Source organism: Bubalus bubalis, chromosome 23 (genome assembly GCF_019923935.1).
Source record: "Bubalus bubalis isolate 160015118507 breed Murrah chromosome 23, NDDB_SH_1, whole genome shotgun sequence".
Lineage (NCBI taxonomy): Eukaryota > Metazoa > Chordata > Mammalia > Artiodactyla > Bovidae > Bubalus > Bubalus bubalis.
This window is the reverse complement of record NC_059179.1, coordinates 43,088,481-43,160,569: the sequence shown is the minus strand read 5'-3', so window position 1 is coordinate 43,160,569 and position 72,089 is coordinate 43,088,481. Positions and strand designations below refer to the sequence as shown.

The window sequence follows — 72,089 nt, the reverse complement described above, 5'->3', positions numbered from 1 at the left end:
CAGGGACAAGAAAGCAAGGTGAAATGAGCACATTTATAAAATGAGACCCAACTGAATGGCCACATATAAATGGAAACTTCACTTAGTTACAATTTCAATTTGAGTTTTAAAATATGAACTCAATATTGGACTGGTTTTACTTTAAAACAAAACAAAAAACATCCATAACTAAGAAGGCAATAATTAACTCCCCTCTCTAAAACAGTTGAATCTCTCCATGGTCCAGAGTTCAGATCTGCACACCACACTTAAAGACAAATTGGACTGAATTCCAGGGTACCACCACCAGGATGACAAATGGCCTTGAAATTATGAAAGGATTAGAAATGTTCCCACAGTAAAGGGCAAGAGAGTGAGGAGGAAGGACAGGCTGGCTGTCTTCAGGTTTGTGAAGGGTGGTCATGAAGGAAAGGAATTAAACTTGTTTCCTATGGCCCTAGAGGGTAGATCAAGGGTTTGTAACCACTATGGCCACCCCAAAACTCAGTCTCAGGTGTAGTAAGTCTCCTTCACTGCCTGAGTTCAGGAAGAGGTAGCCCAGCCAGTGGTAGATGCCGAATAGAGAATTTGAATCTGCTTTGGCTAAATACTTCACGCGGTGCCCCAGCCCTGTTCTTGACAGCCTCACGCCTGTCAACTGCTCCTTGAACAAAAGCATTTCTGTGTAGCTTCCACACTGTTTACCCAAGAAAGAAAAATGGCCCAAATCCTTACAGCTGTGTTTGCCAAACACCAGGACGAATGTTTGATAAAGTGTTGGTGAATTTTTAAAAATAGAACTATCCCATCTGTCTTTCATAAAATCAAATTTGTTCACTTAAAGGATTCTCCTTTATGCCGAGATTATGCCCTTACTGCTTTTCACCTAGTATTGAAACGTCTTTTATGAAATGTTGGTGATAGTAGATGTTCTTGTCCTTATGTGTTTACCCAACAAAATTAAAATTGGTGACTCTTTCTCAAACTTTCATTTTTACAGTTATTAATTATTTTATTATTAGTTTTGGTCGCACTGGGTCTTTGTTGCTGCTTGCAGGTCTTCTCCAGTTGCAGTAAGTGGAAAACTCTCTAGTTGTGAGGCGGGGGCTTCTCATTGCAGTGGCTTTTCTCGTTGCGGAGCACAGCTGGGAGCACAGCTGGGTGCACAGGTTTCAGCAGCTGTGGCCTGTGGGTGCAGCAGTCGCGGCTTGCTGGCTCTGGAGAACAGGCTCAGTATGGGTGGCACACGGGCTTTGTGGCTCTGAGTCACGTGGAATCTTCCCAGATCAGGGATCGAACCCACATCCCCTGCACTGACAGGCAGATTCTTATCCTCCACCCCACTAGGGAAGTCCCAGTTATTGCTCTGTAAAATACAAAGTGTACAGCAGGCCACTTAGCTAGGTCACCATGAGGACCTTGTATTTATATCAACCAACTTGTATACAACTTATGGAGGAGGAAATGGCAACCCACTCCAGTATTCTTGCCTGAAGAATCTCATGGACAGGGGAGCCTAGCAGGCTACAGTCCATGGGGTCACCAAGAGTGGGACACGACTTAGCAACTACACAGATACCAATTATATTTACCTGAACTAGATCTTCTTAAAGTGTATTCCATGGGGTGGTGGGGTGGTGGGGGGGGGTGGGGAGGAACTGAAACAGTTTATGTCTAGATTGCTGCCGGTCTATGAAATACCTAAACCAGGGAATAGTTTTCATAGTTTTTATCAGATCTTCAAAGATGACCAACCCCTAATTTAGTCTGAGAATATGGAAGTTAGGTTGAATGACTGAACTGAAATGACCTCTAAGATCTCTTCCCAGGTCTACAATTCCAACTGTTTTCAAAACCTGAAGTATGGATGGCTCTCTGTGCATGGATAGTTATCTGAATACACTTAGGGAGCCCTGGACAGTCAGAGAACATTCATGAAGTCACTGAGAACCCAAGGGTATAAAGGAGATCCACCTCTTTCTAACTTCCTCTCACCAAAGACTCTCCCTGAAAACTCCAAACTCCAGAGTAATCTCTTAAATTCCTAGAGTGAATGAGGTCATCGCAGAACAGAAACTCTCCCACGCTTCATTTATTAAGTCACAATTATTCTTACCCTAATGAGACATTAAAATGTGATGGCATCAGTGTATAAATATTTGAGTTGCCAACTCACGGTCTCTGCTTAAATTCTTCTTTTCTGGAACACACTTAGACCCAGTTAGAAAATGTGCTTTCAGATTCTGCAGTGTAGATCAGTACCGCCAGTTCTGGAGAAGAAGTTTTCATGATAGGACAGCTTTAAACATGCCAGCCAGTTCTACTCTGAGACGCTAGAGCAGCCGCAAAGCTATACAATGTGGCTTTTGTTCAAGTGGCAATTAGCAGAAATTATAGACCAGGGGCAGTGTCATTGTGCAAAGGATTCAGTCAAAGTAGACCCAGACCAGTGTTCATTAGACCAGCCAAAAGCTGGAGAACCCTCTTTTAAAAAATTAAACAAGCTCTCAGCCTATTTGCTTCAGTTATAACCATGCTGAGGAGTACGCTTCCTCTCACTTACAGATAGTACCTGGAGGACACTCCTGGGAGGGGGAGCTCTCTAAGTGTTGGGTCTTTGATTGACAAATGCATTCAAGGGGAAATTGCTGGTGTGATTTTATTCATTATTAGGAAAATGAACAAGCTGGATTGTGCTGTCTTGTAGCTCCTGTGCCAGTTATAATAGCATCTCTGGTTATTTTATTTTATTTTAAATCGGACATTAGAGGATGAGGATCCATGCTGGTTTCTATGGGGTGGGAGGGAGAGAGTCTGAAGACGAAGAACAGAGTAATTAAAGGGAAGATACGGAAATTGTGCAAAGCACAAGTCACAGTCTCAGACATGAGAGGTAGTTCAAGGCTCACCTGGTCAACAAGGGGTCCCAGTTCAGTCCCTTAAATGGCCATTAAGTAATAAACCAAGTCCCCTGAATCGCAGTATCCACTCGTGTACTTGAAGAGAACCACCGTGTCCAGCCAGCTACCCCGAGTTGTTGCCACACAGGGCAATCTCTGTTTTTATGTGTTTCTGGGCTCCTGGATTCTTCACCATCCCCTTTCTTTCCTCTGGCATGTTCCGTGTCTCTCATCATTCCACCCTCATCTAAAATATGGAAACTTAACCCTGGAGAAGGAAAGCCTAGAAGCCTCTAGGAACCACTCTCAAGGCTTTCAAGAGTCAACAAAAGGAGGATGCTCTTGACTCTTCCAAACTCACAAGCAAACAAGTAACCCCTATGTTGTCTTAGAAGGAGCTCCCAATTCTACAGGAACTCAGGCATGCGAGCTCCTTCCTAGTTGTCTGCTGTGCTTATTAGGTGTCCATGTGATATTGCAGAAAGCCCACAAACCCAGGCATGGAAAGCCAGCTCTGCCCACACTTTCTTGAGTGGCTCTAAGGATGGCATCCCCTGGCCCTGAGCCAGTCCCTCCCCTGGACTCTCAGAAGGACTGGACTCCTGAGGCTCCCAATGGGTTGGGGCATCTGCAGAGTTACTGCTGGTAGGGCTCAGGAACCACTGACTCATGGAGCCTTGTCTAGAGACTAAATGAAACGGCAGTTGTCATCCTAGGAAAAAGCTGATGCTCAAAGGGCATCTCTGAGCTGAAAACCTTGGGACCCACAGGACAAGATGATTCCCAAGGTTCTGAAGCCCCTTGCAGCTTAGCTGCCTCTTAGAAGGAGGAGTCCTGATGGGATGAGTTATCTTCTCCAGGTCTACTCTGCCTCTAGATGAGAATTTAGAGAATCTGCTACTGTGGGTGAAACCTTTCCACCTTCAGCATAATTGTTGTGTTGTGTTGTTTTGTTTTTAATTTAAATTGGGGACTTCCCTGGTGGTCCAGTGGCTAAGGCTCTGAACGCAGTGGGCCCAGGTTCGATCCTGGTCAGGGAACTAGATCCCACAGGCTGCAACTGGGAGTTCACCTGATGTAGCTAGAGATCCTGCATGCCGCAACTAAGACCCAGGGAAGCCAAATAATATAATAAACTAAAATCTAAAAATTAGAAGTCAAATGTAAACTCTTAACTCTTAAATGCACTTCATAATGGTGATTTTTAGAGATTCCACCTCAAGCAGAGCCCTGCATATTTTGTCAAATCAACCTCTGCACCTTTTTTAATGTGGTTTATTACAGTGATAAAGAGCTTGAGTTTAGGAACCAAACAGACTTGAGTTTCTAACCTGGCTTCATTACTTACTTAGCCGTGTGATCTTGAGAAAGTTACTTGATCCTCTGAGCCTTAGTTCCCTCACCCATAAAATGGACATAAGCATCTAGATCTTCAGAGGTGTGGTGAGAAGTGAGATGCCTCCTGTGAAGCACTGAGCAGGTCTAGCCCCCACTATCAGCGTGATCTCTTTGGAATTCCATTGGATCATGTTTATTAAGCCAGATGTATACCTTGGGTTTTTGGATTACATAGAACCATGTCTTCTATAGGAGGTTTATACCTGACAGAGGAATCTAGCCAACTTCTCACATTTCCAAGTGAGGAGTCACACTCTCACAATTAATTGCACAGACAGAAATGGCCCCTGGGTAAAAATCTGTGAACCCAGCACCCCCTCTCCAAATCTCCAAGGACTCCTCTCTCCTCCCCTCTGTCCTCCCCTAGCTGGATACCTGCACCTCATCTCCTCTTAGCTGGAAGCTCTTTCTGGAGGAAGGGTCCCCTCCTTCTGGAGGAAAGGTCCCCTCCTTCACTTGAGCCTGACCTCTGGTAGCTTCAGAAGCAAGTCCTCTGCCTTCTCAGAGCACCCAGGTCAGCTCCCCTTGAGGAGACAGAGGGAAAGCCTGCTAATGTGATATGGGGAGGAGATTCCTTCAGCTCAGTCCAGGATCACCGCTTCCTCATCCCATGAATGTCTGAGAGCAGATGTGATGAGAGCATCCCAGGCCAGGGGACCGACTTGTGCAAAGGCCCTGCCTGGAGGCGGAAGTCCATGCTGTCCAGCTTAAGAGAGGTGAAGGGCCCAAGGCAAGACCAGACCTTCAGGTCCTGGCCCCATGAGCACTATTCTTGGCTTTATTATTACCTCCTCAAAATGGAAGACATGGCTTCATTTGCACCACTAGAGTCCTTGAGAATGAGGCAATCCATCCCTGAGGCAATGCCATGTTTCACAAGCTCAAGTTGGTATGCAAATAAATGCAAATGTGGCACCAGTTATCCTTAAAGATGCAAAGTACATACCCCAGGAGAGACCTATTAGCACACTGTATGTCTGTCATGGTTCACAAGGATCATTATGTTTCATTACAGCTTTCTTCCTTAAATCAGAATCCAACTCCATGAAAGTATTTGCCAGGTCTGATTCAAGAAATTCAACCTGTGTGTGAAATACAAATAGGCTTTCATCTCCTGGAGCTGGTCATCAAGTCAACACTCTTGACTTCACAGCTCTTCAGTCTTAACGGTCCTAGGAGAAAAGTATCAACATCAGAAAGACCATTTGAATTTTCCCCTACTTGTGAGCAGGCTGAAGATACAGGTGAGACAAGGGGGCTTTGGAGCCAGTCTTGGGTTCTAGCACCTGCTCTGCTGCTGGTGATCATGGGACTGACAGGTCCTAGCAGCAACTCTCTGAGCCTCAATTTCCTCAACTGTAAAACACAAAGATAATGATCACTTTGTCTCTCTTTCAGAGCCTTAGAAGATGAATAATTCTTCCCTTCCCTTGTCTCCCAACCCAACTCTACTTCCCGAAGAGGAAAGACAAAGAAACCAGGCTGGTGCTTTGTGGATTGTTGTGTGATGGCTGCTGTTGTGGGAACAGGAGAAAACACGTGCAAAGTGCCTTCTTTTGTTTTTCAGTCGCTCAGTCATGTCCGAGTCTTTGCGACCCCATGGACTGCAGTGACGTACTGGAACAGTACGAAGTCAGCCGGGCACAGGGAAGCCTTTGCTGGTCCCATCTCCGTGCTAACGATTTGTGGTGTGTGGTCCTCGGCCTTGGTGCCTTGGCTGCTCCACCAGGATCTATTTGCATGGCTGCCCCCTGGCATCAGCATCTGTTTCCAGGCATTCTTCAGCAGGAGAAAATTCTTGCCTTTGGTGCAGAGGGCTGGTAATGATTCAGACACTCCTCTACCCTAAACAGATTGCAAATTTTTCCTCAATGGGAAAGAGGATACACTATAAAATATAACATTTCCTTAAGGGTTTGTGGGGTTTTTTTTCTTACAGTTAATCATGTTTTGAAACATTTAGGAAAGAAATACAATGCATCTATTTTTTTTCTTTTTCTTAATCATGACCTAGTAAGTTCCCCTCCAGATGGAAAAACTCTAGATTTGTAAATTAAGACCATCGTATCTGCCTTCTTTTCAATGTTTCATTTGGTTTTAGAGCTGGAAAGGGCCTTGGAAACCACCTCGCTCAATGCCTTGACTTTCAGATCCAAAGAACCAGAGCCCAAAAGGATGACGTGACCTACCTAAGGTCACATAGCTTGTTAGAGATGCGCCTGAGTTGAACCACAGGCTTCCAGATCCACAACATGCTGTGTCTCATTTCTTACTGTGTTGCCAGAAAGAAAAAAAAAAAAAAAAGCACCTTGGGAAGGAAAATGAAATAAGGCTTCTTTCTGAATGTTTGTGTATCACCCACAATTGGCAGGCTGGACTTTTAGTATGCTTGCAATCGTCTGACTTAATAGGTGGCCTATGTGAGACTGAAATTTACTCAGGGGGAAGTGTTGAGGAAACCCCAATTCCTGCTATCCACTGAGCAGGAGTCCCACAGGATGTCAGGGGAACACCAGCCCAGGCAGTGAGGTCAAACCTAGGAAGTCAAACATATTAAGTCATATGCAGCAAGTTTCCAGGTGTAGCAAGCTGTACATGAAATATACATATACTAAAAAACAGTATTCGTGGTTTTGCCAAAATTCAAATGTAACTGGGAGTTCTACATTTCATCTGACAACCCTAACCAAATAGGTTTTAAAAATACAACATTCAAATGTAAATCCCAAATTGAAAGCTACAAAAATAGCTGCCCCAAACTGTCATTTTGAAACCAAACTGCTTCTCACATGGGCAACCCTACATAATATGCTTCGGGTAATTCTTGATAGGAATTTAGTTATATACTCAAGGTGAAACAGTCTCCAAAGTGACATAAAAATCTACTAAGAAAGCTAAATTTCAGGTTTGTCTCTCAGTTCAATCAAAGAGGCACTGCCCACGTGTAGACAATCTCTCTAGTCTCCCTGTCTCCCTCCTGCTTCTTGGAGCCTGTGTCTACACTTGCCATTCAATCCTCAAAACACCATCGTCTGGTCCCTACTCTTATTGTGTGACCAGGACCGTTCTTGCCAAGGTACATGACAACTGAATACAGTATACACTCATTATTTGTGACAGTTATGTTCCATGAAGTCACTATGAATACTGAATTAGCAAATACTGGATCACAGCTCCTATGGGAAATACAGAGTTAGGTTCCTGCAAGCCTCTGGGCGCATTTTCAAATATCAGTATAAACACAGCCTTGTTGTATGTGTGTTTCTGATTAAAGGCATATTATTTAATACATATGGTTTATTCATTAACACTGAACTCATGGCCGGCAGCATTATAACTTGTGCCTGAATGCAACGTACCGTACATGTGTACTTTCATAGTAAGGCCCATCATAGCCTTCCTGCACTTAGGAACACTACACACACTTCCGCACAAACTCACAGGCTGTTTTACGATCACCAACCAAAGCACAAACAATGTAAAATTCATGGCACTAAATAGATGGAAAAGGACACTTATTACAAGTGACCATGGACTCCACCAAGCCAGGCAGCAGTCCTGGGAGCAGCCTCACTGTTCCACGTTTCCAGCTCCAGCTTCTCCAGCCCCACAGTACCCGGAGCCCAGACCACTGGCCCTAAGACTTCTCCTACTTCACCTCCTATTAACTAGAGCAAATGAAAGAAAGGGAGGAAGCACAAGAAAAGAGACACAGGTGAGAATATGAGTGATGACTACAGAGGTGTGCCTGATTCTGCGCCAAGGGCTCCCCCCATCGCTTGATCTAATCATCTCTAGCCTTGCACTGGATACACAAAAGTGAGAAGTTATGTACTTTGTCCAAGGTCACCTTTGATAGTTGAGTGTCAGGCAGATTCCAAATTATCTTTGGTAATTCCAATTACCAAATTCCAATTCCAAACTATCTTTGTTGATCTGGAACCTCACTCTAGATCAAGGCTTACCAAACAACGACCTGTGAACCAAACGTAGGCCTGTTCATCTACATATCATCTAAGCTGCTTCTGTGCTACCAGGGCAGAGTTGAGTGGCTACAACAGAGAACTCATGGCCTGCAGAGTCTAAAATGATTACTTTCCAGCTCTTCTCAGTAAAGCTTGGGCATCCCTGCTCTCGATCATTCTGAGATGTTGCCTCTTGGTGATGAAACCAGAGAGAAACTGTGTTGTGGGGGAGTCCAGCAGGCTGTAACCAACCCCCGACACAGGTATCAGTCTCCCTGTTTACAAATGAGGAAACCGGGTGTAATCATTCAAGTGCTGCCCAAGGTCCCAACGCCTAAGTGGCCAGGCTGGGATTTGAGACCACATAGTATTTCCTCTAAAGCGAATCCTCAGGCCACCAAGACCTAGAGATGAAGCCAGGGCATGTTTGGGTCCCCAAGACTTTCACTTCTGACCTATCTTCATGCATTCACGACAGATCTACAACATGGTGCAAAGAGACCAATCTCTGTCTTGTACATTAATTGTTCCTAAAAGAATGCCCCAATTCACAAATGCTGATTTTGATTAAAATCATCAAGATGATTTCCTACTTCCAAAATACTGACAAAATAGCTTTTTTATCTATGTAGACAAAAAACTAAGCGAGGATTATTTAAATCAAGATTATGTACAACACGCATCCTAATTACTACACGATTACCTAGCTAAAGAGTGGATGTTATTGGATGTTGTTTTCGGCTGGCAGTCAAATCCAAATTAATAGCATTCTAGGCTGATCTGGATCACAGATAAAATTAAATTAATGTGACTCCAAGCCAGCTCTATTTATAAGCAAAGCCCAACTACAAAGAGAAAAGAAACATTTTAAGATGCAAAAATATGCCTCTGAACACAAGCCAAACATGGATTTTTAATTAAAGCACCAAGATTTTTTTTCTCCCTACCAATTGTTCCTTTTGGGTGTCAGCTAGACATGTCAGGGCTATCCTGGAAATCGGGGCTGAGATTCTGAGGACAGCTGAAGGTCAGAGAGCAGTGTGAACAAGTTTTCCCAAAGTTCAAACAAAGGAGACTTACACGATGGGAATCTGAGCTCCCAGCTTCCAAAAACTCCCTGTACGCCAAGATGAAAGAACTCTAGGAGGAAAAGAGAAAGAACTGAGACTTTTATTTTGAAACAAGTTATCTCACTCCCAGCCCCATCTTATCGCTCCAACCACACCCAGGAATGAACAAGAGAAATAAATGATGGTCTGACCCAAGAAGACTCATCCCTCACCGGTACCCAGAGTTGCTTTCCACTCTGCCCCTGGAGGAGGGCTTGGCAACCCACTCCAGTATTCTTGCCTGGAGAATCCCCATGGACAGAAAAGCCTGGTGGGTTACAGTCCATGGAGTCGCAAAGAGTCAGACACACTGATCGACTAAACAACAATAAAAAAAGCAGTCTCTATAGACTGAATATGTTATTGTTGATCAACCACTAAGTCGTGTCTGACTCTTTGCAACCCCATGGACTGTAGGATGCCAGGCTCCTCTGTCCTCCACTATCTTCTGGAGTTTCCTCAGATTCATTTCCATTGAGGTGGTGATGTTATCTAATCATCTCATCCTCTGTCATCCCCTTCTCCTTTTGCCTTCACTCTTTTCCAGCATCAGGGTTTTTTCCAAAGAGTCAGCTCTTCACATCAGGTAGCCAAAATACTGGAGCTTTAGCTTCAGCATCAGTCCTTCCAATGAATATTCAAAACTGACTTCCTTTAGGATTGACTGCTGTGATTTCCTTGTAGTCCAAGGGACTCTCAAGAGTCTTCTCCAGCACCACAATTTGAAAGCATCAGTTCTTCAATGCTCAGCCTGCTTTATGGTCCAACTCTCACATCCGTGCATGACTGCTAGAAAAACCATAGCTTTGATTATAAGGATCCTTTTTGGCAAAGTGATGTCTCTGCTTTTGAATATGCTGTCTAGGTTTGTCATAGCTTTTCTTCCAAGGAGCAAGCATCTTTTGATTCCATGGCTGCAGTCACCATCCATGGTAACTTTGGAGCCCAAGAAAACAAAACAGACTGAGTATATGAGGAAATTTATCATAGCATCTTCCCAACAAGCAATTCAGACCCTGGGATCCCTAGGGCACTCCATGCTGCTCACAGAACATTGGAAGAACTCAAGAACGACTCTTGACTTGACTGAGTTGTCCTGCCTGAAAATACACAGGCCCTCTTTCTACTTGGGAAACTTATAGCCAAAGATAAACAACATTAAGACGGGAGGCCTGTTTCTCTGAAAAGCAATCCAGCAATCCAGCAGAATTCCTGAGGTTTCCCTCTGTACCTTGGTTGATGGACAATCACAGGAGAGTTGAGATATTATTCAGGCTGATGCTGAAACTCAATGTAAAAATTCTGACCCATATTCTTTCTTCCATAAACCATATGGCCTATGGAGGTTCTACCTTCTGAGGCTACATGTCTTTTCAGATACTGAGGTTGTACATGGCCACCCAAGGGAGTGGATACATTAAGGTTCCTCTCAGAGGACCCTTTCATCTAAAACCAAGAGACCAGTGGCTAAGAAGGACCCCTTTCATTCTGGTCACCATGAGACAGTCGCCTAGCATGGCCTCACACCTCTGGTTTTTCTAGGTTGTAGGAAGACTAAAGATCTGGCCTTCCAGCCTCTAGTGCACAAGATTTTAATTTGCTGAGTGCAGCCTTGAAAAACAGAGTAATTTCCCTTCCTTCAGTGCTCAGAACCATCAAACGAGAAAACCTTTTCAGTTTTAACAGCTTCATCCCTTTGGCTGGTGGTGGTACATGCAGACTTCCTTGCCATTTCATCTGGAATCAGGCTCTTTGGAGCATCAAACCAGACCGGAAAGCTATAAAATGAATACAGATTTCTGAATGACAAATTGGCATGCAATCTTTTTCCAGCCCAGCATCCAGGGATGGGGTTGGCTTTTGTTGAGTGCATGGTGGGGAGAGTTTTGCGGTTGCTTTTAATTCCAGAGTTTTGCTTTTGCTTGTTTGCTTGCTTGCTTATTTGCAGGGCTGGTTTATTTATTTTTTGCTTTTCATGGTTTCCAATCTCCTTTGTGAAGAAAAGACTGGCTCTGTCATCTCTTGTCAGCAAGATCAGGGACAGCTTCTATATTTGATGTTGAAAGATGTAACGGAAATCTAGCACTTGAAAAACCTAAGTGATTTAGACAAAGAACGACCATTCCTGCTTGTGAAGAATCTGTGGTTAGCCCAAACTTTTCAACAAGACATTATTGATTGAGAACTGAAGTCAATATACCCAAACATATAAGCCACTGGACAAGGACTTAAAAATGAGAGACATTTCAGAGGTTTTCCTCAGCCCTGCCTTTCACAGCTGCCATCCAACAACAACTTTAAGAACAAACTTAACTTTTCTAAACAAAAATAATTTCATCATTTTGTGTGGCATTAACACCCCGCTACTTCGATATGTTATCTATATTTTTCTTGTTGACATCCAACCAATTCAGAGCTAAAAATCCATCCTCTGGTTTTTCTTTGGGTCGTAAATCATAGAAAGGTTATATTTTATGAAAGCTGAAGCTGGGAAGTAAACAGCATATTTATATCCAAAGAGTTTCATCCATTAAGCAGCAGTGACAGGGCCCTGTGGGCCAGAATCTAGTTTTCTTACTTAAAAAGCTTAGTTCTTCTGTAGACTCCTGCAGGGACCTATAACAGTTGGAATTGGGTTTTTTATGCCTTTGAGGCCTCCGAATGAATGTTACACTTTTCCATTATTTTCTTTTTTCTTTTGAGAAAACTAGGCTACCTGCTTATTGCCTAAAACCTACACCCCATGATCATACAGTTGTAAAATCTGTCTTCTGCTCCTTCCTCCCACATCTGATCGACATCCCCAAACTTTGTTTAGAGAAAGTCTGAGTGTCCTGTGAGGTTATGCTGCATTTGTTGAGATGGGGGAGGGCTCCCTGAGATGATTTAAGCCAATGTGGGGCACACCGAATAAGCTTCAGCCCAAAGGGCACCTGACAACTTTGACCTCCTCTACCTCTACAGAAAAATAAAAATAAAAAAGCTTAAATCTTAATATCTCCCTTGTTCTAGCTTGTAAATGCCTTAAAGTCTTCCAACTATTTGACAAGATGGTACACGGCTGAAATAAAAAGACATAAGTCCAGATCTTGCATTTCGTAATACTGTCTGCTATTAAAATGTTACTGTGTCTGCCCCTTGGGCTATTAAAAGATGATGCACCTGACCTGTCTACAAACTTGTAATTTGTGGTCAGGATTCCAAATCGAGATCTATGCAGATAAGCATGTAGATTTCACACCATTATTACATCAGGCAAGGAAGTATGGTTCAGAATCAGCAGTGATCGCCCTGAAACTAGCCAAATAATCACTGACAATTAAGAAAATGAAGTATCTGAGTCTCAGTGCTCTTTTTAGCCACTTCGAACATATATTTGTTCTTTTGATGTCCGGTGTGAATAGGGCTGCTTTATCTGACTGCTGATGGGCTAAACAATGCATCTGAGTTGTAATATAGAACTCAATTTGCTGGGACTGTCATCTGAAAGGCCTGGACAATTTATCGAACACTACAGATGAAAGAAAGAGAAGGGAAAAAAATTTTAAACTGACCACTTCTAAAATGAAGAAAATAGGGCAGTAAAGGGTATTGTAATATACTTTAATCTTCCTTAATGTAGAAAAATATGAAATGCCATTAAATCTTCCTTTGAAATGGATGTGGTTGCATGGCTTGAGCACCCAAATCTAGTTAATGAATCTATTTTTAAGGCAAATAAACAGGAAAGAAGTGGTGAAGGAGTGATCTGTGCATTATATGACTAATTCAGAAGATGAAAGGCAGAAAAATTAAAGTTAAATTCACACAAATATTAGAGGTAAGGAAAATGTTGCAGGTGTAAAAAAGGAAAGCCTGCATTTCCCGTGGGTGGGTGTTGGAAACAAGCAGACACTTTCCTCTCAACAGCAAAGTCGGGAGAGATAAAAGTGTTTCAGGAGGCCCAATAATTAACATTTTAAAAGGTTTTCTTAATAAAAAATGATTCCACAATAATAGCAATTTAATCATTTTACTTGAAAAATTAAATCGATTGCAAGCATTCATTTGTGAGGAAGTGGCGTTTACAGAATTTGGATGACCTTATCCAATCAGATCTCTACTTTAATCGCTTTAACTGGAGCCGATATACAAAAAGAAAGCTGGCAACAGTCTGAGATTCAAAGGACAATAATCTGGGGAGATTAACAGTCCTCCACAAAGGGCCCACACCACCTACTTATCCTTCATTCTTTGTTACAGCCAGAACATTACTAATGGAACTCAGACCACGTGCCAAAGAGTCTGTTGGGGAGACGGGCTTTATTAGGGAGTCTCATTGGTGTCCGCACCCACCCCATGTGGCAAAATGGCCTTGGGGGCATACTATCCCCTCAATAAAATAAAGAAACTTTTAGCACATTAATGCAGTGCTGAGGGTTGATCTTGGCCAAACTTAAATTATAAAGGATGCCAAGGTTTAATACCTATTCACTTGTAAAGCATTATAAATGATATTTTGTCGCAAGACCAGAGTATACAAAACATTTTTCACAGACATTGTTTAATGTGGTCTTCACATCAGAGCCCCTTTTCTCGAAAGAAAAATATACTCACTCTCTCCTTTCTCTGCTTTGGACACCTCCTAGGCAAGCAGGGACACCCCCACCGCCTGGCTGTACATGTTGAAGGAGACAGTGGAGACCAACACATCTCTCAGAATCCCGGCTCCTAATCCTGGGGAACCTGAAGACCCTGCTTGGTCTAATGTCCACTTTGGTCCAATCCATGGTCAGGGAACAGATCACATTACATAAATGTGGCTGCAAGAACATGGGGAAGATGGGGGTAATCCTCAGAGAAGGGGAGAAGGGCCTGGAAGACATCTCAAAAGTATCTTTTGCCCAGAGCAGGGGAACACAAAAATTAAGAGCATGACTTCAGATGCCAGATTTCCCAGCTGTGTGATCGTGAGCAAGGGTCTTAACTCCTGTGCACCTCTGTTTCCTCATCTGTAAATCGGGGTGATACAGTCACCTATCTCGTGTACTGTACTAAGTCGCTTCAGTCTGATCTGACTCTTTGTGACCCAGTGGACCAAAGCCTACCAGGCTCCTCTGTCCATGGGGTTCTCCAGGCGGGAATACTAGAGTAGCGGGTTGCCCTCCTCCAGGGGATCTTCCCAACCTGGGGACTGAACCCACATCTCTTAGGTCTCTTGCACTGGTAGGTGGGTTTTTACCACTCAGTTCAGTTCAGTTCAGTCACTCAGTCGTGTCCAACTCTGCAACCCCATGAATCACAGCACACCAGGCCTCCCTGTCCATCACCAACTCCCAGAGTTCACTCAGACTCACATCCATCGAGTCCGTGATGCCATCCAGCCATCTCATCCTCTGTCGTCCCCTTTTCCTCCTGCCCCCAATCCCTCCCAGCATCAGAGTCTTTTCCAATGAGTCAACTCTTCGCATGAGGTGGCCAAAGTACTGGAGTTTCAGCTTTAGCATCATTGCTTCCAAAGAAATCCCAGGGCTGATCTCCTTCAGAATGGACTGGTTGGACCTCCTTGAAGTCCAAGGGACTCTCAAGAGTCTTCTCCAACACCACAGTCCAAAAGCATCCATTCTTTGGCGCTCAGCCTTCTTCACAGTCCAACTCTCACATCCATACATGACCACAGGAAAAACCATAGCCTTTTACCACTAGTGCCCCCTTATTTTACAGGGAAGGTTAACGTGGGGATTAAATGAGCTAATAGAGGAAACACTTTTAGAACTACATCTAAATAGATAGCATAGGGAATGTATTCCTTACAAGTGTTGACTATCATCACCATTATTTTTGTTTGCCCCATTTTTTTTAACTTGAAGAAAGTGAACTTCAGAAAGGTTACATGCCAGGCTCACAGCCATGAGGGGTGGCCTCTAACATCAATCTTCTTCAAGCTACTGCCCTGCGTATGCCCCATTAGGGCTGGACTGTGTGTATATGCACCCTAGCAGGCTAATGTTTTACCCCATTCATTCATCCCTCAACAACTGTGCCCAGAGGTCCGTCGTGGCCAGGGAGAGAAGGGAGGTCATGAGACAGCATCACACCCTGCACTGGATGAGTTGCTATTTAGTTGCTCAGCTGTGTCTGACTTTTTATGATGCCATGGACTGTAGCCCGTCAGGCTCCTCTGTCCAAGGAAGTCTCCAGGCAAGAATACTCGAGTGGGTTGCCATTTCCTTCTCCAGGGGATCTTCCTGACTCAGGGATCAAACTCACATCTCCTAAATTGGCAGGTGGATTCTTTACCACTAGGTCACCTGGGAAGCCTATGCACTGGACTAGCCCATTGTCAAAGCCAAGGCCGTGTGGTCTACCAGATCCACCCTCCCAGAAAGTTCATTAGCTCTGGTCGCTCAGATTTGCCACCCCCCCACACACACACTCGACCCCAGCAGGCTTTCCAGAGTGTTCCTTCCAGCTGCATTCACTCCTCTGCCTGGGAGCAGTGTAAGAGCTCTGAATTTCTCTTTCACGGTATGTTCCTGTCAGTGTGAAGTCACCTCACAGGGCCCAGCATTAGTGGTTTCTCAATCAACGGCAGCCATTACAGTTCTGAAAGGTCTGAAAGTGTTAGTCACTCAGTCGTGTCTGACTCTTTGCGACCCCATGGACTGTAGCGCACCGTGTCCTCTATTCATAGAATTCTCCAGGCAAGAATACTGGAGTGAGTAGCCATTCCCTCCTCTAGGGGACCTTTCCGACCCAGGGATCGAACCCAGGTCTCCCACGTTGCAGGCAGAGTCTTTACCAGCTGAGTCAGCAGAGAAGACCCATTACTGTTACGAAGGGAAAACAAACATGTCGGAGCACCCTACAGGCTCCTAGAAGTCGGGGCCAAGTGGGGCCCATGTTGATGCCTTCACACCAAGCCTTGGGCTGAGGCTCCAACGAGAGCCTCTTGGAGCCAACATGACCAACCACTGTGGACTGGGCACTGGCCAGCCTGACTCACAACACATTCTTGTTGTCTAAGAGGGAGGGACAGGGCCAGGATACCCCCAGCTTTGCTCTAGCTCAGGGCTCTTCTGTGTTCTCAGGGGGCCTTCCAATATTTGACTCAAACTAAGCTTTTTATCATATATAGTTTTTTAGCATAACCACACGCCTTCCAAAATTGAATGCAGTCTGTGTGTGTACTCAGTTGTGTCCAATTCTTTGTGACCCCATGGACTTCAGCCCACTAGGCCTCTCTGTCCATGGAACTTTCCAAGCAGGAACACTGGAATGGGCTGCCATTTCCTCCTCCAGGGGATCTTCCCAACCCAGGGATCAAATCCACATCTCTTGAATCTCCTGCATTGCAGGCAGATTCTTTCACCACTAGGCCACCTGGGAAATGCAGTGGAGACGCTAATATATCAACGAGGGTTACAACTTGTTTCTGAGCCACATCTCAGAAAAAAGTTTCTCTTTCATTACTGTTTAATTGATTCAGTTCAGTTCAGTTCAGTCCCTCAGTCGTGTCCAACTCTTTGCAACCCCATGGACTGTAGCACGTCAGGACTCCCTGTCCATCTCCAACTCCCTGAGGTTACTCAAACTCATGTCCATTGAGTTGGTGATGCCATCCAACCACCTCATGCTCTGTCGTCCCCTTCTCCTCCTGCCCTCAATCTTTTGCAGCATCAGGGTCTTTTCCAATGAGTCAGCTCTTCGCATGAGGTGGCCAAAGTATTGGAGTTTCAGCTTCAGCATCAGTCCTTTCAATGAACATTCAGGACCGATCTCCTTTAGGATGGACTGGTTGGATCTCCTTGCAATCCCAGGGATTCTCAAGAGTCTTCTTCAACACCACAGTTCAAAAGCATCAATTCTTCGGCGCTCAGCTTTCTTTACAGTCCAAATCTCACATCCGTATATGAATATTGGAAAAACCATAGCCTTGACTAGACGGACCTTTGTTGGCAAAGTAATGTCTCTGCTTTTTAATATGCTGTCTAGATCTGTCATAACTTTCCTTCCAAGGAGTTTAGTTCAGTTTAGTCATGCAGTCATGTCCAACTCTTTGTGACCCCATAAATCGCAGCAGGCCAGGCCTCCCTGTCCATCACCAACTCCCGAAGTCCACCAAACCCATGTCCATTGAGTTGGTGATGCCATCCAACCACCTCATGCTCTGTCGTCCCCTTCTCCTCCTGCCCTCAATCTTTTGCAGCATCAGGGTCTTTTCCAATGAGTCAGCTCTTCGCATGAGGTGGCCAAAGTATTGGAGTTTCAGCTTCAGCATCAGTCCTTTCAATGAACATTCAGGACCGATCTCCTTTAGGATGGACTGGTTGGATCTCCTTGCAATCCCAGGGATTCTCAAGAGTCTTCTTCAACACCACAGTTCAAAAGCATCAATTCTTCGGCGCTCAGCTTTCTTTACAGTCCAAATCTCACATCCGTATATGAATATTGGAAAAACCATAGCCTTGACTAGACGGACCTTTGTTGGCAAAGTAATGTCTCTGCTTTTTAATATGCTGTCTAGATCTGTCATAACTTTCCTTCCAAGGAGTTTAGTTCAGTTTAGTCATGCAGTCATGTCCAACTCTTTGTGACCCCATAAATCGCAGCAGGCCAGGCCTCCCTGTCCATCACCAACTCCCGAAGTCCACCAAACCCATGTCCATTGAGTTGGTGATGCCATCCAACCATCTCATCCTCTGCAGTCCCCTTTTCCTCCTGCCCTCAATCTTTCCCAGCATCAGGGTCTTTTCAGATGAGTCAGCTCTTCACATCAGGTGGCAAAAGTACTGGAGTTTCAGCTTCAGCATCAGTCCTTCCAATGAACACCCATTGGACTATAAACACTATTTATAGTCCAACTCTCACATCCATACATGACCACTGAGAAAACCATAGCCTTGACTAGACGGACCTTTGTTGGCAAAGTAATGTCTCTTGCTTTTTAATATGCTGTCTAGGTTGGTCATAACTTTCCTTCCAAGGAGTAAGCGTCTTTTAATTTCATGGCTGCAGTCACCATCTGCAGTAATTTGGAGCCCAGAAAAATAAAGTCAGCCACTGTTTCCACTGTTTCCCCATCTATTTGCCATAAGGTGATGGGACCAGATGCCATGATCTTCGTTTTCTGAATGCTGAGCTTTAAGCCAACTTTTTCACTCTCCTCTTTCACTTTCATCAAGAGGCTCTTTAGTTCTTCTTCACTTTCTGCCATAAGAGTGGTGTTATCTGCATATCTGAGGTCATTGATATTTCTCCCAGCAATCTTGATTCCAGCTTGTGCTTCATCCAGACCAGCGTTTCTCATGATGTACTCTACATAGAAGTTAAATAAGCAGGATGACAGTATACAGCCTTGACGTACTCCTTTTCCTATTTGGAACCAGTCTGTTGTTCCATGTCCAGTTCTAACTGTTGCTTCCCAACCTGCATACAGGTTTCTCAGGAGGCAGGTCAGGTGGTCTGGTATTCCCATTTCTTTCAGAAGTTTCCAGTTTTTTGTGACCTGCACAGTCAAAGGCTATGGCATAGTCAATAAAGCAGAAGTAGATGTTTTTCTGGAACTCTCTTGCTTTTTAGATGATCCAGAGGATACTGGCAATTTGATCTCTGGTTCCTCTGCCTTTTCTAAAACCAGCTTGAACATCTGCAGGTTCACAGTTCACGTATTGCTGAAGCCTGACTTGGAGAATTTTGAGCATTACTTTACTAGCGTGTGAGGTGAGTGCAATTGTGCAATAGTCTGAGCATTCTTTGGCACTGCCTTTCTTTGGGATTGGAATGAAAACTGACCTTTTCCAGTCCTGTGGCCACTGCTGAGTTTTCCAAACTTGCTGACATATTGAGTGCAGCACTTTCACAGCATCATCTTTCAGGATTTGAAATAGCTCAACTGGAATTCCATCACCTCCACTGGCTTTGTTTGTAGTAATGCTCTGTAAGGCCCCCTTGACTTCACATTCCAGGATGTCTGGCTCTAGGTGAGTGATCACACCATCATGATTATCTGGGTCATGAAGCTCTTTTTTGTACAGTTCTTCTGTGTATTCTTGCCACCTCTTCTTAATGTCTTCTGCTTCTGTTAGGTCCATACCATTTCTGTCCTTTATTGTGCCCATCTTTGCATGAAATATTCCCTTGGTATCTCTAATTTTCTTGAAGAGATCTCTAGTCTTTCCCATTCTGTTGTTTTCCTCTATTTCTTTGCATTGATCGCTGAGGAAGGCTTTCTTCTCTCTCCTTGCTATTCTTTGGAACTCTGCATTCAAATGGATATATCTTTCCTTTTCTCCTTTGCTTTTCACTTCTCTTCTTTTCACAGCTATTTGTAAGGCCTCCTCAGACAGCCATCTTGCTTTTTTGCATTTCTTTTTCTTGGGGATGGTCTTGATCCCTGTCTCTTGTACAATATCACGAACCTCCATTCATCGTTCATCAGGCACTTTATCAGATCTAGTCCCTTAAATCTATTTGTCACTCCCACTGTAAAATCATAAGGGATTTGATTTAGGTCATACCTGACTGGTCTAGTGGTTTTTCCCACTTTCTTCAGTTTAAGCTGAATTTGGCAATAAGGAGTTCATGATCTGAGCCACAGTCTGCTCCCAGTCTTGTTTTTGCTGAGTGTATAGAGCTCCTCCATTCTTATATACAAGAATATAATCAGTCTGATTTCTGTTTTGGCCATCTGGTGATGTCCATGTGTAGAGTCCTCTCTGGTGTTGTTGAAGGAGGGTGTTTGCTATGACCAGTGTGTTCTCTTGGCAAAACTCTATTAGCCTTTGCCCTGCTTCATTCTGTACTCCAAGGCCAAGTTTGCCTGTTACTCCAGGTGTTTCTTGACTTCCTACTTTTGCATTCCAGTCCCCTATAATGAAAAGGACATCTTTTTGGGGTCTTAGTTCTAAAAGGTCTTGTAGGTCTTCATAGAACCATTCAACTTCAGCTTCTTCAGCATTACTGGTTGGGGTATAGACTTGGATTACTGTGATATTGAATGGTTTGCCTTGGAAAAATAAACAGAGATCATTCTGTCGTTTTTGAGATTGCATCCAAGTATTGCATTTTGGACTCTTGTTGACTACGATGGCTACTCCATTTCTTCCAAGAGATTCCTGCCCACAGTAGTAGATATAATGGTCATCTGAGTTAAATTTACCCATTTCAGTCCATTTTAGCTTGCTGATTCCTAGAATTAGCAATGTTGATGTTCATTCTTGCCATCTCCTGTTTGACCACTTCCAACTTGCCCTGACTCATGGACCTGACATTCCAGGTTCCTATGCAATATTGCTTTTTACAGCATCAGACTTTGATTCTATCACCAGTCACATCCAGAACTGGGTTTTGTTTTTGCTTTGGCTCCATCCCTTCATTCTTTCTGCAGTTATTTCTTCACTGATCTCCAGTAGCATATTGGGCACCTACCCACCTGGGGAGTTCATCTTTCAGTGTCCTATTTTTTTGCCTTTTCATACTGTTCATGAGGTTCGCAAGCCAAGAACACTAAAGTGGTTTGCCATTCCCTTCTCCAGTGGACCACATTCTGTCAGACCTCTCCACCATGATCCGTCCATCTTGGCTGGCCCTACATGGCATGGCTTAGTTTCATTGAGTTAGACAGGGCTGTGGTCTGTGTGATCAGATGGGCTAGTTGTCTGTGATTGTGGTTTCAGTCTGTCTGCCCTCTGATGCCCTCTCTCAGCGCCTACTGTCTTTGTGGGGTTTCTCTTACCTTGGATGTGGGGTATCTCTTCACAGCTGCTCCAGCAAAGTGCAGCTGCTGCTCCTTACCTTGGACATGGGGTATCTCCTCTCGGCCGTTTCACCGCTACGCTTAAATCTTAAGGTATGCCTTTTTTTTTTTTTTAACTATTTGCAAGCAGGATTTATTCACTGCTACAAATAAATAAATAAATAACCTAACCTGAACTGGAGCTGAGGCTGCTGTAGGTTGCAAAGGTAACTCATAAACTCAAATTCAAAACAGTTTTATGGTTCATATTGACTGATTTTAAATATTGTTCACTTGAACTTCTAAAATAAATTTATACTGCTAAACTGTCCTTTCTATCTATATAACAGATGTTAGTTATCCCAATAAAATTAGGTTTGAAAAAAGACTAAAAGCCTCCTAAGAAATTTCTAACAAAAAATAATTTGGGGGAATAAGTATGTTCCAAACAGTGCATAGGACATTTTTTTTTTAATATTTTTAGTAATTTTAGTGTTATGTATCTGAAATTCATTTATCTGGGCATTTTATATTTTACCTGGCAACTTCACCCCAAATCCAAACGGACTGACTCAGCATGTTGGGATATTTGTTCAGCTTGGTTTGATTTGGTCTGGTTTTACTAATGCTGGTTTAGGTTTTGTTTTTTATCAGCGTCCCTGCCGTCTCTCCTACCCAGGGCAGTCCTCAGCTTTCTCAAACGAGTGAGACGACGAACAGCCACCATTCCACCCACCTTCCAAAGGGTGGAGACATCAGAAGACGACGAGAGGGGAGAAACCTGGAAGCAGAGCCACCAAGAGGTGACTCTGAATGAAGACAAAACGGGGAGAGCAGTGGGTTGCTTAGGGGAGCCATTTCCCCTTCTCTGATGGGAACCCTGGGCCATGAGGCCTCTGTTTAAAAGACCATGCCGGTGCTCTCTTCCCCAGCACATATACTGAAACGGGAATGATGCAGCGAAGATTAGCATGGCTCCTGCACAAGGATGACACGCAAACTTGTGAAGTGTTCATATTTTTCATGGTTACCAAAGGGGAAAGAAGAGGGGGGAACAAATCAGGAGCTTAGGATTAACAGATACACACTACTATATATAAAATAGATAAGCACAAGGAGTTACTATATAACATAGGGAACACTGCTCAATATCTGTAATAACTTACAGGGAAAAGAACCTGAAATAGAATGAATATATATATATATATATATATATATATATATATATATATGTGCATGCTCAGTCATGTCTGACTGCGACCCTGTGGACTCTAGCCCACCAGGCTCCTCTGTCCATGGGATTCTCCAGACAAGAATACTGGAGTGGGTTGCCTTTCCTCCTCCAAGGGGCCTTCCCAACCCAGGGATTGAACTTGCATCTCCTGCATTGGCAGGTGAATTCTTTACCATTGCACCACTGGGAAACCTCTATATATACATATATATATAACCGAATCACTCTGCTGTATTCCCAAAACTAACACAGCATTGCAAATCAACTATACTTCATTAAAAGAAAAAAAGCCTATAGGTACACGGACAATGAATTAAACACTCAATATGCAAACAGCTCCAGTAAGTTAAAGAGGAAGCTGTCAGCCCCCAGTAGAAAAATGAAAGGACGTGCCTGCAGTGCAGCAGGATCCAGCGCCCACTAACCATGCACCTCAGGGGGGCTCCTCAACGTCACCAAAGCTCGCACAGACCATAGCATCTATGAATGGGGTTAATGTGAAGGTGAAATGAAACACTGCACCCCATAAGACGTTCAGTGATGGCACTGTTCCCTCGTCAGTGAAGCTGTACTTAATCATTCCGGAGAAAAACTACACATAAATAAGCAAAAAAAAAAAAGAGAGAGAGAGAGAAAAATTCTACTTTACCAGAAATAAACTGAAATTAAAATAATAATGAAGCATCATACTATACTTATGAAATTGGCAAAGATTTTAAGGATTTTAACAACATTATTTAAAGGAGCAAAAAATATTCATAAATACTCAATGAATGAAGAATGATTCAATAAACAATAAGAGAATAAACATATAGAGAATGGTTAAATAAACAGGAATTTTTAAACAAATAAGGGAATGGTTAAATAAATTATGAAATTCTTCATGCTGCACATTATAAAAATGACCATAGAGTATTTTTGTAACAAGAGAAAAAAAAATGTTGGTTAAAGAAAAATGACACTGAAATACTGGGAAATGAATGTGGGTTGGGAAGAGATTTACAGAATGTTCTTTGCAAGTGTGTATAACAAGCTTTTTCCTCCCCTCTCCTCTTCCTCTTCTCTGTGTGTCTTTCCTTGCCTCTGTCTCTGTTTTTGTCTCTCTCCCTCTCCTCCCTCTTTCCCAGAAAGAACAGTGAGTCCCAGTTTCCTACAATAAACTGCCTTCAGTGAGGGTCTTACAAAATCCTGAGTGATGGGAGGACGGTTATGAACTCAACATTCTATTTTGAAACACCCCACATTGAACTTCCCCTCTTCCTGTTAGACCTGCTCCTTCTCCAGCTCCTTACAGACAATTGTCATTCATCCCAAGAGCTGGGGGCTGCCCAGAGAAAAGGGAGACCTGGCCTAATTGTAGAAACACCAAGAGAGCTTACGTTAGACCCTCCCAGGCCACTGTCCTTAATCCTACACCAACATCCAGTGGCTGCATCTCCCAAAACAAGATGTAGCAAAGCACCAAACCTGAGGGTCTGCTCAGGGAGCCCTGAGTCTGACAGGTACATGGACACTAGGTTACAGCACCCCAGAGATGCGATGAGACTGCTGTTGTCATGGTGAGGTGCGCGGAGCGTGATGAGCACCAGGGGTATAAGGAAAGGGGTCCAGGAGTCTGGGGCAGCTTCACAAGGGACATGCAGGAGCAACTGGGATCTTTGAAGCAGGGAAGAATATTCCAGGTCAAGAGAACCACATACTCAGAGCCACCAAACTTGAGATCATGGCAGATCTGGGACCCCGCGGGTGTTTAACGTGGGGGTCGGGGAGACGCAGTTGGGCCAGGCCGGACAGAGCCCTGAATGTTCAGTAAAGGGCACTGGCTTCATCCTGGTCATGCCCATGATACAAGGACAGGAGGAGAGCCAGGATCAGCTGGACAGGACAGGATACAAGGACAGCCAGGATTAGCTGCTTGTGGACACTCACTCACTGGCCCCTTCCCTGCCTCTCCGTGCTCAGGAAGGCTCTGCCTCAACAGATGCTCCCTTCAGAGGGGTTGGTTCAAACACCAGGCAAGGAGGTTTCCAAGTAACAATCATCACTTCAGCCATCAGGATAACCATCCTTCCCAAGCACAAGGCCACGGACCTTTACTAGACCTGCCTGGAGCTCCCAGCCATGGCCCCCAAGGAGATGCTTGTCTGAACAGTGGCTGAAAGCCGTGTCCCTGCTCTCACCAGGTCCAGCGTGCAGCCCAGGGGCTCTGGTGGACTGGCAGTGGCCTCTCTCCCCCATCTTGATCTCAGGGGTCAGTTGCAGAGGCCTGGAGCCCCTCTGTCCTCCGCCCAGGACAAGGCGTGCCTCCAGCCGCGTACAGCAGGTCCGAGGAAACAAAACAAAGCACCACCATTAACTCCTTGCCAGCACCGGCCCTGCTTCCTTTAAATCCAATTGCAATCTCAGAAGCCCGACATCGCCTGAAACAAAAGCCTCACTGATGCCTGGAAGATGGCTTTGGCGAAAGTAGAGCTCATTTCAGAAAATCAAAGCAAAGAAAAATATTGAATACAATTCAGGGGCATAATGCATTATTATGGGCTTTTATGGATTTTATGTATAATTTCGTGTAAAGTTAAGAGGCTGAAGCGATCTCTTACATTCACTGTATTATCAGCCCAGCTCCAAACAATGTTCCACATCTTATTATGTTCACAGTTGACACACTCTCAGACAAATGTGCAGCTGTCTTACTCTGCTATTCATTTCCTCATTACTATTTTATAAATATATGATTAACAGTTATTGCAGCTGCCTAATTCACATTTATTGCAAATGCAACCCCACAAATGAATGCTCAAAGCAAAGAGATGTGGTTTTAGAGTAATTTAAATTTTACAGTTCCATTTACCCTGCTTTTTAATTTACTGCATAATGACCCCATTAGAATAAAGCACATCTGGAAGTTCTTTGGGGAACATTTAATTTTCTGTGGCTTCAGTACTAACAGAACTTGTACCATAAAGCCCACAGATGCCTGGAAGACTGTACAAATTTCCACGTTTTATGCCAAGATGCTGGTTAATTGTACAGACGAGACAACTACAGCAAAGAGTGAAGATTTTCTTCCCCTGGTTGAAAACTGAAGATGACGACCCAGGATCCTGCCCTTGGCAAAGTTTGTACCCCAGAAACCTGAAAACAGCTCCCTGCTTTTTGATGTCCACTTAGCCTGGTTCCTTTGCAGGAAAGGAGGCCAGGTGGGGCTGTGAGTTCTCCGGAGTTTCTGTTGCTTCCCCCCACCAGCCGCACGACTTTTTCCCCAATCCTCTTTGACCGTCATTGTGTGAAAGGGAAAGCAAGGTAGTTTGCAGAGCTCCGGATGCCTGAGTGGCTGGGGTATGAGCTGGGCTCAGCCTGGTCTTCATCTGCTCCCAAGGAGGCTACGCATGCAGCCAGATTCCAGCAGGTCACATTAACGGAGTCGTTCAGAGTATCTGAAATTGATTTGAATATTCAGTACAGATCACTGCAGCAGAACTCATGTATGAGAAATAATGCGAATCCATTGCCATTGATTAGCTAATTTATGTTCTACAACTAATCGAAGCACAAATCTCATTAGCCACAGGTCAGTAAGGCTCGGAGAGAAAAAGATAATCATTTTGGTAGCCTAGTTGGCTGTAAAGACACAATTAGAAGCCAGCCGGTTTTCCAGGCTTCTCTGCCCATCCTCCCAGCTCCTAGGCCATCTGCGAAGGGAATGAGAGGTGGCTCTTCCCCTCGGTTCTGCTGGCCACTGGGAAGAGATCTTTGTCTGTAATCATCCAAGGTGCTTCTTTCATTTCATGCAATAACAACGAACACGACTTCACTGCTTCTAGACATCCATAGAGCCCGTAAGCTATTTAGAGCCACCACCTGCACTGAGAGCACAATGTTAATTATTACCGTTTCCATATTTAAGCATTGGGTAAATGGAAGGTTTCAAGACTGGGACAGGGAAGTAGGCAGTAGGGGATGGCCAAGGCTTTCCAGATTCTGATGTGACAGGTATTTTAAAAACCTGTCTTTGTAAAGCACAGGGAAGCCAGGCACTATCCAGTTAGGACTTGCAATTTGAACCTTGAGTTCTGCTCAGTCAATTTTGGGCAGAAATTTTTAACCAGTCTTAAATATGAAAGAGACTTCTCTGGTGGCCCAGTGGTTATGATGCCACGCTTCCAGGGCAGCGGGGCACAGGTTCAATCCCTGGTTGAGAAACTAAGATCCCACGTGCTATGCATGTGGCACTGCCAAAGGAAAATATTTAAATTTTAAAATAAATAATATGAAAGATAGGAAAACGACAGAGGGAGGGAGCAGAATTCTCCTTTAACTTCACAGTATTAAGCAAAATTTCCAAAATTGATGAAAATAGGATGGTCAGCAGCAAATTGCTCCTGCTGCTCCCTGCTGGCAATGTCCACAGGATGGCAATTTTTTTGTTAAAGGACGCGGTTTCAACAGTGTTGGAATAAGCAGAAAACCGAGACTCCCAACAGACTAGCCTTCTGCTGGTCACAGAGACTCTCTAGAGTCTTTTGGCATATGAGACAATGGCTCATACTGGGGACCTTTGCTAAATGACCAGGGACAGAATCCGAAGTGAGGGCTTTTGAATAAACAAATAGGAAAACAACTCACCAAAATCCAGATGTTTTCACCGACCCATGATTTCCGGGTCATAGCAATGTCTTTCTGGCATTATAAAAGGCATTACTGTCGGCCGGCCATAGCATCTTTCCACAATGTTAATCCACGTTCTCTTGAAACAGAGGACCATCCACATTCCTTCAGGTCTACTGTACTGAGAAGCAAGGCATTTTTAAAGAAGAGAGTTGGTAGCAGAAGAAACAGGCGTCTCATCTTCCCCCACGGGGCATGTGTGGTCAGTCTTGTTCGACTCTTTGTGACCCCATGGGCTGTAGCCCACCAGGCCCCTCTGTCCATGGGATTCTCCAGGCAAGAATACTGGAGTGGGTTGCCATGTCCTGTCCCCGCTAGGACCTGGACCTAATTGCACAGGGCAAAGAGCCTTTACACATGCCTTGAAATTGAAAGAATACTCTGCACTTCCATTCTTTAATTTTACTTCCTTGAAAATTTTTCAGAACTATTGCCGTTTTGATAGACTAGCTCCCTCCCACTCAAAGCCACCGTATCCCCAAACATGTAGGAATTAGAATGCCTCGGTAGTTGATTCTGACAGCACCACATTCTCACAGGAAAATTAACTGTCTTGAGACTGAAACTTGCTGACGTTACCCCATGGCAGCGCTTTTATTTTTATGTTAAAGAGTCTAATAACAGCCTACACTGTACAACACTACTATCAGACATTAAGTGGGAAGAGAAATCCCAAGAGATCACAGTTGGCCAAACCAGTTCCCATTCCCTGGAATTCCAGGCTGTTATCTTTCATATATGACCATGCCTGCAGGGCACCAACTCCCATGTGGGGTGGTTTACTCGCTAAGTCATGTTCAACTGTTGTGACCCCATAGACTGTAGCCCGCCATGGGATTTCCCAGGCCTTAAGAATACTGGAGTGGGTTGCCATTTCCTCCTGCAGGGGATCTTCCCGACCCAGGGATCAAACCCGGGTCTCCTGCATTGCAGGTGGTCTCCTGCATTGCAGGCGGATTCTTTACCAACTGAGCCACCATGTGTAATCCCCCACCTTCCCAGGATGTCACCAAATGTTACACAACCTTGACAGGAGCCTGGAACCCCTGTCAGGCTTTACTCTCATGAGATTCACCTCTTCTCTCCCTCCAGCATGAGCTCAGCCTGTCTGGGTACATTGCACAGCGGCCTCCTCACTCTTCACCTTCCAGGGAGTCTATCAGCAACAGTAACTGCAGCCAGTCAAGTCCCAGTCCTTCCATGCATTCTTGTTATTTCTGTTTTTAATTTCACAATACTCAACACACAAAAGAATAGATGGAACATGTGTGTGAGTTATGAAGCATAATGATAACATACACATTGTGAAACCAGCACCCACCAGGAGACAGAATGTTACCAACACAGGCAATGTTATCAATTTGCTCCATGCCCGTTCATCCCCTTGCCTCTTCCAAAGGGGTAGCCAGGATCTTGAATTGTCTGCTTATCATTTTGTCATTCAAACAATATTTTTCAGTGTTAATTGGTTTTCGCATTTTATAAAAACGGCATCTTACTCTATATGCTCTTCTGCAAGATGTTTGGTTCACTCAGCAAATCATTTCTAAGATTCATGCAGGTGTTTGTGGGTAGCTGGAGTGCGTTCATTTTCATATACCTATAATGCTGACAGTCTATTTAACCATTTTCTTATCAAAGGATGTTAAAATGGTTTACGATATTTTGTTTTTACCTGCAGTGCTGCTGTGAGAGCTGCACACCAACAGGAGTTTCTCTGAGGTCCGGTGGACACCAATGAGTCACGTGCTGGGTTGTACATACTTAGCTTTACAAGATGATGTCAATTTATTTTCCAAAATAGTTTTCCAATTTACGCTATCCAGCATCATGTAAGTGTTCCCATTCGCCACGTCCTCATGTATGCATGGTGTCAGACTTCTTGGGTTTTTGTCAACCCAGTGAGAACAAATGGTAGGTTTCTGTGAGGTTTCTGTGTATGTATTGGTGTGTGTCTAAATAGAGATATATCTTTGTTATCTTGATGTGATGAGGAATAGTCAGGAAAAAAATCAAAGAAAACTTCACTTAAGTGATCATATGGAAAAAGCAAGACTACTCGTAGTAGGCTACTGGTGGCTTGATAAGTTTTTTTAAGCTGTATTGAGATATAATTGACATATAACAAATATTTCAAATGTTTGTGATGAATGGATTTATGTATATATTGTGAAATGACCACAATAAGGTTAGTTAATCCATCCTTCATGTCACCTAGTTTCTTTGTGATTTTAATTTGCATTTTCCTAATTGCAAATGAAGTTGAACATCTCTTTGCATGTCACTGGCCAACCTTTTCTACTATTTCATAAAATGTCTTTATAAACAAGTCTTTTCCCCATGTTTCTATCACATTGTGTCTTATTATTTCCCATTTGTCTATACTTTGAATACTTATCTTTTGTTATTTATGTGGTAAATATCTTATCCAGCTTTTTGTCGAAAGAAGTTCTGAATTTTAAGGTAGTCTAACTTATCAACCTTTTTGCATTTTGCTAAGAAACCCTAGCCTACCTTGAGGTCACAGAGAGATCTCCTCTATTTTCTTCTTAAAATACTCAAATGTTGCCTTTCACATTTCATCTACCTGAGAGCGATTCTGTATATGGAGGTAGGAAGCCCATTTCATTTCTCCCATGTGGCTAACCAGTGCTCACGCACTGTTTACTGAGTAGTCCGTGCTTCCCCACAATGCGGGCAGGGTCATCTGTGTGTGGTTTGCATCCAGGCTTCCTATTCAATTCCATTAGACACCTGTCTACTGCTGGGCCAGTACCACACTATCACAATGATTACAGCTGTACAATCTATCCTGATGCTTGATTGAGCAGGCATTCCCCACTCCCTTCACACACACACAACATGTATTTAGCTATTTTCAGTTTGGTCGACCCATTTTCCAGTAGGGAAAAGGAGGAGGAATAAAAGGAAAAAAAATAATGGAGGCTGATTTCTATGTGCCAAGCTCTGTACTAAGAATCTGACATATATGATCCCATTTTAACCACAATACTCTGCAAGATACTTATTTTCATAAATAAGAAAAACGAGGTTCAGAATGGCTTCATGACTTACCAGGTTCAAACACCAAATAAGCAGCAGAGATGCAAATCCTAACTCAAGTCCATCGGACTCTCAAGCCAGTGCTCTTTCATTTTCACTGGGAAGCCGAGATTCCCAGAATCGTGTTGAGAATCTCTGCTTTAGATGCCACCAGACTGTCACCTTTTCTCTGCCTGGCTTGGAAACTGCATTTGGGCGTCTGAGGGCTTGGTGAAGCTGACTTGGCTCCTCTGAATTCCTGCCCAGACACACATCACCACCTCCCCCCACCCCAAGACTGTGCTGTGAGCCTGGCTAATTATCCTTTGTTGAGCATTTCTCTCTAATTGTGAAGCCTTTTCTGCTCAACCTGGATTGTGGAAGGAAGAGAAGGAGGCAAAGTGGAAACTATTCCAGATGAGCTTCAACTTTCTGCCTACAGTTTTTGCCAAGAAACTCAAGAAAATGCCCGGCACTGCCCTTTTCAGATGAGAACGGCTGAGCTCCCTGAGCACATAATAAACCCAACCAGCCTGGTGGATTCACTGGCGTTAATTACATGGTTGAGGTTAAATATATTTTATGGACAAAAGAAATGATAGACGGGTTCTTTGCACAAAAGATTTCAGCTCATTTGAGGTTTAACCATTTTTAAATTTAATAATTTTTTTAAAAGCCACGATTGAAAAGGTCAGATCTAATTCTGCTGCCAAACCCGAGGCTGCAGCTTGGAGCCAGCGAAGGATGACTCAGGCCGGCGGGACGAGACAGCTGGACGAGGCAGGGGCCGGCCCCCATGTGCAACTGCGGGTTCGTGCAGAGATCCGCTGCATCAATTAGGGCCAGTCTCGTTTCCTGGCAGGTCTCATGGCAAATGTCTCATTTGCTTTTCCACTTTTATCACGGTATTTTCCCTTTCAGCGTTCATTCACGGTCCTGATCTCCTTTGCCAACTACCCTGCCTGTACCTGTGAATTTATTTTTAAATAGTGTTAAGAGGCCTGCCGTTACATTTCAAACCCAGTCCAGAACACAACAGGATGCTGTCTGGACCAGTGAGGCACGGTGGTGAGTGATACACATGTTGACTTGCTGGCCACTCAGCCATCAGAGAAAAGTCAGTCCATGAGTCAGAAAGGGATAGCAGGAGACTCTGCTCTGAAACCCACCACTCCAGGAGCTCTTTCCACAGCTGTTCGGGTTCCATGCCGGGACCCATAGCACAGGTGCATAGCCTCAGCCCCTCCCACACCTCATTGGGTTCACCTAGAGCTCCAGGTCGCTGGGCCAGGTAAGGGGTCTGCAGAGGAGGTGGGAGGGGCCCGCACACCCAGGACTCTGATTACAATCTGGGCCACAGCCCCCAGGGCCCCAGCTCTAGGGGACCATATTCCATCCCTTGCCCAAAATGGGCACATGCATGGAAAGTGCAGCCTGAAGCTTAATTCTCCAAAAGCGCCCTTAAAAAAAAAACTGTAAAACATCATCCATGAGACAACAAAATCCATCAAACTGTAACTACCACCAAGGTCCTCTTTGGAATTGCTGTCAACCTCTCAGGCTTTCGTCTTGCCCTGAGTTTGAGGGGTCCAGTCTCCACTCTGTGGCCAGATGATGTTTCTAAAGCACTCCTCTGATCATCCCCCTCTCCCCTGCCTCCCTCTCCCCTGCCTCCCTCTCCATGAGGCTCCCTGTGGCGTTGGGGCAAAGTCCACCATCTTAGCCTGGCTCACAGGTGGCTCTAGGACCAGGCCTCTGCTGCTGCCCCTGCCTCTCCTCTGTGGTCCAACCATGCTCAATGCTCTATCGCTGTGCTGGATCTTAGGACAGGCTGAGCCCTTGCCCTGGAACACACTTCCCATCCCCACCCCTAGCAAAGCCCTCCCAGCTACCTATGAGCCCCTGGTAGACAACCAGATGCCAAGCTCTGTACTAAGCACATGGATGATATTACCTGCTTTTGTTGTCCGAGGCCCCAGGAAGCTGATTTAAAGGTGGAAAAACAGGCCCAGAGATGCTTGGTGATTCATCCGCTGCCCCACAGACAAGGCCGGGCTAGGAGGCTGAGGGCCAGCAGGGTCTTCCTAGTCCACTCTCCACCCCAGGAGGTAGGCAGAGATTAGGGCACTCCCCTGTACCCCCAAAGCCTTCTGTGCTGATCTCTAGAAAGCAGATTCCTTGAAAGTATTTGTCTGTGTCACCAGCTCCTAACCAATGCCTAGCACATCACAGGGGCTCAATTAACATGTACCAAAAGAAAAAAAAAAAAAGGATGAACCATTAAGAAAGGTATTTATTGGTAAATGGAGTTGTTATGTAACAGCCACAGAAGAACATTGCAGAGCTGTGTGCCAGGAAGTCATTGTGGAGAATGCCATCAGTACACGGTGTCTATGAGGACATAGCCACTCAGGAGTCCAACAATGGCTTGAGAATTGGAGGGCTGACCTTGGCAAGTTTTGGTCCCCAGTCTCTCCTCTTGTGACACCCAAGCACACTTCCTGGCCACCTTTCAGTGCCATTAGCTGTATAATCAGGGCCCCAGTTTGAGTATTCTCAATTAAACATGTTATTAGAAAGATAAATCAGTTGCCTGATCCAATGTATTTTTGAGGCACATGCATGTAAATTACATTTGTCCAGATGTTTAGCAGGTCCGTGCCAAACCATTTAAAACATAAAACAGATAAGTTCCTTAAGCCTAATTTTCAGCTTCCCAAGGATCAGTCCTCGGCAGATGGCCGGGCAGATGAATGCTGGAGAAAAATTAAGGGCTGTCTGTATCTTTCAAATTGACATGGAGAGCAGTTGGGTTCTGCTAGAAACTAAGAATGACCACAAAATGTAATTATGATTGTAATGAGAATGGGTTAAGCTTAAACTATTTCTCATTTTCATTGCAGTCACTGCCACAAGATGGAGTGGAGATTAATGCCAGGCCATTTCCTGTGCTTGTTATACTCTTTGTCATTAGAATAAAACATCATCATTTGAGCATCTCATGTATACTGAGAAGGATGGCCGGGGAGGGGTGGCCACACTGAGCACCAGTCAAATCTCTGTGCTCCAGTGGTTCCCCAGCAGTTGGCACAGGGAATGGGGTAGATTCACGGTAGCCCAGGGCACCCGCCCCGTGTCAGCGTTCTGCAACCCGGACTAAGACTCGAAGCCCCATTCTCTTCAACTGCAGAAGGGGGATACCTGTGCAGTTCTTCTTCCAAGGGCTGCTATAGCTCTCCACAGAGAAATGGCCTGTGAAGGGCTTTGCAAACTGTAAAGCACTGTTCAAGCACAAGGGAGGAAGATAACACGGGCACCAGCTTCTGAACTAAAAGGATCTGAGTTCATTTCCCAGATCAACAGGCCTAATTGTGTGAACTCGATTAAGACACTTGGGTCTCCTCACCTGTATAATGAGACTAAGACTATACACCGCATTTGGGTTTTATGAAAAGTAAATCAGATGACGAATATCACATGCCTGGAGTGGAGCCTGATGCATGCTCAGTGTCCCCTGGATGGTGGCTGTGACTGTGAGTGATGCTCATTGCCAATGTCATCTTCTTCATTATTAGATGCAGACTCACTAATATTCTAATGGAATACGTGACAGCGCTGAGAACTGTTCACTCAAGTCAGGGGTTTTGCATCGCAGAATTCTTGGTTGGAACAAAGTCTTACCTAGAAGTCTCACCTGTGAACAGGTGGGAGCAGAGCTGCTTGGGTTGGAGAGGAAGTGAGGGGCCCAGGGCCCATCGCCCAGCTGCTGTCCCCAGCAGCCCCTGTAAGGGCAGCTCTGGAGAGCCCGAATACTAGGTAAACATGTGGCTTGGTCTGGATCTTGCAACCTGTACTGCTGCCTGGCTCTCTTGAGCTCCACCCCCTATCCTTTGTGGGCCTCCTCCAGGGTCACTTCTATTTGACACCCCCAAGCAGAGTTAGTCCCTGTCCCTTGTGGGTTGAACTGGTACTTAGCAGTTGGGAAAGACCTTGGCAGCCACTTATTTTTGCAAAGTTGTATAGCAACCATTATCAATTCCCCCAAATTTTTCATCACCCCAAAAAGAAACCTGTGCCCATTAGCTGTTGCTCTCCACTCCCCTCCCCCTCCATCAGCACCTGTCAAGCACTAATCTATTTCCCGCCTCTATGGATTTGCCTATTCTGGGGCAGTTCACACAAATGGTACAGGGCCTGACTAGTAGTAATAAGCATCTAAGTGGATGTAAGGATATAAGAGTAAGAATTTCAATTTAAAAATATGAAGTTTTTAAAAAGATTTCCTCAGCAAATATCAAGTGCTTTTTGATGTGATAAAATACAAAGTACCAAACATTCCCTGTGCAGTATCCTTGGCCCCCAGCTACTCACTACGCCTAACTTCTGGCCCGCAGGGATACTGCACACAACGCTGCAAGTGGAAGGACACACAAGGAGCAAAGAGACAAAGTCAGGACACAGAAAACTCCAGATGACAACCGATCACTTTCTCCAGTGGGCCAATAACCTGTGAAAAATACGGTGTGGGAGTGAGCGTATTCTAGAGTAAAAGATACTTAAGAGATAACTGGGAGGTTTCATTATTTGCTTTAACCTAGACCCCCAGCCAAACCTTTCCTAATGGCCTTCCTCTCTGTAGAAGGACTGGACTCCTAGCCCCTGAGGAGTAGGACGAGCAAAGGAAAGGTAAGAATATGGGCCGCGGACACATCGCAGATGAAGCTTGACATGCCTTTGCATGTCACTCCATCTCTTTTCCCAGAAATGGGCTGTTCCTTCAAGCTGGGCCTGAGGATAAAGTGCTGAAACCAATTTGTGACGGAGGTGGAATGTGAGCCAAGAAAGAAACCTTTGTGGTTGGAAGTCACTGAGATTGCGGGGGAGGGGGGGGGGCCTGGCTGTAACTTGTTATGACGGCATAACATGTCCTAAACTGAGTAACAGCAATCCCGATCACATATTAACATGAAATTGTAGTTATTAAAGAATGCCCATAATTTGTAGAAGTGCATATTTAAGATGGTAGGGATGAAATGCCCACAAAATACGCAAAATTCCAAGATAGCCCCCGAGATCCATACCCCCTGCTGGTTCCACTCTGAATGACGCCCTCCCCCTGAGGTTTGATAGCATCATGGACTCAATGAACAAGAGCTCGAGCAAACTCTGGGAGAAAGTGAAGAACAGGAAATCCTGGCATGCTGCAATCCATGGGGTTCCAAAGAGTCAGACATGACTTAGCAACTGAACAAAAACAATCTGAGTGGGAAGAAAACCTGTGAATATGATGGCATAGCGCTCCCATGAGAGGGTGTAAATCAGCTGACTTTGAGTTAATCAAAAGCAAAATTACCCTGGGTGGGCCTAGTCTAATCAAGTGAGCCCTTAGCAAAGGGTAAAGTGTCAGAGAAATACTCCTGCTGGCCTCAAAGGAGATGCAAACAGCAATGCAGTGAGCGGCCTACAGGACGGCCTCTTGTTGCTGAGGGCCTCAGCCCTACAACCACAAGAAACTGAATTCTGCCAACAATCACACTAGGCTCAGGCCACCTCAGGCCAGGCTGACATCTGGATTGCAGCTTTGTGAAACAGAGCAGAAGACCCAGCTAAGTTGTGTTCCGATTCCTAAACCTTGGAAAGTGTGAGATAACAAAGGTGTGTTGTTCAAACAGCTGAATCTGTGGCTGTTTGTCATATAGCAATGGACAAGGAACACAGTGTCTATGATTTGCTTTAAAATAATTCAGCAAAAAACATGGGAGACAGGCAAAGCAAACGTAGCAAAATCTTTCTTGGGCTTGAGTCTGGGTGATGGGTAGATGAAGCTCATTATCCTGTTCTGCCCACTCTCATGAAGGTCTGAATTTTTTCATAATAAAAAATTTTAAAGGATGCCAGAACGTAATTTCCCTTACAATAAGGATCCTGACAATTCTATCCATCACTGTAACCCCAGAAACTAGCACAGTGCCCAGCACGTAGTAGGTGCTCCATAAGTCATTGTTAGATGGGTATATTACAGTGTATGAACTCACAACATTTTTTTTGCATTAACTCCATTTTACAGATACAAGAACTGAGGCCCAGGAAGTTTGTGACTCAAAGTAATGAGTAATAGATGAGAACAGGATTCCAGTCTTCCCGTTCCTGACCCAACACCCATCAGGTCTCTCTTTGGACTATAATATCTGCCATCCAGATTTTCTATGGGATTTAAATAGCTGCTGTTTCATTCTGGTTTATCGGGAGAATTTACGCACACTGCCTCAGTCATATTGAGACATCCGTTAGAAAACCCAGCCAGGCAGGTTAAATGTTAATTTCCTTTCTACTGTACCATTGTCTAACCTCCTTCCATGAATCAAAGTGAGTAAAAAGGTTCTTCACTTACTGACATAAAACAAATTGAACAAATTATGTTACTTAACTGAGGAAGAACTAGTCCCGCCAGTGATTCCAGTCCAACCTGAGCTGAGCCTTTTCTCCTTATTAACATTCACTTGCAAATGAGGTTTGGGTTTTTTAACATAATGTCGCATTGATCTCATTAGCATATCTGACGCATCACATCGGTGATCCTATTCCCAGGCACTGCTTCTAGGTAACACAGCCGCCTCTGCCTGCTTCTTAGCAGCCAATGAATCACACTCGTAACCAGGCCATGAATCAGAGCCGTAGGTGGAAGCCATTTCTAACGATGATATCAGTAACTTGGGAGCACACAGAGGGCTCAGAGTGAGCAAGAACCTTCCCAGATGTTAAATAACCTGCACGGACTGCTGCATATTTCTTTTCCTTGAAAAATGCTGACCACAGAGAGCGGGAATTTTAAGCTCTCATCCAGGGCTATTTTGGCTTCCACTGGAAGGACCATCGGGGGGACCCTGGGGGAGCCGTGTCTCTGAACTCAGGTCATACACAGACACACACTGGTTGGTTATTGTTGGAAGGGCTGCTCTCCACATGGGAGTGTATGTGAACAGCCTGGTGCCCTCCTGGTGAGGCTGGAAGGCAGGATACCATCTCTCTGGGGACTTGATGGCCCCAGAGAGGGTTGTAGTCTGTCCACTCACTCTGTATTTGAGCCCTCTCTAAATATTATTTTCTTATTTTTGCAAAATGAGGATGGCAATAATCATTCTTGTTAACCCTATTTCATGTTTTTTTGGAGATTTCTTTTTGTTTTTGACTGCACCGCACAGCATGCAGGATCTCAGTTCCCCAACCAGGAATTGAACTTGTGCCCCTTGCAGTGGAAGCATGGAGTCCTAACCACCAAACCACCAGGGAAGTCCATCTTATGAACCCTGTTTCGTAAATGGGGAAATTGAGGCTCACAAAGGAAGAAGTGATAGGGCTGACCCTGGAGCTCAAATCTGCCCACCTCCCAAGCCCGAGATTCCTCTTGCAAGGTCTCAGGAGCATCCTGTCACAGGAGGAATGGGCTTCTGGGAGGAGTCAAGGAGCTAACAAATGACATTCCCAGCTCCCATCAGTAACTTGCTCCCTCGGCCTCTCACGACACTGCATGACCTGAGGAGCAATCAAAGGAGAGGACTTAAAAGCCACTTTAAATTTCAGACCCATTCAATTTTGGACTATCACTCGTGAGGTGTAGCTTCTAGATGAAGTTTCTAAATGACTAATACTCTTCTTTGTCCATTTCAGGGGAAAATGAATGTTGCAGCTAACATTTGACATCAATCGCCCAATCACATGTTGTCACATCATTATTCAGCTCTGTGTCAAAGGCAGAGGAGAGAGTTCTGAGGCTGAAAGTGTGCAGTGGGGCGAGGAACCAATTCAGGGACGCTGGCCATGATGGAAGAGGGAGCAGGATAAAATTTGGGTAAAGAAGTGCCGTGTAATGGTCATGTGAGGAGGAAATGGGAAGAAGAGGTTTTTGCTTTATCTGGATGGCTCTTCATTTCACATCTGATTTTTTGAATTCTGTCTGTATATCTACTTGATTCCAGGATGCCATTGATGAGCCTGTCTGTGAAGGCAACTGGTCACCAGGGCAGAAATGGTAAGGTGTCCGTTACTAAAGTTCAAGGGCAGGCCAGGTTCACCACCTGCAACTTCAAAATCAGGTCTCCCCACCCCTCCTGTTCAATGCCTATGAGGAATAGTTAGGGAATTTGAAATCGACATTTACACACTGGTATATTTAAAATATAGCAAGAGAAAGGAAAGGAACCCTCTGAATCTAAATCAAGACGAGTAGAGCTGAAGTGGAACTGCCATGGCTCAGAAACACCTTTGACATCTTCTCCTGATAGGAGAACAGGTGAGAGGCTCTGAAGATCATTGTGAGAGGTGTGGGACCAGTGGCTTCTGTTGGCCTCTATGTACACATTTTGCTATAATGGTTTATCTATATAGGCCCCATTCCTTTGTGGCTCAGCTGGTAAAGAATCTGCCTGCAATGTGGGAGACCTGGGTTCTCTCCCTGGGTTGGGAAGATCCCCTGGAGTAGGGAAAGGCTACCCACTTCAGTATTCTGGCCTGGAGAATTCCACGGACGGTACTGTCCATGGGGTCGCAAAGAGTCAGACACAACTGAGCGACTTTCACTTTCTCCATCATGACCCAACTTTGTGATGATATTGTTAGTTAGGGCATGGGCAGCTTTGGCCAGGAGAGAGCAGGCGTATAATGGATATTAGTATTCACAGAACAGTCAATACTTCATTCTGTCTTTACTCTCTAAAGAAGAACACAGCGAACCCAGGGCTTTTAGACCCTTGACAAGCTCTTCATTCGTACAGGGCTTCCAGAGGCAAGTGTGAAGGTGACCAAGGTGGACAGTTGGATAAGCCCACCCTCTCCCTGGACTCCACCCAGGGGATATCCTCTTATGGCCATGACTTTGGTGAAACAGCTTGGCTAGTCCCCACGGTCCTTATTTCATGGAAAGCATGAACATGGAAGGCATGTTCTATATGATGGACTGTCAGAGGTAGTATTAATAGGGAACAGGGACCTAGTCATAGACTAAGGTTTTCTACACTAATTCTCATAGACATACTTTCTCTTTAGAAGTCCTTTTTCCATAGGTTGCAGTTTCCTGGGATGCAGTCTTAATAGATCCTATTGAGCCCCTGGAATGAGTGGTAGCAGTGAGAAGGGGGGGGCGGGGGAGTACGGGGGAGTGGGGGGCGGGGAGTGGGCTGCAAAGGCAGCAGAGGCCTGAAGGTAGATGTGACAGTCTGATAACAGATGAGGAAGTTTGGGACAAAGTGGGAAGACCAGAAAAATACTGACATCTCGAGTCTGGGAAAATGATGGTCCCATCTCCTAAGGAACAGAGGAAAACCACAGAAATGGACCTGATGCTGATGGACATCACAGGGGAGAACTGGCCCAGAGAGAAAAGTCTCGGTGGGAGCTTCAGTTGTGATGATGACCCTGTAGAGGAGCCCTGGGATCCCACGGGCTGACCAAACAGGGCACACACACATAAATATTTACTTGGAACCATTTCTAAGTCTGCATAAAGGGGGTAAACTTTAATTACACACAGAAATGAATGGAAATGTGACCAAGACCCTTAGGAAAAGGATACCTCTTGCCCTATAGGTTCTTATCAAAACACATTGGCCACTCCCTCATCATTTAATTGGGGGAAGCAAATTTCCTCTCAGATATAAAATATTGACATGAATTGCTTATTTCCCTGAAAGCTCTAACTTCAAATGTGTAGGTTTGTGTTTTCCCGTAATTAGCATGCTGTATCTATTCAGAATAACTACAACATCCCTTCCTGGTAATGAAAAGTGATTAATTACCAATTACAGCAAGTATCCAATTTCGTGCCGTTTACCACTGGTCTGTACCACTGAATTGCTAGCGTTCTAATTGCAGACATTAAAAGTTCTAGGTAATTATTGCTGAAAGATCAGTAATATTAAAAAATATTGGTTGTGGCTATTATTACATTTGCTCTCAACGCAATCAGGACTTAAATTTATGCCTGAGCTACCAGCTGTTTCATCAGGCTATTTCTCTGACTAGTTTGGAACAACTGGGTTTTTTTCACCCTTTTCTCAGAGTCTATTACAACAAGTCTATTAACAGCTCTGGGCTCCCCACTTTGTAAAGCTTTCGTTAAGTGAAACAAGCTAAAAAATCACTAGTAGGTACCTTTAGTGAAGTAGGCAGGTAATTATCTCATTTACAGATAACTGCATGCGCTTCATTTTTCAAAGCACAAGGAGAAGACTAGCTCTAAATGACACTTTTCCATCCTCATTACAGTCACTAGAGAAATAGCAAATTAGGAATTTTGTGCAAATGCCAATGTGAACTCTGACAGCAGCCATCAACAACGGGGACATTTGGAGGAAATGTCTTCGTGCCCAAAGTGGAAACCAAGGATGAGTCCTGGGAGCTTGAAAGGGGGATTTTTTTTTTAGTATTGCTTCGTTTCAGTCCTTCAAACACCTGAGTTGTACCTCTGCATGCCTTGTGTATCTGTGAGCATGCCAGACACAGCTCAGGAAACTGGAGGATCCATGCAAGCCAGGCGGTCCTGGGCTGCCAAGTGTGCCAGAATCACCAAAGCCAATAACTTAGCTCGCTCTGTGCCTCCACAGACCCACAGAGGGAGACCAGAGAGAAGGCTAAATACCATTCAGGGAGTCCTGCATGAGCTAACACGGAGGACAACACAGGAAAGAGGGGGGCCAATTCCATGAGGAGGGAGAATCAGGCATTTACAGATAGAGGCTGCTTCAGCCAGGCATTGAAGGATGAATAGGAGTTCATCAACTCCATACAGAAGAGTAGGAAAGGTTCCCCTAGTGAGAGTTCATATCCAGAGGGCACTGGGACTTGCTCTCCCCAGAATAAGAGACCATATATGGAGACCAGGAAGTATCCAGTTCAATAGGTCATTAAATTTGGAATTGTTTCAGAAACGTTCTCAATCTGGCCCGTTTTCATTGCTAACAACAAAATACGATCAACTATTAAAGCACTCAACACAAAGAACTGACCAAATAAACTACTAATGGGATCAAACACAAAACATTAAAATGCTCAGAGAATTGTTTCAGAGCAAGAGACACAAGTATATAGACAGAATAACTCATGTATATAAAATCACATGCACAGGAAGCAGGAAATACAATACCTGCTACCAGAGTGGGCCCCGCATGGACAAGAAGGCTCTTCTCTTTTCCATACTTCTCTGTATTTTTCAAGTTTTTCTATAATGAACTTGCATTTATGATTTTTTTTAAGTGAAAAAGATGCGCATAAGACAAACCCTAGCCAAGGCATAGAATCCAGAAGAAACACAGAAAGAATATAGGAGGGAGCCCCCACCTTATCAAGTGGCCCACCCCTGACAAACATACTCAGGAAAATAGGCCAGGACCTGAAGGCACTTCAGATCTGCAAAGAGGTTTTATTAATTACTGAGTAGATACTTAGATTCTATACTCACAAAGATTTTTTAAAACTTCCATCCCATTAGAGTTGAACTTTGCCACCACCTGCCATACCTCCTCACCACATGCTGGCCTTCAGAGATGCTCTTTTGAGATGACCTCATTATAATAATAATGGGAAGCAGTAAGCTTGAAATAACGGGGTACCCCAGGGTGAGGACATCCCTCCCAAGGGATCCAAGAACTTCTGGCTGTCATCACAAGGACGAGGGGTGGAGATTTATTGGTGCATGAAGCATCCTACGGCCCTCCAGGAAAGGGTTTATTTTGGGGTACTCTGTATTCATTTTGGGCACATCTACTGTGTATGTGGTTTTCTTCTTTACCTGCTGTATACAGCAGGCAGGCTCGCTTCGAGGGAAAGGAGGGCTGTAAAACCCAATTGATTGATATGATCCATCACCATTTTTAGGGTCCGTTGCACAAACTATTTTGACAGTCGAAGCTCATAAATTAACGAGCAAGCCCAAAGTGACACCATGAAGAAGATGTCGTGGCCGCTTCAATTTAACTGCTGGGTGATTACTCAGAAACTCGGGGTGCAGAAGGTGCAGACGGCTGCCTCCCTCTTTTGTTCCTGCTTAGCTAGAAGATAAATGTCTGAAACTAAGGACCCCCGGCACTCAATAATAAAAACCTTTTAGAGAGGAGAGCCTTGCACTAGTTAAAAGAAACCTGTTCCATTTTTCTGGGGGGAAAAATGGAAGTAAGGTTTCCCAATGGCAGACATCAGCCCTTTTATTGAGACTAAAAAGTTTGAATCCACAAAGGAAGAAAAGGAAGGAAAGAAAATGGAGAGAGGTGGGAGAGAGAGATAAGAGTGGAAAACAAAGCCGACAGAATCATAATTTAAGGCAGCGGGAGAAATTGCTGAGAAATTAAAGCGAATGAAGCTTTTGCATCTGGGAGTCATCATGTAATTTCTAAGGTGTTCACAAGATTAATAAGAAAATCTGTGGCTCCAAATCCCCCAATGAACTATTACAGGACTTCACAGCACTCTGTTTGCACAAAACAAATAGTGGCTGCAGTGTTCTAATCTCTAAAGAGAAGGAAACTCATATGTGAGTGGGAGGCTTAGATTTTAAAAGGGTTTTATATATATATACACAGACATCACAGAACAGAGCGCCCAAAATGGACCTTTTGTTCACATCCAAAAGTAATTATTGCCAAAGACAAGCGATGGTATAAGAGATCGCCATTCCCAGAGGCCCGGTGGAAGGTAGAATTGATTAGAAATAGAATCACAAGTCAAATCCCAACATCCATTTAATAATTGAGTAAAATGTACTTGTCTTCCTTCTCCTTATGAAAGTAATTCCCTGAAAAAAAAAAAAATCAAGTGGACAGAATTACCTACGTACAAATGGCACCCTTTCAGCTGAATGGATAGCACTCGGTATTTCAGTTGGAGCAACTTTTAAATTACTTGGAGAATTCATGGAATGTTTTTCAGTTTGACAGCTGTCGAGCTGAAAAGCATACTGTTATGTAGGAAGCAAACCTTCCAAAGATTTATTTTTTTTAATGGACTGGAAATTAAAAGGGCTTCAAAATGCCCTTTAGAGACCCAGTTTGGGGTCTGTGTTACAAGGAGACTTTTTCTTACAAGTGCTGAGAATTGGGACTGCAAGAGCAGGTCAGAGGCACTTGGATTGTGTCTACATGAAGCCAAAACAAGTGTTTGAGAAGTGAAAGATGCAATCAAGCTAGCAGGTTATTGTGTCTACACAATACCAAAATGCTGGGTTGGCCAGATGTCTTCTACCAACCCTGAAGTCAAAGAAAAGAAACCAGAAAGGACCACGGAGAGATCACCCAGTGGGGAGGAGGAAGCCAAAGGGCCAGAACGGGGGAGGAGAGGACTTGTCCAGGGTCCCAGGACCAAGGAAGGGACAGAGCAAAGTCAGATGCTAGGCACCAATCTAGGTTTGAGGGATTCCCCTAAACCAATGGGTGGTGACCCCAACATGGCATCTTCATGGAACAGGAGAAGCCATTGAGTTGTCAGATTTAGTGAATAAAAATTTAGGGTGATTGGTTACATTCTAATTTAGATAAACAATGAATGCACGCGTGCTCAGTCGCATCTGACTCTTTGCAACCCCATGGACTCCAGGCTTCTCTGTGCATGGAATTTCCCAGGTCAGAATACTGAAGTGGGTTGCCAATTCCTCCTCCAGGGGATCTTCCCAACCCAGGGATTGAACCCCAGTCTCCTGCAGCTCCTCCACTGTAGGCAGATTCATTATAATGGAGCCACTTGGGAAGCCCAAAACAGTGAATATTTTCTTAGTGTAAGGATGTCTCATATGGTTTGGGGGGCAGAGTTAAACTATAAAATGTGCTCGTTGAGTATCTGAAATCCACATTCTTGGGGACAGGGACAGAGTCTGATGATACCTCTCTCCCCCCATCCCATAGCCCTGAACCCATGGTAGATGGAGTCAGTGGGCTTAAACAGCCTAAGAGATCAAGACTGGAGACAGACAAATTCGCTGAAAGAGCAAATCTCCTTAAGTTATAGAAGGCAGGGAGAGATGGAAGGAGGTGACCATGTGATAAGGAGCTGAATGATTCAGATACTTTCTACAAAGGGTCCCATCAACCTTCAAGACAGGCCTCATTACCTGCCACGGTTCACGGATGAGGACACAGCAGTGCAGACAGGGCCTCGCAGAGTGGCGGGAATGGGCCTTGTCCCAGGTCTGTGACTCAGAACTTCTCTGTCCACAGAGTTCATAACAGCAGCAAATCTGGCTGGAATATGACTACGCATGCCAGACACCACTCCGGGCACAGTGGAAGTTTATCAAAGGTCAGCTTCTCAATGACCGTATATGATCGATAGATTCTTCTCCCCACTTTCTAGTAGAGAAAGCGCAGCACAGAGCAGTGAAGACCTTTGCCTTGGGTCACACAGCCCTGAGCCTCCCTCTGCAGCACCTCACCATCCAGACACCTTCCTAGGGCTTGCAGTTCATACAAACACCGCCAAGCCCCCTCCAGGGCTCTGAGCAGAAGGCAGGACCCAGATAATGCTGTTCTGGTGTCCCCGCTGGCCTTGTCCTCTTGCCTGGACTTGCAGGACAGCGAGAACCCTCCTCAGAACAAGCCTGCTATGGAGCAGAGGCATCAAGGGAGGGACTTCCTTGTGAACCAGGAGCTAAGACACCAAGCTCCCAATGCAGGGGGCCCGAGTTCAATCCCTGGTCAAGAAACTAGGTCCCACATGCTACAGCTAAAGATCCTGCAAGGCCCAATGAAGATGGGAGACCTGGCACAGTCAAATAAATAAATATTGGGTTTTATTTATTTTTAAAAAGACAGGGAGGGCCCCGGACGTGGTGGATGACAGCCCACAAGCTCCCTCCTAACTGTAGAAATCCTCTCTCGCCCCTTCTCCATTCTGAAAACATTCAGGTTTGCTAGGAATTTTGACACAACTGCCGTAATCCATAATGTCCATTAGATGAACATTAACCTTTTTGATTATCTTGCTTCTAGAACAAATGGACAGTTCTCCTTATAGGAGCTAAAAGAATATGCTTCTTGCCTCCAAGACCTGCCAAACTGGACTCGGCTTGTGTTCAGAGATACTTCCTAAGAGGTCACATTTAGCAGGAGTTCTCTGGTGCCTTTCTAATTCCTGGTGATAATTCAACACAGAACTGCTAGTACTCCTTGCAGGCCCACGTGCCCAGCACGCTGCCCAGACTGGGCAGAGAAGACATAGCTGGGCCCCAGGCAGGCCCAGGAGGGGTGTCATCTGCACAGGTCTCCACAAAACATCGCAGTCCAAGGTGTGGTTCTCACCCTTAGCTTCCGAGAGCAGGGGAGGCCAGAGATCAAGCCTGCAGGCAGGGGGCTGTGCGTGCTCACTGCCTGGTGCCACCACCTTGGGTGTCCTGGGCAAGGTTCTTGTCTAGAGGAGGCACAGTCTCCTTTTCATCCTCATAACCCATATCAGTTCAGTTCATTTCAGTTCAGTCACTCAGTCGTGTCCGACTCTGAGACCCTATGAATCGCAGCAGGCCAGGCCTCCCTGTCCATCACCAACTCCCAGAGTCCACTCAAACTCATGTCCATCGAGTTGGTGATGCTATCTAGCCATCTCATCCTCTGTCATCCCCTTCTTCTCCTGCCCCCAATCCCTCCCAGCATCAGGGTCTTTTCCAATGAGTCAACTCTTCGCATCAGGTGGCCAAAGTACTGGAGTTTCAGCTTCAGCATCAGTCCTTCCAATGAACACCCAGGACTGATCTCTTTTAGGATGGACTGGTTGGATCTCCTTGCAGTCCAAGGGACTCTCAAGAGTCTTCTCCAACACCACATTCAAAAGCATCAATTCTTCGGCGCTCAGCTTTCTTCACAGTCCAACTCTCACATCCATACATGACCACTGGAAAAACCATAGCCTTGACTAGACAGACCTTTGTTGGCAAAGTAATGTCTCTGCTTTTCAATGTGCTATCTAGGTCGGTCATAACTTTCCTTCCAAGGAGTAAGCGTCTTTTAATTTCATGGCTGCAGTCACCATCTGCAGTGATTTTGGAGCCCAAAAAAATAAAGTCTGACACTGTTTCCACTGTTTCCCCATCTATTTGCCATAAGGTGATGGGACCAGATGCCATGATCTTTGTTTTCTGAGTGAAAAAGCCAACTTTTTCACTCTCCTCTTACACTTTCATCAAGAGGTTTTTTAGTTCCTCTTCACTTTCTGCCATAAGGGTGGTGTCATCTGCATATCTGAGGTTATTGATATTTCTCCCAACAATCTTGATTCCAGCTGTGCTTCTTCCAGCCCAGCGTTTCTCATGATGTACTCTGCATAGAAGTTAAATAAGCAGGGTGACAATATACAGCCTTGACGTACTCCTTTTCCTATTTGGAACCAGTCTGTTGTTCCATGTCCAGTTCTAACTGTTGCTTCCTGACCTGCATATAGGTTTCTCAAGAGGCAGGTCAGGTGGTCTGGTATTACCATCTCTTTCAGAATTTTCCACAGTTTATTGTGATCCACACAGTCAAAGGCTTTGGCATAGTCAATAAAGCAGAAATAGATGTTTTTCTGGAACTCTCTTGCTTTTTCCATGATCCAGCGGATGTTGGCAACTTGATCTCTGGTTCCTCTGCCTTTTCTAAAACCAGCTTGAACATCTGGAAGTTCACGATTCACGTAATGCTGAAGGCTGGCTTGGAGAATTTTGAGCATTACCTTACTAGCGTGTGAGGTGAGTGCAATTGTGTGGTAGTTTGAGCATTCTTTGGCATTGCCTTTCTTTGGGATTAGAATGAAAACTGACATTTTCCAGTCCTGTGGCCACTGCTGAGTTCTCCAAATTTGCTGGCATACTGAGTGCAGCACTTTCATAGCATCATCTTTCAGGATTTGATATAGCTCAACTGGAATTCCATCACCTCCACTGGCTTTGTTTGTAGTGATGCTTTGTAAGGCCCACTTGACTTCACATTCCAGGATGTCTGGCTCTAGGTGAGTGATCACACCATCATGATTATCTGGGTCATGAAGCTCTTTTTGGTACAGTTTTTCTGTGTATTCTTGCCATCTCTTCTTAATATCCTCTGCTTCTGTTAGGTCCATACCGTTTCTGTCCTTTATCGAGCCCATCTTTGCATGAAATGTTCCCTTGGTATCTCTAATTTTCTTGAAGAGATCTCTAGTCTTTCCCATTCTGTTGTTTTCCTCTATTTCTTTGCATTGATCGCTGAGGAAGGCTTTCTTATCTCTCCTTGCTATTCTTTGGAACTCTGCAGTCAGATGCTTATATCTTTCCTTTTCTCCTCTGCTTTTTGCTTCTCTTCTTTTCACAGCTATTTGTAAGGACTCCTCAGACAGCCATTTTGCTTTTATGCATTTCTTTTCCATGGGGATGGTCTTGATCCCTGTCTCCTGTACAATATCACGAACCTCCGTCCATAGTTCATCAGGCACTCTGTCTATCAGATCTTAAATCTATTTTTTAACAGATAATCAGTCAAGAAGTAAACCTGAACTGAACTGCAAACTCCATTGTGCTATCAATTAGACTCAACATCCAGATATGAAAAAGTTGCATTTACAACTGACAGTGGAAACAGTCTGCCCTGTAACCAAAAAAAATGTATGCCACAGTAGAGAGGCTATTGTGTAAAGAAATGAGATCTATAAAAATAGTGCTGAGCAGACCAGTGACAACATTTCTTTATAAGACATGAGAAAACATACTCAGTTTTGCATAAGAAATTGCCCACAAAGAGGTTGCTAGATATTCTGCTGCGTTTTTCCATATGTCCTTTTCACTAAACGGAGTGAGGCATCCCAGGTCTAAGACCTGCAGCCCACATCCCGCCCTGCAGCTGAGCCACTGAGAACCAGGGCTGGTAGAGCTCTGCTCCAGGAACTCTGAAGTCACCTAGCGCCCCCTCCCCGGGTCATCCATGCCTGCCAGCATCCCGTTCCCTGGGGGTTGGAGTGCAATGCACCCCACAGTCAGTGCCCCTGGGGACACCACCACGCAATTCCACAGGTATCAGGACACCAGCCACACACCTGGCCCCCCAGGTCACCTTGCCTCCCTGGCCAGGAGGGCCAGAGCACAGGACCTTTCCTCCTTCTCTTCAAGTGTTCACTTGACTCATTTATGGAAAAGGACCTTCCACAAGGAATCTGTGTTAGTTTCCAATAGCTGCTATATTAATTACCACAAACTAGGGGGTTTAAAACAAGATTAAATCTAGCCTGTCACAGTTCTAGAGGCCAGAAAGCCAAGATCAAGGGATCAGCAGGACTGCGCCCCCTCTGCAGGCTCCAGGGAGTCCATTCCTCACCTCTTCCAGCTTCTGGAGGCTGCTGGCACTCCTTGGCTTGTGGCAGCATCACCCTAATCTCAGCCTCCATCTCACACTGTCTTCTGCTCTTCTGTCTTGCTTGACTCTTCCCCTGCCCCTCTAATTAAGACACATGTGGTTGTATTTAGGGTCCACCCAGATAATCCAGAATAATCTCCCTATCTGGAAGTCCTTAACTTAACCGCATCTGAAAAGACTCTTTTTCACCTCACCCTGTCAGAATGGCTGTAATCAAAAAGAAAAGAAAAGGGACTCCCTGATGGTCCAGTGGTTAAGAGTCTACCTTGCAAGTGCAGGGGCACAGGTTCAGTCCTTGACTGAGATCTAAGGTCTCACATGCCTTGCAGCCAAAAACACAAAACATAAAACAGAAGCAATATTATAGCAAATTCAATAAAGACTTTAAAAAGGGTCCACATAAAAAAAAATTTTTTTTAAGCAAAGAGATAACAAATGCTGGTGAGGATGTGAAGAAAAGATAACAAATGCTTGGGCACTGTTGGTGGGAAGTACATTGGTGTAACCACTATGGAGAAAAGTATGGAGCGTCCTCAAAAAGCTATAAAGAGAACTACCCTAGGATCCCACTTCAAAGAAAACAAAGTTGCTGTTCCAAAGAGACATCTACACTCCCACAATTCATTGCAGCATTATTTACAATACACAAGACATGGAAATAGTCTAAGTGTCTGTTGACAGATGAATGGATAAAGAAAAAGTGGTGTATATATACAAGGGAATACTCTTCAGCCATGAAAAAAGAAAATTTTGCTATTTGTGCCAACATGAATAGACCACTGAGTGAAGTACTGTATGGTCTCACACATGTAAAATTTTAAAACACCAAACTCAGAGAAATAGAGAACAGATTAGTAGTTGACAGAAGTAAGGGAAGGGGAAAATGGGTAAAGGTGATCAAAAGATGCAAACTTCAGTTAAAAGATGAGTAAACTCTGAGGATGTAATATGCAGCTTGGTGACCATAGCTGACAACACTGTATTATATATCTGAAAAGTGCTAAGAGAGTAGGCAGTAAAAGTTCTTTTCACAAGGGAAAAAAATTCTTGTAACTTTGTGCGGGGATGGATGTTAACTAAAGTTATGGTAATCGTTTCACAATAGATATGACACGCAAATTCGTGAAGCGTTCCATATTTTTGCGTTAACTGTTCTACGCCAAAAAAAAAAATAGATACACATATCAAATCACTATCTTATACACCTTAAACTTACACAAATGTTACATGTCGATTATCTCTCAATGAAACTAGTGGGGAAAGACTTTTTTTTTGGCAAGGTTGAGCCTGCACTTGGAACCAGCCCATCCTGAATCCCTCCCCAACCCAGAAGAGTGTGTGAAACCCTTCAAGCTCATCTGGCAGGAAGACCTCATCCATCAGCCCCCTTTGGGACGGCTCCTAAATGTGTGTGTTGGATTGGAAGTGGGGAGGGGGGAGGTGTCTAGTATAGCCAGGAAACCAATTTCAATCTCTTTTAATTAACCAAATCCAAGTCCATTGTTAATAGTGGTCAAACGGATTTTTGTCTTCCACCTTGCAGGCATGGGTGTTTAAAACTGACTCCCAGCCCTCCCCTCCCAAGAAGCCCCTTGGATGTCCCCAAGCTCTGGACCTGGCATTCAAGCCCCACCATCCACACCCTCAGAGCCTTCCTGCTCCCTCTGCCCGCCACCCACTCACTCCCTTTCCAGCCGGCAGTGACTACCCAGCCAGCCATAATTGCTAAAGGAGACGGGCGCTTGTTTGCCGCCTCATCCGGGAATGATTAAAGGTAGAAGTTTTTCAGACATTAGCGACAGAAAGAGTATAGTTAAAGCTGCTTTAGAAAGGGAGAGGCGTATAAAGAGATGGTGCTCAAAGCACTATTAAAAGCATCATGCTTGTTAAGACCAGTAAAAAGGCAGGGAATCGGCGAGGGAAAGGCAGCTTCCTCTCCAATTACTATGAGGGGCACACACCTCGAAGGTCTCTTTGAATTGCGGCCGCCAGCCCCTGCCCTCTCCCCTCCCCCGCCGCCCCCTCCACCGGGCCATTCAGCGGTACATTAGGGAGGAGGGTGACAGTGCTCCCCCAAGTTCACTTCTCGCTTGTTACAGGCGACCCATTTAGAGCTGAATGACTATGTTCAGAGACAGCTCTAAATGACACCCTCCTCCTCTTCACGAAGCCACTTGGTTTTGTCTTTTTTTTTTTTTTTCGCCTGTATCCTGGAGAAATAATTGATAAACCGAATGGCTGTCCACCTTAAAGCGGGCGCCTCCCTGCCACCTGGTTAAAATTCCTCCTCCTCTCCCCACCTCCCTACATCCATTTTGCTCCTGTGCTGTTTAAACAATACTTCATCAAATGCAGCCTGGAGCAAATAAGAAAGCTCAGTAGAGTAAATAAAAAGTAAAAAAAAAATCACCGGCTGGAGGGTAAGTACTTTTATTCCTGTACTTTCATTGCCTGGGGAATTATTATTCCACTGCCCGATCTGGGAGGGAGGGAGGCCGGGGAGGACTGTGTTATTCACAAAATGGATTGCTTCTCTCCCTTTTCACTCCTCTGGCTCTCGAGAGCCCACTGATTACAACCAAGTGTGGCCATCTATTCCGTCTTATTGACAAAGGTCCTTAATTACCGCGGCAGCAGTAATACCTGCTATTAAATTCTGCTAAACAGAGGCCGCAAATTAGCTGTGGATCTCGGGCACCTTTTGTGTGTGATTACGGGGAGGGAGGCGGGAGAACTGACCCTAGCCAGAGCAGCCGGGGAAACCTTTGTTTATCACCTGCGGTGGGGGCCAAAATGTGAAATTAAAAGCTCTCCATCAGCTGAAGGCCTTTGGAAGGCCCAAGGGAAGAAGAAAAAAAAACTCAACAGGCCAAGCAAACTGTGCTTACCGGTATTTATAAGCATTTTGCTCAACCACAATTTACACTGACAGTTGATTAACCGAAAGCTCTGCTAATTCTGTAGGTAACTAATGCGAAGTCCAAAATGGCAAAAATTTAGGCCACGTTTTCAGGTATATTCTATATTTCACGGAGGCCTTTAACCTGCGTTTAAGAGCCTGTTTAATGCAATTGCGGACCATAAACACCTGTCACTTATATTCTGAACTTTTCACATCACTCCTTCTGGAGACCCTGGATTAATGAAAACCGTTCCAAACATGGTAGCTCTCATCGGCAGCCACCCGATTTATAAATTCAGTCCTGACGCCTGCTTGGTGTTTCATTGAAGGCAATTATTTGGGGGGAAATTTCATTTAAACATATTCAGTTTTCTTTTCCATTAAGGTTGAGGTAGGTGAGCTGCCCTGAGCTTGCAGCGAACAATGAGTGGTCAGAATGCAATAACTTAACACAAAATGCTTAACATCAAGATAATTAAATTTCATTAAGGTTTTAATCACTCTGAATGGAGGCTATTAAAATTCATGGGGTTCCTGGCACACGACAGACAATGGGCCCTGAGCCCAGAACAAGCCTAGAAAGGCCACTTCTAGCCTTGTCCAGGAAACAAGTAACTGGGGGCAGTGAGCTTTTCTTCCAACTACCCACAGGCAGTAACCAGTTCTTAGACAGAATGGGGGTCCCCTCAAGACAGGTCAGTGCCCCATCCCAGCAGGTACTGAACTGACTCTAACTCCCCACTCCAGGCCTCTCGTTGGTGCTCTGTACAAAACTCTGCCCCTGCCGCTCATGAAAGAAGGAAATCTTTAGATGGATGCCACTGGGCCCCATGCCACCCCTGCACAGGTGAGGCGAAACTTGGCACCTTCTTGCTCAAGTCTGCACTCAAACACCACTTCCTCTGGGAAGTCTTGCCTGATTCTAGGCAAACTAAGGTGCTCTCACTCCCAGCATGGAGGCAAGAGGGCTCCTCTGAAGTCATTATCTTATTACACAGTAATTATTTGTATGATATTCTTCCCATAGCACACCAGGTCCCATGAAGCAAGAGACAGTGTCTTTCTCATATTTCTAGGTTTCTAGGTTCTAGTAATTTTAGGTGTTTGGTAATGATGGATATACAGACAGGGGAACAGAGGATGGATGGATGGATGGATGCATAGATAGATAGATGGGTGAATGGACAGGTAGATGAATGTTCAGATGGACAGATGGATAGATAAACTGATGGAAGGATAGATAAGTTGATGGAAGGATAGATGGGTGTTTGGATGGGTAGATAAATGGCTGAATAGATGGATAGATGGATAGATAGACAAATGAATGAGCAGCTAGACTGTTAGGTACCAAAGACCTAAGATCACAATGAAGCAAAGCCCAGGCTCCTTGACTCCATCCCTAATAAATACAATTGTCTCTCTTTCCTTAGACTGAGGTAATCTCATACTGCTCTGCTTCTTCATACCGGATCCTTGGGTCCTTTCCAGAAGCTCCCATAGATTGCTTTTTTCATCATGGTAATGGATTTTCTCACTGCTTCACACACTCATTGATTCATCCATCAACTTTCTCAGCATCTTCTCTGATAGGAACAGTTCCCCTTATGGAGTATTGAAAAGTTCCAGTCTCTGCCGTCTGATACTTCCAGTCTAGGAAACTGGTCTAAGCCTCATGGCACAGCAGGCCAGAGTGAGGGCAATAAACTGATAATAACATAATGAGACCTACCCCCTTGCTCACACACTAGGATGGGGCCCCACCAGATACTCTGGTCCAATATCCTTCAGACAACATGGTACCTAACTGAAAACATCTGTTTGAACCTATACTTTCATCTCACTGATTAAAATCCCCTCTTACCAGGCAAGATGCATCTTCTGACATGGATCCCAAGCAAAAATTGGAGAAGGCTTGCAATTCTAACATTGCAAATGCTCAGGAAGAGAAATATGGATGATGTGCTCTGGGAGGCAGAGCAACGAGTGCAGAGGGTAGGTGGGAATGTGGTAGGCAGAGTTGAGAAGTCCAGTCCCAGCAGAGGGCCACAGTAAGCTGGAAGAGCCACGCAAGTGTGTACACAGGAGAGGTGAAGCCACAGAGCTATCACAGGGGCTCAAAAGCCTGTGACCAGGACTCCCGGCACAGCTGTCCTTGTTCAGCCCTTGGTCTCTTGTGGTCCCACGTGTCAAGGATAATTTGCATGGCCTCCGATGGGGAGGAGGTCACAGGCCCAGGGAATAGCTACTACAAGCCGAGCCTGGAAGAAATGAAAGAACTTGGGGCATCTGGGGCTGCCAACCAGGGGTTGTGGGAGGAGAATTCCATCCAGTTTCATTCAAGAGCCAGGAGAACCAGGCCTGGAGACTGGACTTGATTCTTCGGGGGACGCATTAAAGGATTTTTAGCAGAGAAGTGATATGATCAGGTCTTTGTTTAGAAAATCCTGTGCATTGAGCATGTAGCAAGTATCAGTTCAGTTCAGTTCAGTCACTCAGTCGTGTCCAACTCTGCAACTCCATGGACTGCAGTGTGCCAGGCTTCCCTGTCCGTCACCAACTCCTGGAGCCTGCTCAAACTCATGTTCATCAAGTCGGTGATGCCATCCAACCATCTCCTACTGTGTCATCCCCTTCTCCCACCTTCAATCTTTCTCAGCATCAGGGTCTTTTCAAGGACTCAGTTCTTCGCCTCAAATGGCCAAAGTATTGGAGCTTCAGCTTCAGCATCTGTCCTTCCAATGAATATTCAGGACTGATTTCCTTTAGGATGGACTCATTTGATCTCCTTGCAAGTATGAGAGAAATCAAAGGAAAGAAGTCCAGTTAGGAGTTATGCAGACTAGAGACAATTTCCAAAAACTTTTCTTAAAAAGAGAGGATTAAAAAAGTTCCATGCCTAACAGGACACATACTGGCAGGTTAGGGGGCCCAACAGGTAACACCGAAACCTATTCTTCTCTGTTTATAAAAGGAATCACCTGTGAACCGCCACTCTTGCTGGCGCATGAGGTTCATCACCATACAAGCTGAGCCTATCTTGCGTCATGGCAAACCTTAGCATATTGTATTCTATTCTCCACCATCTGGGCTAATTCCAATCTAATGTGATTTCCGTCATAAAACCACAGCCAACAGACCCCAGCATTCGGAAATATCTGGAGTTGCAATAGAGAAACCAAAGACCCACCCTTTTCAAAGCGGAAAGGTCAGCTCTAGGTCTTTTCAGAAATTATCAGAAGGTACTGATTATGTTGCTAGTAAATGGCACCCACTCCAGTTCTCTCGCCTGGAGAATCCCAGGGACGGGGGAGCCTGGTGGGCTGCCGTCTATGGGGTCACACAGAGTCGGACACAACTGAAGCAACTTAGCAGCAGTAGCAGCAGCAGGGCAACTAGGAACTTGAAAGGAAATTAAACAGTATTGACTAAAAGATTTTCCTAATTATCCCATTAGGGATAATCCTGGTTTCCAGAAGCCTACCTGGTACAGTATGTTTTGTGGTGTGTTTGGACTCTGAACTTTGGAATGAGGCCAAAAGGATAATTTAGTGATTTTTTTCCCCCCTCTGATCAGGCCTACACAACAAAAATGTATAACCCATGGTCCAGTGCCTCACATCTGAGACAGAGACAACAACTTTGTGTAACACATATACCTGGTTTGGGGTAATATTTACAAACTCAATTTGCTTACAGATAAAAGTTCAGTTTCAACACACTAAGAGAAGTCTACTCGTAAAGGATACTTCTGCATAGCAAATAATGACTTCATTCCCAATTTCCATTTTACCTCCCCGCTTTGGAATAACTTGTATAAAAATCTGCATTGAGTTTCCTCCAGCAACATGAAGGCCTAAGATTCTGAAGAACTTTCTTCCCTCATTATATATAGAAATGTGTACATAAAATGTAACCAGAAAATCCAACACACAGATGGACTTTAAAAAAAAGAAAGGGAAATATCCACATAGAAGAATTAAAGAGGGCCTTCAAAACCATAGCTGTTTTTCAGTCGCTAAGTTCTGTCTAACTCTGTGTGACCCCATGGACTGCAACACGCCAGGCTCCTCTGTCCTCCACTATCTCCCAGAGTTTGCTCAAATTCACACCCATTGAGTCGGTGATACTCTCTAACCATCTCATCCTCTGTTGCCCTCTTTTCCTCCTGCCCTCATTTTTCCCAGCATCAGGGATTTTCCCAATGAGTCAGCTCTTTGCATCAAGTGGCCAAAGTACTGGAGATTCAGCTTCAGCATCAGTCCTCCCAGTGAATATTCAGGGTTGATATCCTTTAGAATTCACTGGTTTCACCTTTTTGCAGTCCAAGGGACTCTCAAGAGTCTTCTCTAGAACCACATTTTAAAAGCATCAACTTTTTAGCACTCAGCCTTCTTTATGGTGCAGCTCTCACACCCATATATGACTACTGGAAAAACCACAGCTTTGACTATGTGGACCTTTGTCGGAAAAGTCACGTCTCTGTTTTTTAATATGCTGTCTAGGTTTGTCAGAGTTTTCCTTCCAAGGAGCAAGCGTCTTTTAAATTCATGGCTGCAGTCACCATCCACAGTGATTGTGGAGCCCAAGAAAATAAAGTCTGTCACTGCATCTACTTTTTCCTCTTCTATTTGCATGAAGTGATGGGACCAGATTCCATGATCTTAGTTTTTTGAATGTTGAGTTTCAAGCCAGTTTTTTCACTCGCCTGTTTCACCCTCATCAAGAGGCTCTTTAGTTCTTCTTCACTCTCTGCCATTAGAGTGGTATCAGCTGCATATCTGAGGATGTCGATATTTCTCCCAGCAATCTTGATTCCAGCTTGTGATGCATCCAGCCCAGCATTTCACATGATGTACTCTGTGTATAAGTTAAATAAGCAGGATGACAGTATACAGCCTTGTAAGCCCTTCCCAATTTTGAACCAGTTTGTTGTTCCATGTAACGTTCTAACTGTTGCTTCTTGATTCAAATACAAGTTTCTCAGGAGATAGGTAAGGTGGTCTGGAATTCGTCTCTTTAAGAATTTTCCACAGTTTATCATGATCCACACAGTCAAAGGCTTTCACATAGTCAATGAAGCAGAAGTAGACATTTTTCTGAAACTCCCTTGCTTTCTCCATGGTCCAATGAAGGGCGGTAATTTGATCTCTGGTTCTTCTGCCTTTCCTAAATCCAGCTTGTATATCTGGGCGTTCTCAGTGCACACACGGCTGATGCCTAGCTTGAAGGATTTTGAGCATAACCTTGCTAGTATGTGAAATGAGTGCAACTGTGTAGTAGTTTTAATGTTCTTTGGCATTATCCTTCTTTGAGATTGGAATGAAGACACCTTTTCCAGTCCTGTGGCCACTGCTGAGTTTTCCAAATTTGTTGACACACTGAGTGCAGCATTTTCACAGCATCATCTTTTAGGATTTGAAATAGCTCAACTGGAATTCCATCACCTCCACTAGCTTTGTTCATAGTAATCCTTCCTAAGGCCCACTTGACTTCATACTCCAGGATGTCTGGCTCTAGGTGAGTGACCACACCATTGTGATTATCCAGGCCATTAAGACCATTCTTGTATAGTTCTTCTGTGTATTCTTGCCACCTCTTCTTAACTTCTGCTTCTGTTGGATCCTTGCTGTTTTTGTCCTTTATTGAGCCCATCTTTGCATGAAATGTTCCTTTGGTATCTCCAGTTTTCTTAAAGAGATCTCTAGTCTTTCCCATTCTATTGTTTTCCTCTATTTCTTTGCAGTGTTCACTTAAGAAAGCTTTCTTATCTCTTCTGGCTATTCTTTGTAACTCTGCATTCAGTTGGGTATATCTTTATCTTTCTCCCTGCCTTTTGCTTCTCTTCTTCCCTCAGCTATTTGTAAAACTTCCTGAGACAACCACTTTGCCTTCTTGCATTTATTTTTCTTTGGAATGGTCTTGGTCACTGTCTCCTTGTACAGTGTTACAAACCTCTGTCTGTAGTTATTCAGGCACTCTGTCTACCAGATCTAATCCCTTGAGCCTATTTGTCACCTCCTCTGTATAATCATAAGGGATTTGATTTAGGTCATAACTGAATGACCTGGTGGTTTTCCTACTTTCTTTAACTGAAGCCTGAATTTTGCAATAAGGAGTTCATAATCTGAGCAACAGTCAGCTCCAGGTCTTGTTTTTATTGACTGTAATAGAGCTTCTCCATCTTTGGCTTCAAAGAATATATATAATCAATCTGATTTTGGTATTGACGATTTGGTAACGTCCATGTGTAGAGTTGTCTCTTGTTTTGTTGGAAAACGGTGTTTGATATGATCAGTGTGTTCTCTTAACAAAACCCTTAGCCTTTGCCTTACTTCATTCTGTATTCAAAGGTCAAACTTGACTGTTACTCCAGGTATCTCTTGACTTCCTACTTTTGCATTCCAATCCCCTATGATGAAAAGGACATCTCTTTTGGTGTTAGTTCTAGAAGGTCTTGTAGGACTTCATAGAAGAGTTTAGCTTCTTTGGCATCAGTGGTTGGGACATAGACTTGGATTGCTGTGAGGTTGAGTGGTTTACCTCAGAAATGAACCAAGATCATCTTGTCATTTTTGAGATTACACCCAAGTACTGCATTTTGGACTCTTTTGTTGACTATGAGGGTTACTCCATTTCTTCTAAAGGATTCTTGCCCACATTAGTAGATATAATGGTCATCTGAATTAAATTTGCCCATTCCCATCCATTTTAGTTCCCTGATTCCTAAAATGTCGATATTCAATCTTGCAGTCTCCTGCTTGACCATGTCTAATTTACCTTGATTCGTGGACCTAATGTTCCAGATTTCTATGCAATATTGTTCTTTACAGCGTCAGACTTTACTTTCACCCCCAGACATATCCACAACTGAGCATCAATTCCACTTTGGCCCAGCCACTTCATTCTTCCTGAAGCTCTTAGTATGCTAGCAGCTGCCCTTCACCAGTAGCGTATCGGACACCTTCTGACCTGGGCGCTCATCTTCCGGTGTCATACCTTTTTGCCTTTTCATACTGTCCATGGGGTTCTCGTGGCAAGAATACTGGGTTGCCACTTCCTCCTCCAGTGGATCATGTTCTGTCAGAATTCTTCACTATGACGCGTTGTCGGTCTTGGGTGGCCCTGCACAGCTTCACTGAGCTACACAAGCCCCTTTGTCATGACAAGGCTATGATCCATGAAGAGTGAGTGGTGTGATAATGTGATTTATAATTAGAAATATATATTGTCTCATCCTCATTCCTGGCACAGAGTTCCTAAAGGCCTTGGAACTTCCTAAGTGAAAAGAATTATAAAGGTGAAAAGAGTATCGTTTGTTATTCTTAACAAACTTCTTTCAACCATACCTGAGCTTGTATTAATGAGGTGTTTTTTAAAAGTTCCCCAGATAACCACAGGATAGAGGTTTGTCACCAGAGGAACCAACCATGTGATTTGGGGTTGGGACTTTCAGCTTCACCCCAACAATGGCCAATCGTGCCTACATAAGAAACTGCCCCTTAAAATCCCTCAAGTACAGGACTTGGTGAGTTTCTTGCTTGGCAAACACACGGAGGTACTGGGGGTGGGCGGCATGCCTGCCTCAAGAGGACATGGGCGCTAACACTCCTCCCCCCACGCTCTGCCTCATGCATCTCTCTCACCTGGCTGTTTCTGAATTACATCCTTTACCACCAACAGACAAACATAAATGTTTCCCTGAGTTCTGGAAGCCATTCTAGCCAACACTGAACATGAGGAAGGGTGATGAGAACCTCTAGGCTCCAGTTTATAGCCAATCAGAGGCACAGGTGACAACCTGGACTGGCCGTTGGTGTCTGAAGTGGGAGAAGGGAGGGGCAGCCTTGTGGAACTGGGAGATCTAATGCCATCTCCAGGTAGATAGTGTCAGAATTGAATTAAATTGTAGGGCACTCAGACAGTATCCACAGAGAATTGGAGAACTGTTTGGTGTGGGAAAATGCACACACTTGCTGTCCAGAAGTGAAGAATTGAGGGCAGAGTCATGAGTACAACAGAGAAAAGGAGATTTTTTCCCCCCTTCAGATAGGAAATGTATGAGTCTGGGACACCTTGTTGTTCCCGAAATAAAAGAAGTAGCAAAAGACTACTGGAGCTGTGTCAAAGGACACAAGCACTAACTTGAGGAGTTATTAAAAAAAAGAAAAAAAAAGTTGGCTTTAGGAAAAAATAAAAACCAAACACTTCATTGGTCACTTTTGTGGGATACTGATACATTAAATCATTATTCTGAAAATTGGTACATAAACAGAAAATACTAGAAAATCATCATTGTGCAACATATAAAACATAGACATATCTCCAAGAGACTACAAATTTAGTTCCAAACTATCACTGTAAAGCAAATATTGCAATAAAGTGAGTTACGTGAATTTTTTGGTTTACCACTACAAGTAAAAGCTATGCTCACACTATACTGTAGTCTACTAAATGTGCACCAGTATTAGCTCTAAACAACAATGTACATACTTTAAATCCAAAAAAAATGGCAATTGTGACACCAAAGATCACAGATCACCATAACAAATATAATAATATTGAAAAAGTTGAAAATATTCTGAGAATTAACAAAATGTGACACAGTGTTACAACGCGACCAAATACTGCCTGAAAAGTGGTACTGGTGGCCGTGCTCCAAGCAGGACTTCTAAAACTTCAATTGGTAAATTTGCAGCATGAAAAGTGCAACAAAGTGAAGCACGATAAAGTGAGGCATGCCCATAGTGGATCTAGGCAAATATCAGTGAGCCCAAAACGCATTACGTGAGGTCAGCCATGTTCACTGAAGCAGTATTCACAACGGCCAAAAGCAAGCCAAGTGTCCATAAATAGATGAATGGCTAGGCAGAATGTGTTCCATCTGTACAATGGAATAGTATTCAGCCGTGTAAAGGAAGGAAATTCTGTCACATGCTACAACACAGGTGACATTATGCTAAGGGAAATAAGCCAGTCACTTATATGCGGTACCTAGAAGAGGGAAATTCACAGAGACAGAAAGGAGAATGCTGGCTGTCAGGAGCCAGTGGGGGGCGGGGGGAGGAGTGAGACATGGGAGGTTACTGTTTAATGAGTACATAGTCTCAGTTTCAAATGATGAAAAGTTTCTGAAAACAGATAATGGTGATGGTTATACAACATTGTGGATCTGCTTAATGCCACAAAGCTATTCACTTAAAAATAGAGACTCTGTCCTTCCACTGCAGGGGGCATGGGTTCAATTCCTGGTCACGGAACTAAGATTCTAATTGCTGCACAGCACAGCCAAAAATAAATTAAAAATAAAGATAGTGAAAAGTCAAGGTGGGATGTTAAAAGGTTAAAATGACAGGTTTTATGTGTATTTTATAATTTCAGAAAAAAATTTTTACATGAAAAGCTTTCTAGAAAACTTCATGGCAAGAGATGTTGCTGTTACCATATGAACTCTGATCAGTCTTGGTATCAATAAAACCACGGGATACCAGCTACCTCTGCATCTCTCGAGGTGATCCAGTCAGTACACACCAACATCTCTGAAGTGTTATTGTACAAGAAGTCCTGAATTTCAAATAGTCACTGAGTTTAAACACAAGTTTATAATACTTCAGAGAATAAAATATCAAAGTATAGGACACCTAGCAAAAGCAACTCGCAAAGTCCAGGCCATAGGGCATTTTACCTTTTCCTCAAAATGTCAGTGTGACATGCAAACTTTATCTGGCCACTTATTCAAAAAAACTTCAGTAAAAAGAGATTTTTTGAGGCAACTAGGTCCGTCTAGTTAAAGCTATGGTTTTTCCAGCCATCATGTATGGATATGAGAGTTGGACCACAAAGAAAGCTGAGCGCCAAAGAATTGATACTTTGGAACTGTGGTGTTGGGACTCAAGAGCCCCTTGGACTGCAAGGAGATCCAACCAGTCAATCCTAAAGGAAATCAGTTCTGAGTATTCACTGGAAGGACTGATGCTGAAGCTGAAGCTCCATTATTTTGGCAACCTGATGCGAAGAACTGACTCATCAGAAAAGACCCTGATTCTGGGAAAGATCGAAGGCAGGAGGAGAAGGGGATGACAGAGGATGAGATGCTTGGATGGCATCACCGACTCGATGGACATGAGTTTGAGCAGGCTCCAGGAGTTGGTGATGGACAGGGAGGCCTGGTGTGCTGCAGTCCATAGGGTTGCAAACAGTTACTGAGGGAAATTTAAGTATGGAAGGGATAGGTGATCATATTAAGAAATTATTGCTAATTTTGTTTGCACAGTGATTATATTAAGAAGGGAAAAGCTTTTGTCAGCCAAAGTATTTCTAAGTGGTAAGACATGATATCCGGGATTTGCTATAAAATATTCCATATGTCCCCAAGGACTATATATATATATATAGTCACACATGCAGCTTGCAGGATCTTAGTTCTCTGACTAAGGATTGAACCCGAAGCCTTAGCAATGAAAGTGCTGAGTCCTAACCACTGGACTGCCAGGAAGCTCCCTTATTCACCCACCCTCAATTTGCTTCCTTGCTCATGCTTAATGTTAAGAGAAAAAATTTACAGAAGGGCTGGCAACTTATTTCCCTATACTCACTGGTCCATCCCATGAATTAAGACCAAGCCTTGGCAAATGTGCTGAGTGAGGAAGAACAATTACCAAGTTCATGACTCCCGGTTCTGTTTACCCTGATACTGTCCAGGACAATCATTTATTTCCTGCTGGCTTCTAAGTTTTATTAAGCTGTTCAGAAAAGTTTCAGCTATGCTTTATGGCTGCGTGAACTGCCCGTGTATCCATTTCACAACTTGATTCATTCTGATTAAATTGTTCGACTGTTAATGAGTTTTAGATTGCAATATGGAGAGGCAAACAATTCAGAACATTAAGGCAGTAAAATATCTTAATATTTCACAAGTTCTCACTGAAAACATAAAACAAAAGGCTCATTCCTGGAAGGAGAGACTGTAATAATTACCCTCTGTAAAAATAAATGTGCTTGGCTCCCTATATATTATCCGGGCATCTGTGTAGACACACTCGCATGTAGGGAGCCAGATGGTACATGGTAATCTCATAAATATCCATAGGAATTCTGAGATTTTCAAGCCAATTGCAACAGACGAGATAACCATTTTGACATATTATTTCAAAGAATTTCTGGGGTTAGGCAAAAAATTGATTCCTACTCGGCTTACTTCACAGTCTAATGAGTTTTGCAATCTGGAGGCAATGGTGCAGGTGAGGTGTTGAAGGGTCTCTGGTACGGAGGGCTTCAGAGCCAGATGGGAATTGTGATTCAGGTGACCAAATACTGCTCTTCCACAGCTCAGGACTCCTCCTTCTCCCCGCTCCCACCTCCTGTGGGTTCCTGGCCCACCATCTGCTTCTCTTGTCATGCAGTGTTTGTTTTGATGGAAACTGAGTAAAGATGCACGCAGGCACTGGCTCTCCCACCTTTCAACATTTTCCTGGGAACTGCCCCGCTCTGGTGACTCCCTTGGGAAAATTAACAGACAGCAGGTAGAGGCTACCAAAATACTGAGGGTGGTGAGGCCTTGCACTGGTGCTTAAGCTCCTGAAAATTCAATCGTTTCATTTGTAAAATGGGAATTAAAACACATTATCAGCCTCAAGGCAAAAAGCTCAAATGGATGTCTTCCGTTCCTTCCAGCCCAAAAGCCATGCCTGTAATATACACAAGGCTTCATGCCAAACCGACTTTTCAGTTGAGCAGCTCTTCAAACTCAGGAAGAGAAGAGGAATTTGCATTTAGCCATGAACAGTCAAAAGACTCTTTGCACACATTTCTTAAGGAAAGGACATTTAGGAACCTGGAAAGCTTATGCCATATAATCTCAGAGTATAAGAAACAGCAGGGCGTCTCTGAGGACGACAGGGCCAATGATGCCATTTTGCAGAGGAGAAAACTGAGGCCAGAGAAAGCAAATGAGTTGCCTGCATCTGGGACTGGACAAAACAGATGTGCAGTTAAAGAACAGCTGTTGAGAGACGGAGGTCATAGCCAGAAGCTCAGTCAGTGTTCCAGCTTCATCGGGTCCCCACTGATCAGGTAGGCATTGTCAAGAGCATTTTACAAGTGAGAAATATTCATGGATTACTTCCCTTAGGCCCCAATCCTAGGACACAGCAGAACCGTGACGAGAACACAGGGTTCCTGGCTTCAAAGACAATGCTTCTTCTATTCTGTATCATCTTTTGGAGGGAAGCTTGCACATAAATTTGTGCTAAGGGGAGTGTGAAGTGAAGAGGATGCAGATGGAGGCACCTTGGTGCGTTCAGGTTTGTTTCCATCACCACCGCTATCTGGGGCTGGTGGGACTCGATCTCGGTATCTCCCCTTCTGAAGGATCTCCTATTCCATTCCCAGAGAAAAAGGCCCTAATCGACATGAGTTCTTCAGTTAAATTAATTTAATTAATATAAACCAATGCTGCTTTAAGAATTTGAAAGGTCTGTAAACTTAAATAATTGTTTTTAATACAAAGCTTCCTGAAGGAGGAAATGGCAACCCACTTCAGCCCATAGGGTCGCAAAGAGCCTGAATGGCCTGGAAGCATCTGAGTTTGCCCAAACCAGCTTTGCAAGTGAGGATATACAGCAGTGACAGGTAGAGCAACTACTGGGTGAATTGCCATGGCATCAGTGACCAAACCCCCAAATCCAAACCGGGACCTGAGTCACTGGGGTCTGTGTGCCAGCTTCCTGCTGCAGCAGAGTGGCACGTGCCCCCTTTACTGTGTGCTCTGCCGCCTCTCCGTCAGCTGCAGCCTTAGATGTGAGACAACTATATTTCATCGATCACAAGTCCCCTTCGAGACATAGTCACTGTCTCCAGAAAGGACCTCAAATGCTTTTTAAAAATCGCACTAACTACCAAATACCCATAAAGCATAGCATTAAATCTGTAATACCACACCCTCTGGCAGCATCTGCCCGGCCCTGAGTTCTCGAACATTCTTGGCCTTTGAGTTCAACTTCATCTGACCCGTGTTGGCCTACATCTCATGGCCAACCATTCCTAACCACAGAATCCTCCCCCAGCAGCATCCAAGACGGCAGCCAGGGCACCTTCAGAGACTCCACCAGGACTGGGCTTTTAAAGGGACGTCTCAGTGAGGAAAACACCAGTAACAACAAAGCAACCTAAGGGCTGTGTATTATAATCACAGATGCCACTTCATCCTAAATAAACAGTAAAATAGAAACAGTAAAATGGTTATGAGAAACATTCCCTTCTTGTCATGTCTGTGTGCTCCTGGAAATCTTTTTTTTTTCTTATTCCAGTAAAGTACAAGATATCTCAATAGCAACATAAACAGCATATTATCTACTAGTTACTATAGCAACTACATTCATGTAATTTGCTCATGCCTAAATTAAAGCTGCCTAGGGTAGCTTTAACTTACATCTCTCACATATGACTTTTTTGTCCATGTTTTTCATTAGTGAGAATCATGTCTCTCAGATGGTAATCAGCATGTTGTAATCCTCTACCTTACTCAGAGCTAACTTTTGCCATGACCTGACTTTGTTTCCCCCGTGATCTGTAGGTATTCCTCAAAGAAAGAACATGCACTCTTTTATCCTAACGTTTTAATCTCTCTCTCTTAATTTTTATTGGAGTATAGTGGCTTTACAATGTTGTCTTAGTTTCTACTGTACAGCAACATAAATTAGCTATAATAGACACGTATCCCCTCTTTTTTGGATTTCCTTCCCATTTAGGTCACCACAGAGCACTGGACAGATTTCCCTGCGCTATAGGGTAGGTGCTCATTCGTTATCTGAGAACATGCTCTCTTAATGGCATATTTATTCCAAGAGGGTGGAGGAGGGGTTATGAAGGAGAAACAGTTTTTCCATCCAAAAGGAACAGGAGCATCTACCCAGCAATGAACTTCACTGCTCTTGAAATCGTCCATTTTTTCCTAACTCTTGATGCAACACAGTATAAAAGGCATAACCTAAAAAAGGGTGTGATGGAAAGAGGTACCGAGACCCACTCAAGGAAAAGGCACAATAGTTAATCATCTCTTCTCTCACATCCTTCCTTCAACCCTGCAAAATAAACGAGTTGAGAAGCTCTTTGATTTTTGTGACTGTAAGCAATATGGTGGATTAATGTTCCTAAATGCTAGCACTGAATACATGAATTCATTGTTCAGAATGTTCCGGATGAGTCAGTAGCTAAGTCCTATTAATTCTGTTATATGTTCTTATTTGTGTCTGCTTTGGAATAGAGCCAGGAGAGAAACGTTGTCATGAAGAAACCCATGAAATATACCTACCTTTGTAAAATAATGCATTTCAAACTAAAGATTGGCTATGCTTCTCTTAACCCAAAATTCTCAGTGGCCCCACCGAGACATGCAACAAGTTTCTCAAAAATCACATTGGCACATCAATCACATGGCTGCTTACAATTGTTCAGTGAATGTTTAACCAAGATATATTCATCTGGAATTAAACCAGGATGGATTCCTTAGAAGAGCCATCAAGATCACTGTCCAACATAAGAACCCTCAGGACAGTGGGAAAGCCTGTAAATGTCCCATTGCAGGGCTTTTAAAGGGCTCTGGATTCGGCGGCGGGGAGACCTGTCTTTAATATCTTCATTACTGCTTCCGATGCATTTCCAGTGTCATTAATTCACATTGGCATTTCATTAAATGGGATTCTCTTTGCAAATACTACTTTATATTCTTTCTTTTTCCCTGTAAATCTTTAAATCTGAGCACATTTTGAGCTGGTTGTTCACGTCACTGTGGACCCTTGGAAAAGCAGTCACAAAATGACCATGTGCCTCTGGTCTGCAGCACGCCTTTCCATTTGCTGGTTTAATCCTCCAGACTTGAGCCATTTCCCATTCGGTCCTTCACATCATCTCAGGTTAATCTGTCAAATATTTCAAACAGCCAAGCCAGTTTCCAATTGCTAAGGACTTTGCCACAAGCACCATGTCTGTTAATAAGATTTTCATTTGGAAAGATGCCAGGGTGTCTATGTTTTCTATTGTATATAAATACTGAGATTTAATAGCTTCAGGTTTTGTTTAATGTTAGCGTCAACTATTAAAAAAAAAAAAAAAAAAAAAATGTTCGCAAATGCCTGGCCCGACAGTGAAAGGCCCCACTGACAGCTATTTGCAAGGGTAATGTTGTGGAAAACAACATCCATCTTGGAAACAGTTTCATTAGCCCCATCTAGCTGACCTCTCCACATAATGTTGTCAAATGTGACGGGCATCAGATTATTGGGAATATGGAGATCAATAAATATGCAACACCGGCGCTTAGAATGCTTCTGGCATCGGAGCCATACAAATGCCATCTAACACGGCTTGGAGTCGCTGTCATCTGTCACACCAGCTAGTAAATAGACAAGCTTAAGGGGAAGGCTATCTGTAATGGTAAAATATATGGGTGAAGAATTAGACGGGCATTGTATAGTTAGGATTCTGATGCATGAAGGCTCCAAAAGAAAAACACCAGGCACATGCTGGAGCAGCAGCCTGCCTTCTGTGGGAAATCGATGCAAATTCTTGCCACATGGTCAAAAGCTGCCCAGTGGTCCTGCTTCTGTGTGTTTGACATCAGCTGCCAAGGGAGCATTGTCTGCCTTTGGGATGCTCGCTAGAAACTGGGAGCATCCCAAGTCCATTTCTGACACCCTGAGGCAGCCAGATCACCCATCCCCACAAATTTCTGTGTGTGTGAATCGCACAATGTCTTTTCAGTGTGGTGGCAACCCAAAGCCAAAGAAAGCGCCTGCACTGTCCGATTATGTTCGCTGCAAATGCCTACAACGTTGGGTTCACAAAAGAACAACCTGGTTGAACTGCTAAAGGAAACTCTCACCCCAGCTGGTGCTCATCAAATTACCCCATCATCAGACCTTTGGGAACCGCTACTGGTGACAACTTCTCCATCAGGCCACCCTCTTCTAAGATCCCCACCTGCCCAGCCTGCTAGAAGCTGAACCCCACTGCCCACTCTTTGCGCTTATCACTACCTGACGATCCCAGCTGAGGCACTTGCTCCGTCCTCAGTAGTGTTTTCCAAAGTCCCCAGAACAGGCAGCCCTGTTCATAAACCCTTGTACCCCTCCAAAAACTGCTTGGAGCAACTTAAAGAAAGAATCTGTCTGCCAGTGCAGGAGATGCAAGAGATGCAAGTTCGATCCCTGATGGGGTGGGAAGATCCCCTGGAGGAGGGCATGGCAACCCACTCCAGTATTCTTGCCTGGACAATCCCATGGACAGAGGAGCCTGGTGGGCTACAATCCACAGGGTCTCAAAGAGTCGGACACAACTGAGCATGGCACAAAAAGAAAAGCTAGTTCTTGACAGATCAAAACACAGAGGATGTGAGCCATACAAAGGCATATACCCAGACACCCCATGCAAGAACAAACACGTTCCTCAAACCCAAGTCATGTCACTGACCAATGATGAGCAGCATGCTTCTGCCCCTCTAGGTTTTAAGAAATGCCATTCATCTCTATGGAAAAGAGAACAAACAAGAGGCATAAAGGTATTTTTGAAGTACACTGTTATGAGGTACTTGGCTAGTAATTTGCAGCCTAGGTACACAACATACCTTTTAGCACGGCTATTTATCTCTCAGAGAGAATGCTGCCGTACTTACGATAAAGGCTCTGTTGGACCTCTTCATCAATAGCAAACCTTTAAGCACAGCACATCTCATAAATAGGAGTTCCACTAACACAGACTTCAAAAGGATAGAACTTGATAATTCAAAAATAGAGCTATATTAAGTGTTCCAGCAGTCCATCCATAAAAGCCGTCGTATATTCCAAACGCCAGAGTCCTTCAAGCAACATGACAGGTCTATTAGAATAATAGCAGGGGAAAGCATAATTACAAGTAATCATTGGCTGGAAAGGAGCTAGTTGTTTTTGTAGAGCAAAATGCCGCTCTGAGCCCCGTGGAAAATGTAGCCAGAGCAGCGACAGCGAGAGCAGATAACCATCGAAAATAACCACAGCGCAAACCCTGCACTATTTATTTCTACTTATTAAGAACTCTTTGTATACCTTAATGTTTTCCTGGTGAAATCATCTTAATTTGAGCCCACATTTTCTTTGGATAAGATTATTACGTAATTGCTACTTACCGGCCACTATTTTCTATACATTTGTTGGTCAAACAGTTAGGGTGTCTGTCTTTTCCAGCCCGCAGAGATCATTCCGTTAAGCAGGGGCTGCTGGCTGGCTCTGTGGAGCCATATTGAAAATACACCATGTGCCCGAAAGGATAAAGAAAGTTTGGCTGGGCGTTATGTTTTAATCCATAGATTGATGACTCTAGCTCTGTCAAAGGATGGGGCTGTTTCTCATTAGGAATGGCAAAAGAGGAGACATCTGGGCCCATTTCCCCAGGACGGGACTGCACCCCCCCCCCAACCATCAGGAAGCCCATTCATCTGGTGGATTTGTGTTTATCCTCCTCCTTAATTAGATGGCTGTCAAGCACTTTAAAGTTTCCAAAATGCACGGAGAATAACACACCCCAGCTGAGTCTTGTCAACAAGTCCAGGAAGGAGTCAGGGCAGGAGTCTTTAGCTCCAGTTTGCAGATGTGCAAATGGAGGTTCAGGAAAGAAAGGGGCTCCCCAAAAGCCCCACAGCTGACCTTCTCCCCATGCCATCATCCTGCCCTGACAAAATGCTTGCTTTGCACCTGGTTCTCCATCTCACTGGCTCTGTGGGACACGCCCATGGAGATAAAAGTCACTCACCAGGTGCTGCTGCGCAGGTGCTAACCAGGTCTCAACACATGGAAGCGGGTCACACACTCAGCCTCTGGACCGCAGGGAGGTGGGGTAGAGGTTCACACCTGGTGTGGAAGGCAACCAGGCTACCTGTGTAAAGAAGGACACAATCAAGTCAGACTCACCTAGGTCTTGGCATCATTCACTTCACTAACACTGACTGATCTGCAGACTAGGTACCAGGCATGGAAGGAGGTGGCAGGGGAAGGGAGTGGAGAATGGCAGAAATAAAATGAAATCTAATTTTTAGCCCAGATATGAGAAAAATGCAACTGTGAATGACTCGACCTCATAATAGTAGGTACAGTCGACATGAAACACCCAGGACAGACACCGGGCAGCCAGGGAACCAGTGTCTCCAGGAAGCATGTGTACCGACTTTCTAGCAATCTGACACTGAGCCACTGACTTAACCTCACTGAGCCTCAGTGTCCTCATCTGGAAAATGGGAGTAACGAGACTGCCTGTCTCCAAGGGCTGTTGTAAAAGTAGTTGCCCCATGGATGCCACCAGCAGAGTGCAGGGCGCACAGAAGCACTATTAGGTGCCCCCCTTTTGATACCCCATAGGAAGCCAGAGGACAGAGTGATCCGTGGTCTCTGGTTCTTAGGAAAGGTCTCCTGGAGATGGAGGGAGACTAGCTGGTCCTTGGAGGACAGAAGGCAATTCTCCACAAAGCAGCATCCCAGGCCTTGTCCTGGGAGTACAGAAACTCAAGAGGCCTCCTGCCAGAGGCTCATTTCTAATAAAAAGCCTTACAGAAGACCCTCTAGGTTTATTGATATGTTTGGTTCCCACTTAGTCTCTTAGCAACATGGTGTGAGTCTGGACTTTTGGACTTCATTGGTATAACCCATGTTGGTTATAAAGTTGTAATGCACAATCTGGCTCCTTCCCCCACTCAAAATATTCAACTTTAAAATTAATTTGGTTTTGAAATACAATACCAGGATATATCATTAAAGCAAAGTTAGAAATCCCAGTGCCGTGAATATATTTAGAATTTAGGCTATTAAGGGATTTCAGCTTGAGAAGAGCTGGATCTTTCGATGGTGGTGGTGATTTAGTCGCTAAGTCGTGTCCAATTCTTGCAACCCCATGGACTATAGCCCACCAGGCTCCTCTGTCATGGGATTTTCCAGGTAAGAATACTGGAGTGGGTTGTCATTTCCTTCTCCAGGATCTTTCCATATTGTGGAATAAACTTCCAATAATGCTTCACAAGACCGTATCACACATCGAATGTACATGCTGCAGAGATAAGACATCAAGAAAGAGGATGGTGATGATGGTGGTGGTGGTGGCCATGTAATGGTAACCATGACAACTGTGCAAGAGGAGGATGCTCAGGGTTGGTTCTGAAAAAGGGACCCAGGCAGGTGAAGGACAATGATCTGTCAATCCACATGAAGGTGAGTCATGAATGTGGGCCTGGAACCTGAGAGAATGCACTTTCCAGCTTCTTCAGAATGAAGAGCTCCATCTAGGCTAGCTGTGGATCGCCAGACCCAGAGATCTGTCAAAAGGATAAGCTCTGAAGATCATCCACCCCAACATAACCATTTTAGGCATGTCTTGGACTTGGGAAAGATTCCAACAGAAGTTAACCCAAGTAAGCAAGAACCTGTAACAGTACTAAAAATCCACACACCTCCTGTTTTACTGAAGGCCACACGTGTCCCTGCCACTCGATCTTTGGAAACTGGCCGGGCACGTGTCCTGGCCCTCCCCTCCCGTCCCACCATCAGGTTCGCGGGATGATTTCTGAAATCACTTCTCGAAGGAAAGCCTCATTACCCAGTGACATGTTGTAATCCCAACCAATGCTTCCAGAAAAGTTTCAATGTCCATTACATTAGCTAGCCTTAAAATTGAATACAAATCCATTTTAATCAATATGTTGTAATAAATAGATATTAAGGCACATGGCACTAATGTACAGGTAGGCTAATTAAAGCGCCAGCATTTGCAGCACTCACATACCTCAATTTTCTCTACAAAATCCTTATTGAACCACTACCTTAAAAAAAATAATTGCATTTGCAATTAGAAACACTGAAGTTACATTATCGATTTTCTGCTAAAAACCTTTTTAGTAAACAAGCACAAACTACATTCATTAAATGTAAGTGCTTGGAGCTATGGTGTGAAATTCAATTCAGCCATTATCATGAATTACACTGATTATTGCTGTAATTATTTTCTCTTGGATACAACTGCATTTCTGTCCCTTGCTAGTTCTGTTGGACATATAACCATGTTCATTTTATAGCTAATAATACTCAACTGTAGTCCCAGCAATTACTATCACTTATACAAATCATTAAGTTAAGCTACGGGTACCTAGTAAGATTCAAAAAAATTAAGTAAAACATCCTTTTTTTTACCCTTTAAATAACTAATAGCATTAGAGAACACGGGAAATTATAGATGTTAACTGATTTACATTGCAATCTCTAATCACCTGTACTTGACTTGTCAGAAATTTCTGCTGTCCTAAGCACACCTTTTGAGAAGAAACCCACCAACGGACTCTTTTTTTTTTCCAGAAATGAACAGTTGATGGATAGGATTACATATCTGAAGGATTCTCGGGAAGGAAAAAAGCCATGATCATTTGGTGTGTTCAAAAAAAGAGATTTTGTATTTTAGTCAGAGCGAAAAAATGATCTTGCCTTGTATGTGCTTGCTTATTTAGGTGTCTTATTAACTAAACAGATTTTAGGAGAGAAAACTCCACTTTCCTTTTTCCTCCAGAGGCAGCTGTAGCTTTCCACCGTTTTTAATGTGAATCCTCTAGGGAAAACAGGTGTTTTCAAAGGAGACTTCCCATTCTTCCCTGAGGCAAGGGTGCTGCACTGCCCTGGTTGAAGGTAGATGCTCCTGGGCATATTCCCTCAAAGTGATATATTCTCCAGGGACTCTGGTGGGGAACCACCCCCATAGGAAAACTGGTGGGGAAGAAGGGAAGTCAGAGAGACGACACTTTTAACATTTGTACTTGCGTCACCATTTTCTCAATAAACAATGTTTTTT

At 44.1% G+C, this 72,089-nt stretch overlaps 1 long non-coding RNA gene and 1 other non-coding gene across 4 annotated transcripts; one reads left to right on the top strand and one right to left on the bottom strand.

Moving 5' to 3' along the window:
* The first annotated feature begins 21,983 nt into the window (after positions 1 to 21,983).
* LOC112581669 lies at positions 21,984 to 22,090 on the top strand. Its single transcript, XR_003106289.1, has one exon. It is a non-coding gene; the product is annotated as a U6 spliceosomal RNA (small nuclear RNA).
* A 1,069-nt stretch (positions 22,091 to 23,159) lies between these two features.
* On the bottom strand, positions 23,160 to 68,652 carry LOC123331340. 3 transcript variants are annotated; one of them, XR_006547911.2, is made up of 5 exons: positions 68,398 to 68,652; positions 67,861 to 68,111; positions 67,707 to 67,761; positions 26,928 to 27,090; positions 23,160 to 26,167 (listed from the first exon to the last, which is right to left on the bottom strand). It is a non-coding gene; the product is annotated as an uncharacterized LOC123331340 (long non-coding RNA). The 3 variants fall into 3 exon arrangements; XR_006547910.2 differs by having other exon boundaries at positions 67,861 to 68,091; XR_006547912.2 differs by having other exon boundaries at positions 23,160 to 26,162; positions 67,861 to 68,091.
* Between the last annotated feature and the right edge of the window lie 3,437 nt (positions 68,653 to 72,089).